At 33.5% G+C, this 53,012-nt stretch overlaps 2 protein-coding genes and 1 long non-coding RNA gene across 3 annotated transcripts; 2 read left to right on the top strand and 1 right to left on the bottom strand.

The window, feature by feature from the left end:
- Positions 1-9,702: 9,702 nt before the first annotated feature.
- On the bottom strand, positions 9,703-16,462 carry LOC124368859. Its single transcript, XR_006923015.1, has 3 exons — positions 16,417-16,462; positions 15,774-15,826; positions 9,703-13,175 (listed from the first exon to the last, which is right to left on the bottom strand). It is a non-coding gene; the product is annotated as an uncharacterized LOC124368859 (long non-coding RNA).
- Positions 16,463-21,128: 4,666 nt separating this feature from the next.
- Positions 21,129-27,745, top strand: LOC124368868 (active regulator of SIRT1-like). Its single transcript, XM_046826336.1, has 3 exons — positions 21,129-21,384; positions 26,785-26,966; positions 27,604-27,745. Exons 1-3 carry the CDS (start codon positions 21,330-21,332, stop codon positions 27,718-27,720), a joined length of 354 nt encoding a protein of 117 aa, XP_046682292.1. The 5' UTR covers positions 21,129-21,329; the 3' UTR covers positions 27,721-27,745.
- A 14-nt stretch (positions 27,746-27,759) lies between these two features.
- LOC124368862 (nicotinamide riboside kinase 1-like) lies at positions 27,760-51,492 on the top strand. The gene is made up of 3 exons (XM_046826323.1): positions 27,760-27,945; positions 48,621-48,865; positions 50,545-51,492. Exons 1-3 carry the CDS (start codon positions 27,760-27,762, stop codon positions 50,906-50,908), a joined length of 795 nt encoding a protein of 264 aa, XP_046682279.1. The 3' UTR covers positions 50,909-51,492.
- Positions 51,493-53,012: the final 1,520 nt, after the last annotated feature.

A 53,012-nucleotide genomic window follows, 5' to 3' on the forward strand; every position in this document is an offset into this window, starting at 1 on the left:
TATTTAAATAGAACATTTAATGTTTAACACCTTTATTGTGGCTCTATACTGAGTAAACTTTAATACTATCACTCTGATTCTATGCCGTAAGGTGTCTGACACAGTCAAAGTATTAAAAACTCTTGCATAGTTTTTCCAGTAAATGGACTATTTAAATAGAACATTTAATGTTTAACACCTTTATTGTGGCTCTATACTGAGTAAACTTTAATATTATCACTCTGATTCTATGCCGTAAGGTGTCTGACACAGTCAAAGTATTAAAAACTCTTGTATAGTTTATCCAGTAAATGGACTATTTAAATAGAACATTTAATGTTTAACACCTTTATTGTGGCTCTATACTGAGTAAACTTTAATACTATCACTCTGATTCTATGCCGTAAGGTGTCTGACACAGTCAAAGTATTAAAAACTCTTGTATAGTTTATCCAGTAAATGGACTATTTAAATAGAACATTTAATGTTTAACACCTTTATTGTGGCTCTACACTGAGTAAACTTTAATACTATCACTCTGATTCTATGCCGTAAGGTGTCTGACACAGTCAAAGTATTAAAAACTCTTGCATAGAAATATATATAAACATTTAGTATGTTATTTAACTAAATCTAATCTTTTGTGTTACTAAAAATAGTATTTGGGACATGATAATTTTAAAAATATATTCTGAATCAACACTACCAACTAAACTTTTAACAAATTAATAGTATTCATTCAGATCTCAAATTAAGTCTTTTCTATTCAACAATTGGACAATTTTGTATTGTAACTATAGAGATGATTTATAAAAAACTCATTTAAATTGTGGAAGTGACATAAACATGAGTAGATAACATTTCTGTTACAATCTAGTAGAAAATCCTGTTGTGCTTAAAATTTGATGTGCAAGATGTGAATAAATTCCATCAGCCATTAACTGTAATAACGGCAGAGTTTTGAAAATTTGCGTCTCCTTCAAACTGTACATTAATATGAAGAGACAAGTGGAGATACAAAATAATGAATCAAAACCCCAGGGACAATGATAAAACAGTCAAACAACAAACATCTACACCCATCACAGTTCAACAGAGGATCCAACATTCTAAAATCCTGCTTGATAGCCCCTAGACTACTGATATACAATACAGTAAAGAACACATACCAAGGATCTTACCACCACATGGTGGATATGCACCAGGTACCTAAATTCCTGTTTGCAGCTGCAGCACTATTCATCCAATCTGAAGACATGTTGTGGATACATACCAGGTACCTAAATTCCTGTTTGCAGCCGCTGCACTATTCATCCAACCAGACGACAAGTGGATACATACCAGGTACCTAAATTCTTGTTTGCAGCCGCTGCACTATTCATCCAATCTGAAGACATGTTGTGGATACATACCAGGTACCTAAATTCCTGTTTGCAGCCGCTGCACTATTCATCCAATCAGACGACATGTGGATACATACCAGGTACCTAAATTCCTGTTTGCAGCCGCTGCACTATTCATCCAATCTGAAGACATGTTGTGGATAATCACCAGGTACCTAAATTCCTGTTTGCTGCAGCTGCACAATGTTCATCCAATCTGAAGGCACATTGTGGATAATCGCCAGGTACCTAAATTCCCGTTTGCTGCAGCCGCACAATGTTCATCCAATCTGAAGTCACGTTGTGGATAATCGCCAGGTACCTAAATTCCTGTTTGCTGCAGCTGCACAATGTTCATCCAATCTGAAGGCACATTGTGGATACATCGCCAGGTACCTAAATTCCCGTTTGCTACAGCCGCACAATGTTCATCCAATCTGAAGTCACGTTGTGGATAATCGCCAGGTACCTAAATTCCTGTTTGCTGCAGCTGCACAATGTTCATCCAATCTGAAGTCACGTTGTGGATAATCGCCAGGTACCTAAATTCCCGTTTGCTGCAGCCGCACAATGTTCATCCAATCTGAAGTCACGTTGTGGATAATCGCCAGGTACCTAAATTCCTGTTTGCTGCAGCTGCACAATGTTCATCCAATCTGAAGTCACGTTGTGGATAATCGCCAGGTACCTAAATTCCCGTTTGCTGCAGCCGCACAATGTTCATCCAATCTGAAGTCACGTTGTGGATAATCGCCAGGTACCTAAATTCCCGTTTGCTGCAGCTGCACAATGTTCATCCAATCTGAAGTCACGTTGTGGATAATCGCCAGGTACCTAAATGCCCGTTTGATGCAGCCGCACAATGTTCATCCAATCTGAAGTCACGTTGTGGATAATCGCCAGGTACCTAAATTCCCGTTTGCTGCAGCTGCACAATGTTCATCCAATCTGAAGTCACGTTGTGGATAATCGCCAGGTACCTAAATGCCCGTTTGATGCAGCCGCACAATGTTCATCCAATCTGAAGTCACGTTGTGGATAATCGCCAGGTACCTAAATTCCCGTTTGCTGCAGCTGCACAATGTTCATCCAATCTGAAGGCACGTTGTGGATACGCACCAGTTGCTAAAATTCACGTTGTAAGCTATTGGCTGCTCACCACTATTTCTTACATTTTTCATTTGAACACAAGTCACTGGGGTTGCTGATAAATGGATTTAGTTGTGATGTATTTCCTCTCCACATCTTCATATTTGTAATTTTTGTCATTCATTCAATCGTGTAATTTCTAATGTAACAATAAAAAACTTTCTCTTAAATCTCACTATTTACTTGTCTAGATTATATAAAAAACAAAATTGATGAAGAATAACGATTAAACCTCTTTCCTTTGCTATCAACTCACAGTGTAGGGGTGGTTTATAATATGCTTATGATTAATAATTGATACCCTATTAACATTATGTAATCTTTATACAGGACATAATTGTAAACTGTAATCTAAAAGATTTTTAAGCAGCTCTTAAAATGCCAGATTTTTTACAAATAATTACAAATATCGGTTTTTACACCTAGAAAATGTAATCTCTACTACATCAAAACATTTTTTCAGCAGTGACAGTCAACCTCTGAAGTTATTAGAAGAAATCTTCTCATGTTAATAATTCCATCCAACAATACAATTTGAAAGGTAGTGTGGAGACAGCGATGTAAAGGAGTTACAGTGAGTTGAGAAGAGACCTTATTTCAAAACATATCCCACCAGGAATTCTAGGTAATATTGATGATAACTGGGATGATCCTTGTGCACAGGCCAAAGACAGGTCTTCAGTATGAGTAGATATCCAAAAATAGCATTTCTGAAGTCAGTGATCATTATTGTGATGAATATAATAATTATAACTAGCCCTATTTCATTACATCACGGAACATGATTGGCTACTCTAGTGACCACTGTAAGGTAAAGTATATCTGTTGTCTACAGAGAAAAATACATAAAGAAATCTTGATGCATTTTCCAAAATCAGACTTGTTGCATATTGTTATGAACTTTTAGAAGGGCTTTAATCAGAATTTTTACTGTGATTGGCTGCTAAGCTTAAATTTTTAATAATAGTCTATGTTGCCAACTTGTGCATTTATTTTGCCACTGAGGGTTATACAGTAATAACAATTTTATTTAACTAATAGTTAATTTGGCTTTAGTGAATTATTTTCTTTTAACTCAAGGTTTCATGATAATTATTTCCTATTATTAAATTTAAGTTTAAAATTGGTTTTTAAATAGTATTTATTATGGAAATAGTAATATTTCATAAAGTTCAGTCACTTCTCATGTACATACTGTAAACAGTTTATATCCTTATCTTAAACCATTTTTCCTTGAGTCTGAATAAGCCCCAAATTTTTATATCAAATTCCTTACACTCCTCATGTAAGAAAACAATTTTTCTATATGTTCCTCTCCTCAGAAGTAGTATTTAAAGGGCTAAGAGCAACCAGTTCTTTGGAATCAAAAAAATTTATTCCAACTGACCACCTTAAAGGTTACTATAAGAATAAGTAAACTATAAACGAGACTGGTTATCTAAAAAATTCCGAATGAGTCATTGACCTAAAATTGCTTGATGTGTACGTAGCTTATATACTGTTGGGGACAGAAAGAAACAACCGCAACTCTCAAATTCATTATTAAGTCTTGGCTCAGGAAAGAGTAAGCCTAACCGAAATTTTGTAATGTGATGAAAAAAGTTCAGGGACAATATCTTGCGAAAAACATGTGTGTTTACTTGGCACAAACAAATTTTTGAGGGATGTGAAAGGGTTGAGAATGAGTGCCACAATTGTCGCCCAAGGACGAGTGAAACCGAGATCAACATTGAGGAAGTCCAAAATCTCATTGAGGAAGATCAGCGCATAACTTGTTTTTAAAATGTTGAAGAACTCAGAATCAGTTACAGTAGTGTCCAAGAGATCGTGATAGAATACTTGGGATATCACAATGTGTCTTCTTGGTGAGCTCCACATCTGTTATCGCAGGATGACAAGTGACATCAATTGGATGTTTTTGAAGCGGCTCTTCAAACCATTTCAACAAAATGATGCCTTTTTGAATTACATTTTTTCTTGTGACGAAACTAAATCTTTACGATGGAATAAAAAAAAAGCTTCCAATTATATAGAAATAAAATTATTTTAAGGGTGGGAGAATATTAAAAAAAATAATATATATCCTTTGGTTTAGTTAAATAAAGTTATAATTCTTTACAAGTCAATTCCGAGCACATGTCATACACCCTCATATGATGCCTTCAATGCGTTATGTTAGTTTTTTTTTAAACAAAATTGTAAAATTTTGTACGTATACATATATAGTAAGATGTTTGTAATATAAGTGTTTGAGGAACGAAATTTAAACTTACGTACATAGTGCATGTTTATGGTAAGTGTGTAAATTTGTGTTCAGTGTTCTTTGATTGTTTTTTAAATATATATGAAATATCTTTAGTGAACTATGGATAAAAATGAACTAAAGATTTGCTTGGAATTAGTTCTTCAAAATATTGTACCTTACAGAAGAAGATACTGTAGTCCATGAGCCAAGAGCCAAATTGCATTGCATTAGCACACAATGTAGCTTTTCATAAAATTGATAGATAGAGGAATTTTCTCTTAGATATTGTCACGCTAATTCTGATGGGAATAGAAATAGGATATCGAACAGTTTTTTCCTGAGTCAATTGGTTTTAGTTTAAGACAATTAAAACAGAGATATAAAGAAAAGTTAAATCAGAATCAGCCAAAAATACGGAGACCGACTAAAATTCAGCATTTTCTGACAACTCTTTAGTAACACATCGGTTATTGGTGTACTCTGCGAGCCAATAGTGCTAATTTTTGCTTTTGGAACAATTAATTCAAACTATTAGTCTAGGAGCTGAGGGCTAACTTTTATTATATTGGCTTACAGCCGAGTGTTTTGTGAAATCGACAGAAGATTTTTCCCTAAGAAAGAAATGAGTCATCAGTTTTCGTGGAAGTTGGCTGATGACATAACTTTATTGCATGTCTGATAATTATTAGATTTAAGTAAGTCAAGCTAAAACAAAATATGAACAGAGTAAAATATTATCATTTCGATATACTTTAAGACTTTTGACATTCTTCCATTTCAACCTCCATGAAAACTATAATAGATGACAACTTTAGCGGAAAATCCTCTGCCAATTTCACAAACAATCGGCTGAATGTTCTACATAGTGCAAATTAGCTTTCAACTTCTAGACTAATAGTTTGATTTATACAAAAAGTAAACCATAGCTAGGCGTGTCAAAATTTGTTGAACTCTTCATATCCTCTGCTCTTTGTTACTCATAGCACAATAAAAAAGGTTTCCAGGAGAGCTCACTTCTGGATGGCTTATATCTGCCAGGACCTACACTATTGGCAATTGGCACTACCAGCTATTTAGCATTGGCTAGCTGGGTACAACAATAACCAGTATCACTTAAATCTAGGCTACCCAATAGATGTCCAGGAGTGGCAATTCGCGAACTGTGAATGACAAGATTTATGGGGGGAGGGGGGTTGGAAGTCATCAATAGGTCTGGTCCATTGCAGAGGATGACTGTTGGAACGGATGGACTCCCTTAATGTTGGTTCACCTACTCACTTTGAATGGGAGAGGCTGGAACAGAACTAACCTCCTCTTCCTCCAAGGTGTTAAGATTGAGAAAGTGCTCGTTATCCCTCATCATGAGATCTCAACAAATCTCCTTACCCATCCTGAATATCCAGAAGGAGAGCAAAGAGTCTTTTACGACTAAATGTTATGAGAGAGATATTCTCATCTTGTTGTCCTAGATGAACATAACTATAATAAACGTTGGAAACTTCAACATAATTAATTGAGGATCTTAAACAGAATGTATGGAAATTGTTAAGTGCTTCCTTTGCCTACTTAGAACCCGCATTAAATTATTGCTTGTATTTATCCTTCACGGATGGATACAAGCACATCCGCTAATGACTTTCCTTGAAGCAGACAATTTGCTGATACATACGTTGAAGATTAGATTTTTCACATATGTTACACGTATCATCCACAAACTATACTAGTATATTTTCCATTTGAAACTGCATTTATTGGAAATAATTTACAAAAATGTTCACAAAAAACTACCAAAGCCTTACTTTAAAGACTATTTGTAAGATAAATGTGTTTTCAATTGGTAATACTGCAGTCACTTGGTGGTCCCAGCTGTCAAAGGAGGGTATATCAAAACTTTCTCAAACAATGAACTTTGAGTATGATATATTGTTTGTTATGGTATATTCATAATGATTTCTTGTACACCTTGTGTGTTTATTAGCTCATATTATCTTATTAAAAGCAATAGTTTTCACTCAAATTAATTGCTTTTATTCTTATCCATTGAGTAGGTAACATAAAAGTATTATTCACAAAGAATTTACTAATGATAACAGATGGATATTTGCTAATATTATCGTCAAGTAAGAATCAGAGGCAGATACATCAGCATGACTTTTTAATGGTAAAAATATTAGTTGGTGCAAACTTACTATTACACAATAAGTTTTATAGTTAAAAAAACATGTTTTTTTCACAAAATGTTGTCCCATTCCAAAAACATATTTTGCCAATCTTCACCCAAGTACGAAGGATACATACATATAGTTATATGTACTAATAAATCATAAATAATAAATAACTAAAAATAGAATAATAGCAATTGTGGGATTTGAATTTTGAACAAGTAACAAACTTTGGTGTGTGCTGCGAGTGTGCTTGTGGTATACACACAGGTTCTCATTGTCTGGCATGTCTAGGCTTTCAGTTGTCTAAATTTGGAATAAAGAGTTGTAATGTGTAAATTTTTAAGGTGAGATTTTCTTTACAAAATCAGCCTATTGTAATCACCCTCACGGTAGCACTTACCAAATATTTCTACATAACTTCATTGAAAATGATCTCTAGAGCCCAAATCCACCCCGTTCAAAATTGTACGTGGTACAATCACTAACTACTTTGTCACCATTTCGTTTCAATACATGGCTGCCTTTAAACTAAAAATTCACAACTTCGTTATTTAAGAACTTGGAGAAAAAACAAAAAGTGTTCTGGAATATTTATAAAGTTTACTAAAAATATGGTAATAAGTCAGGCTTTTTGTATCTCAAATGGTTTTCGATATACTGATTAAACGTAAATCCCATAAGAACTTTTCTACCACAAAGAACTGGTGGTAGGAATGTTGAAACAAGTTCAAACTCGGTACAAATATTGACCTTTTAAATACATTGATTTAAGTTTCTTGACCAGATTGGTACTCCATGCCTTTCCATTAAAATAGCCGTTTTACCTTTTAAGAATTCACATCTCCATTATTTATGAACCTAGAGGAAAAAACAAAAACTGTTCTGTATGCTTATAACATTTCCTAAACTTTTTGTCATAAACATTTTTTAGTATCTTCAAACAGTTTTCAAGATATTGAGTACTTGTAAATCCTATGAAAATAAATTACTAATGTTTAAGCTGTCGCAAAACCTATCTACGTTTTCCGAATGAGGCGAAAGAGAACAATTAATTAATGCTTCTACGTGTTTTGTGTACAAAGCCATGTGAGTGTGATACTTTACCAACAATTTTTTTAAGATTCAAAACTAATGGATATTAAAACTACATTTCTAAAGATATCCGTCAAAATCTGTATTATTTTACTTAATGTGAGGTTCAGTTATAAATTATGGGACTATGGATAGATATATTTTCTAATGTGTAAACTAAGACACGGAATAAACATTGTGATAAGCATATTGTGTTTAAAATATTTATTATAAATGTACATTTCAATAACAAACTTATAGTAAAATTATGGTAATACTGTGCATGGAACAACATTATATAAAATTTGTAAATTTTTAACAATGGTAAAATCTATATAAATTATGAAACATTTCCTGGTTTAGTTATAAAATGTGTTAATTTTTTAGTTTATTGTGCAATCTCTTAACACTCAAATATGATTTTTAATACAACATAACTTTATTTGAGTAATAGGATATGCCTCAAGAGTTACACTTTTACATAATTAACTCAGAGATGGTTCGACTTATTTACATGAAATTTGACAAGATTTCCAAAAAACTATACAAAACTGAGATGCAATCTTAAAATTAGCTCTTTAAAAGTGTTTTGGCCCCTATGAACTTAATTACTTCATAAAAATTAAAGATCCCAATGGGATATATGCTTTTGAAATAAAAAAATATACAAACTGTTACTAACCACCAATTATATTACATGTGCACAAACTATCATGGTATTTGGTAAAATGTTTTAAATTTATAACATTTTGGATAAATCTTTTCATAATTTTGCTAAAAACAATCAAACCTTCTCTGAGTTAATTGAATACTCGTACAAATATGTGCATAAAGTTAACTACTTACAAACGTCTAGATATCGTACAAAAATATTTCAATTTTTAGATTTAGTTTTGAGTGTTTTGATATTACAGAAGAAACGGTAGTGAAACTATTTTGAATGATTAATTTTACTTTTATTCTTTCTAATTGTAATGGCTAATCCAGGTATTTTTCAGTCAATCAGGTACAAAGATATTGCACTTACGTCTAATAATCTAGTCTTTAATTAAAACTAGGCTATTACATTCATTCTTACACAATGGTAATGCCTTCTATTGTATCAGATCTTAATGTAGTACGAGGCACATTATTGCAAGCCTGGCTGTATGTGCAGTTACCACTCTTCACTTCCCATGTAACCTGCAGCGTTACCACATTGTTACATCAGCTGATTCTCAGTATGAGGCGACACGACGATGTCTTGCTTCATTCCGGTTGTGTTTATCTGTTTTGCTCTTCAGCATTCAATTATTTCGCATTAATTTTATTATTATTTCTTACTCACAATCTGTGTCATAGTGTAAATAATTACAGTAAAGGTTTCTTGAAGATAGATGAGCAGTAACGATGAGCAGTAACACTCGCCTGTTGAATTCAATCAATTATCTGATCACTAGTTATTCTTCCGTTAAAGCTGGCAACACCACGCCACAACCCAGGCTTGCATTGTTATGTCTCGTACTAAAAACTATTAAATAACATAAAATACTTTGTCATCTATTTTCCTCAGACTAGGATACTAAATATTGCAAGAGGGCACCCAAAAGAACCAGAATATTTTAAAAATATGTATTCGTCAACAAAAATTATGAGCTTGTGCTATACATGTCTGACAGAAGACTGCAACCCCCAACAGTGCTATTTTGCTTATTATTGGATAAATCCTCATATTTTTTACATTTTTTTTTTATATATGAAACTTAGGTTGGTAAGAAATATATTTTTTCATCAATGGAATATGGTCTGATCAGATAATGGGTGAACATAATATGCTTATAAAGTCGAAACTTCACTTAATTATTATTAGTCTAGGACTGAATTATTAGGGTTGAAAACCAATGAATATTAGTAATGGATAAGAGAATCATCAGACTTACCTTAAAAATATCCTTCTGGGGCCACTGATTTGGAAGAAACACATAAAGACATATTTAGAAATGTTTCATTGCACAGCAATCTATCTCAACCAGTTCAGTTTAAGTTTCAGAATCAAGGTAGGTAGTAGGGTAGCCAATTTACTTTTTCTGGACACTGTTGATGCTACAATTTAGTACTATATATCTGTATTAGGTAAAGTATTGTTTATAATATTATTCGTACAAGGTATAGTACTATAACATACTACTCAAATATAGTATCAATAGTTAGATCCATATGTTCCTTTCAAATCAGTGAACCCGAGAAGAAAGTTTTCAAGGTAAGCCTGATGATTCTCCTATCCATTAATAATGATTACTAGTTTACTTAAATTACGTATTAAATGAACAGTATTTAGTGATCAGTGTTTGAAAAAGTGACAAATTTACAAATGTTTTTTTAAACAAATGAGTTCATGTATGGTAAAACTGTGTAAATTGTAAAACACATCTTCAAGAAAATAAACAACTCTTAAAACAGTCGACTTCAATCATTAATTAATATTGTCACGATGGGTTTTTTTAAAGGTTGAGTCCTTGGAAATTTGAAGTGATTAATTTATTTGTGAAAGATAACAATTTTTGTCTTTGATTTAATGACAAAAAGATTGAGTGATGTCCACATCATTACATTACCCACTCACAAAAAATCAACAATATTTACAACTTCTACAAAATAAACAGATTCTAAATATTTTTTACAGAAGTTTTAAAAATTTTTGGCCTTTCAATCATTTGAATACATAATTATTATTATATTTATTTATTATTATGAACTTATACAGAATTTTTGTTTACATTATAATATAAGGTTATCAAAGAATCTAGCGTCGCATGCTAAATTTAAAACAGTTTCAGATAGAAAAAACTAAAATCGGTTAATTTAATTAAACTAATTTACTATTTAGTATAAGTTATTTATAATATGAGGGTTGCGTCCAAGGGACTGATATACATATATTAAACGTTCAAACAGCTTTTTTTTATCATATTGATGATGTTATATGATTGTATTTCAAAAAATTATCTGTAAACTAGATTTTCCAATCTTGAAGTGTCCTTCAGGATTTTTACCCATCACTAACTGGACTGCAGAAAGAGGGTTTTCTGTTAACCCTGTGTCAAGAATGTGAAGAGAAAAACTATTTTACAAGAGAAACTAAATTCTCTAATATTGTTGTGTTGTGAAAACAACTTAACTTTCGGTACAGACTTTTCTGACATTATAAACAAGTTTGCAAAGCTGAAAGCCAGGAAAAAAGCTTTGATTTAAATTTGTTCAATAAATTGTTCTATATTAGAGATCATTAGCTATACTGTGCAAATAAATTGCAAAAGTTTTGTAAGAAACGCCAAGCAGCCTTTGTTGTTATTTCCTGTGGCACACATGTACAAAATTAGTAAGTCTAGTGCTTGTAAAAAGCATGGATATTTTCTGTTATATGTATAGACTACCACTTTTGAATTTTATAGACACTACCTAACCTAAATTTTATTGATAACAATAGCTAAGCCAGCTTGGGTTAGGATGAGTTATGCCATTAAATTAGATGAGAATGTGGTGTACGTAGTGTTTATAAAGGAAAAAATCTATAAGCTTATCATGATAAATGAAAAACACAATATTAGCAAGTTACCGTGTGGGAAAATGGGGGACACAAGTTGACAAGTCTGATATTTCAGAAAACTAGCTTACCAATCACAACCAAACTTTAGTCTTCCTCAAAGTAATTTCCATTAGACATAATGCACTTCTTCAAACGAACCTTTCACTTTGAAAAATAAGTTGTAAAATCTACCCTCGGGATTTTACAAGTTCTGCCTTCAATTTCAGGAACAGTTAGATGTCAGAGTCATTTGTTATGGTTTCATACATGTCTTGTGCAATTTCCTTTTTTTTATGAGCAATTTTGGGATGAAATTTACATTCACTCATTTCAAACGTAATTCCTCAGACAGAATTCAGGATCTCATACATCCCAATCTTCCTCCATATCATGCACTGCTAAGCGATTGTCCGGTTTTATCACAAACCTCACACGTTTGATTATTTTGTGGGTTAGCGTTAAGGAAGGTTGACCAGAACGTAGCTGGTAGATCACTTTCAACCAAAACATGGGCATTTTTTAAATGGATGATCCAGTAATTTATGGAAGTTGGAGTCATGCCTTTCCCCTGAAAGGCTTGCTAGATCATTTGACTGGTCTATGCACACATCCTCCTGGGTTTGAACCAAAACGATGCTAATCTTCAAGTTCCATCTTGTTTTTTTAAATCTGATGAAGGCTAGAGAAACTGCAGACTGAACACTGACTAACAACCAATTTATTAAAGGTATGAATGGAAGCTATTCTCAGAGCAAGTAGAAGTATATAAAGATAGTAAATGCTGAATCTGACAACAATAGCGGTTGTAGATAAGGAGTAATCATCGAACATAGGATACTTTCCAAATAGCCCCCATACATGTTACAGTTAATAATAGCAATGTGAATGGTACAGCATCATTTCTAGAAAAGCAAATTCTAGAAATTGAGCTGGGTGTTGTTAGCCTCAAAGCAATCACTAGTTTGGGACGGTGGAGTCACTGTCCAGTACTTGTAGATGGTTCCTTTTGTTACTCCATTCTCCTTGCAAAATAAATATTGTCTTGAGCCCTTTTGTTGCCTTGACATAACATGTGTGGTGTTCCATTCAGCCTTTCATGAGAAGGACCTTGGGCTATGTAACCTCTTGGACTTTTGGTCTGCATGTAGCTTTGTCTTTTACTAAACCCAACGTGATACCCCAGTAGGGTACACTCCTAGCTTGCCTGCCAGTAGAATCTATACTGGGTATAGCAAAAACAAATCTGGGCGACCAAATTTGTCACTGATGCACATGTTCTTCAGTTTTGGATTTCCCAAACTGACAACAGGGTAATAGTGTAGAGAATAATTTGGCGATACTTTATGTACATATTGAGCTTTAAGTAGACAGAAAAAATATATTTGAATTACTTACACTGCTTTGATCTGAGCTGCTAACAAAGGCTGCCTTGATGTATTCCCGCTCGCTGTCACTGATGGAAGGATGGGTGTCCGGGGAATTGGCACCTAAAAATAGCCAGGCCACTGCCCACAACACACCACACAGTCCAGTGCTGTAAAAGATACTGGGCCAACCCCATGGACCTGCAGTCAGATACCCGGCTACGAACAGCGTGACCACGGTACCAAACTGGGTGCCTACACAGAAAACAGTTTAAAAGTTACATTTAGTATTGACAATGTCTCCAGTAGACAGAATTGTATAGCCTGTAAACATTATGATTAATTTCATAGTATATGTACTTTCATAAAATAAGTTCTATAGTTATCCACCAAATATTGGAGGATCAAGAATACTTCATTAGGAAGCTATAAAATGACAATTCACCAGTATGCTATTCAACTTTAATTGTATCCAAAACTCAAAAGTCACAGCTAGTTTAAAAACTTTCTTTCAGGGTGTCACATTTTAAAGAAACTACACACTCTACACTCAATTATACACAGTAGAGAGATATATAGAAGGATATGACTAATAACATTTACAAACACATATAAAATTACATAAAAATACAACATGCAAATAACCAACAAACCAAGGGGAACCAGTATCACAACATTCAGCATAAGCCAAAGAGCAAGCCAAAGTTGAAAAAAGTTCTTTTTTGAAAATATTCCATCAAAATATCCAGAATTTACCAACTAGAATTGAAGCATTAGAAGTGACACTCCAAGAAATTAACCCTGATATAGTTGTCCTTTGAGAACACAAAATGACAAGTATTGAATTAGAACGGCTCAATATTTCTAGATACTATTTAAGATAATTTTTTTCACAAAAGGATTATAGTAGTAGTGGAGTTATCATATTATCAAAGTACAATGTAACGGTTGAAGGATTAAATACACTTTCAATTAATAGTCTTAATACTGAAAAAGAATTTGAATGTTGTCTGGCTGAATGTAAATTGGACTCTTTCCAGTTTGTACTCGCTGGTATCTACCGTTCACCTTGTTCCAATGCAAATAATTTTCTGACAAAATTAAATGCTATCTTATTAAATGTGTAGTATATTTAGTTCTTTTAGATTAGCATTTGACATATGATATCATTCTTTGTATTGATGTACAATCTATAAATAAAGATTATTTTGAATTTTAATACCATCTTAACTAGAGTGTGGCTAGACTACAGATAATTTTATATATGCATATCGTCAGCTGGAATCAATGTTTCTTATGGGAGTCACTCTTTACGCAAGTTATTTTTTTGGTGTTAAAGATTTTTAGCTTTTTAAATCATGAAAATATACCTAAATATACCAACGATTCTTTTTGGTTGCTATAAAACTCATCTGTTAAAATAATTGTTCAAATATGCCAGAGTTTTAGGAAAAGCAAACAACACACTTTTTGACGTGACAACGTCTTAAATTAGGTTGCGGCTCGGAGTCACTCATGAAAAAGTGTAACGCCCGGTAACGTTACGATGCCCGTCCAGTGGGTCCGCCGCACGGGATCCGCACGGGATAAAGCAGATAACTGTGGGTCCGCCGCACGGGATAAAGCAGATAACTATGTTTATTCGTGAAAATGTGGAGTGCTTAGATTCGTCATTTACAACAACTACAACAATAAAGGTAAATAATTGTACACTGATATTTCATTATCGTAAACTATGATTGATTGATTAATTGTTAGATTGACACAAAAGTTGAGAAACTGAGTTTATAGGTTATGTCATACTATTGACAAATGTCAAATGGGAAATTCCATTTATGTCTATCTATCAGCACAATATCGTGAAAATTTCATTTCTATCTGACGAACAATGAGAGATATTATGATGCATGCGACTACATTGGATTTGGGTGAGCTTTAGCGAATATTTTTATTTGTCTATTGGTAACCATAATGGCAACGAGAAAACAGAAGAATAAATATTACCTTCAACCTCGTTTTATTAAAATAATAAATATATTTAAAACACCTTCCAGTGTTCTAAGATGGAACAATAGGCAAATAACATTAGTCTATTGACATATTCACAAAGAACAGTACACTGCAACAAAGTGTGTAAAGATTACATTTTAGTTAGGTTTATGAATTCGTTTTCTGTTTAGAATGATTTATCTTTTAGTCACTGGGTTAGATTGTGAAGGAAAATCTTGAACATTAAAATAACTATTAAAACTATTCATACTGCTTCCAGCTACGTTTAAGTGTCGATTTAGGAATATATAACTTATGCATTGCTACACCCTCTACAAAAAATCAATTTAAAATTTTTTTCTGGAAAGTATTAGTTGTCCGTAAATATCTAAAACATTTTAGAATTATTTTGTAAAGTATGTCAATTATACTGTAATAGGCTTATGAAATATTTTCCATATATTTACGATATAACTACAATCTACCAGGATCTCTCTCTAGAAGAGCACTCGCAATAGAAATTGTTTATGATTTTTCCAAATATGTATATATTTAAAAAATAATTTTCAAGTAATAAAAAAACAATAAATAAAAATACTATTTTATTTAGAGAGTCTCTCAGTATAGTACACAGCTTTACAGAACAACTCAAGTAAGTCTTAATTCTAAGATCTTATGCTATTGTTAACTTAGCATTCGATCTTTCCTAATAGTCTCTACGTCCTTAAGGTTAAAAAGTGAAACACATTCCAGTGTCTCAAAGTACAAAATGGATGTAAAACAGTAATTAATTAATAAAATGGTTATTTACTTCAAACTAGCTTTTTAATCTTTTAGTGCAACAATACTTAGTACACGACTTACCATTCCTTTGTCGCTTGTTGGTATTTTCTCATTCTTGATGGTGTCTTCAAATGCTGAAAAACACACATAGAATCAAGAACAGTTATTTACTTTTGAGTATTTTATTAATTTGATGCCACTACACAATACCACGTTTTGGACTGAACATGTCTTTTATAATAAAATATTTAAGTTTTTGACGTGACAACGTCTTAAATTAGGTTGCGGCTCGGAGTCACTCATGAAAAAGTGTAACGCCCGGTAACGTTACGATGCCCGTCCAGTGGGTCCGCCGCACGGGATCCGCACGGGATAAAGCAGATAACTGTGGGTCCGCCGCACGGGATAAAGCAGATAACTATGTTTATTCGTGAAAATGTGGAGTGCTTAGATTCGTCATTTACAACAACTACAACAATAAAGGTAAATAATTGTACACTGATATTTCATTATCGTAAACTATGATTGATTGATTAATTGTTAGATTGACACAAAAGTTGAGAAACTGAGTTTATAGGTTATGTCATACTATTGACAAATGTTGATAGTGTTAAGTAAATTATTAGTTTAAATCACTCTGCAATCAATCGTAATTCAGTCGATTGAGAAGAAACAGCGCGTATTGCTAGTCAAACATTTAAAATAACAAATTATAACCTCTAACCTGTCATAACAGTGCGACCAAACAAACGAACTAAACCGACCAATCACCACGCGCGGAGTTAGAATTTAACTGTGTTTAGCAAGAATTTCAAATTCCAATTTTAGTAAATTTTTTATTCAACTTTACCATTTACAATAACAAATTTTAATTAATTTCAAATTATGTACAATGTTTTAGTAAACAAAATATATTTCTATAGTTAAAATTTGTGCAATTCTTATTTTCATTCAATTCCTTGTTCCTATTGTGCAATTTAATAATATTCATATCAATAAATATTCTACCGAGAAAAAGACGTTGTCACGTAAAATCTTCGCCCGTAAAACCGACTTTACAGGCAACCATAATTTTTTTGATCCTGTTTTTTGCTAAAAACTAATGACCAAGTTGTATATATTTTTTTATCTGTAATAAATTTGTCTTTATTCTGTAATTTTATTTGAGTGAGTTTAGTAAGGGCTATACTAAATGTAAAAGATATTAACAAAAAATTAAAACCGTTAACTTTTCAACAGGCAACAATTAGTAATTGTAATTATTATTTCCTTATTCTGTAGCATTTGCTAAAAAATATGTATATTATATTGCACTTTACTTATAATAAAGTGTATAATAATATATAATATATTAATTTTTATTTACTTTCAATACATGCTTGTAAAACTCCTAAAAAGCTTGTAGCACTGCAGTTGAATATAATCAGCACTAACTGGGATAAATAATCCACTTAGTAACAAAACACACTTGATTTATTTTGATTTACTTTCAATACATGCTAGTAAAACTCCTAAAAAGCTTGTAGCACTGCAGTTGAATATAATCAGCACTAACTGGGATAAATAATCCATTTAGTAACAAAACACACTTGATTTATTTTTATTTACTTTCAATACATGCTTGTAAAACTCCTAAAAAGCTTGTAGCACTGCAGTTGAATATAATCAGCACTTACTGGGATAAATAATCCATTTAGTAACAAAACACTCTTGATTTATTTTGATTTACTTTCAATACATGCTTGTAAAACTCCTAAAATGCTTGTAGCACTGCAGTTGAATATAATCAGCACTTACTGAGATAAATAATCCATTTAGTAACAAAACACACTTGATTTATTTTTATTTACTTTCAATACGAGAACGCCCGTCCAACGGTGCATTTAATTTAGACGATAGGACCTCTGACGGCCGACACCACCTTTTTGACGTTGGTATATTAAAGTTCAGCATACAGGGCACCTATGTACAAATTTTCATTGCGAGCACTTGTTTGGTTTAGTCTCAGGAAACACTTTTATACCAGAACGCCCGTCCAACGGTGCATTTAATTTAGACGATAGGACCTCTGACGGCCGACATTACCTTTTTGACGTTTGTATATTAAAGTACACCATAAAGGGCACCTGTGTACAAATTTTCATTGCGGGCACTTGTTTGGTTTAGTCTCAGGAAACACTTTTATACCAGAACGCCCGTCCAACGGTGCATTTAATTTAGACGATAGGACCTCTGACGGCCGACATTACCTTTTTGACGTTTGTATATTAAAGTACACCATAAAGGGCACCTGTGTACAAAGTTTCATTACGGGCACTTGTTTGGTTTAGTCTCAGGAGTGACTTTTATACGAAAACTCCCGTCTAACGGTGCATTTAATTTAGACGATAGCACCTCTGACGGCCGACACCACCTTTTTGACGTTGGTATATTAAAGTTCAGCATACAGGGCACCTGTGTACAAATTTTCATTGCGGGCACTTGTTTGGTTAAGTCTCAGGAGTGACTTTTATACGAGAACGCCCGTCCAACGGTGCATTTAATTTAGACGATAGCATCTCTGACGGCCGACACCACCTTTTTGACGTTGGTATATTAAAGTTCAGCATACAGGGCACCTGTGTACAAATTTTCATTGCAGGCACTTGTTTGGTTTAGTCTCAGGAGTGGCTTTTATACGAGAACGCCCGTCCAACGGTGCATTTAATTTAGACGATAGGACCTCTGACGGCCGACACCACCTTTTTGACGTTGGTATATTAAAGTTTAGCATACAGGGCACCTGTGTACAAATTTTCATTGCGGGCACTTGTTTGGTTAAGTCTCAGGAGTGACTTTTATACGAGAACGCCCGTCCAACGGTGCATTTAATTTAGACGATAGCATCTCTGACGGCCGACACCACCTTTTTGACGTTTGTATATTAAAGTACACCATACAGGGCACCTGTATACAAATTTTCATTGCGGGCACTTGTTTGGTTTAGTCTCAGGAGTGACTTTTATACGAAAACTCCCGTCCAACGGTGCATTTAATTTAGACGATAGCACCTCTGACGGCCGACACCACCTTTTTGACGTTTGTATATTAAAGTTCAGCATACAGGGCACCTGTGTACAAATTTTCATTGCGGGCACTTGTTTGGTTTAGTCTCAGGAGTGGCTTTTATACGAGAACGCCCGTCCAACGGTGCATTTAATTTAGACGATAGCACCTCTGACGGCCGACACCACCTTTTTGACGTTGGTATATTAAAGTTCAGCATACAGGGCACCTGTGTACAAATTTTCATTGCGGGCACTTGTTTGGTTTAGTCTCAGGAGTGGCTTTTATACGAGAACGCCCGTCCAACGGTGCATTTAATTTAGACGATAGCACCTCTGACGGCCGACATTACCTTTTTGACGTTGGTATATTAAAGTTCAGCATACAGGGCACCTGTGTACAAATTTTCATTGCGGGCACTTGTTTGGTTTAGTCTCAGGAGTGACTTTTATACGAGAACGCCCGTCCAACGGTGCATTTAATTTAGACGATAGCACCTCTGACGGCCGACATTACCTTTTTGACGTTGGTATATTAAAGTTCAGCATACAGGGCACCTGTGTACAAATTTTCATTGCGGGCACTTGTTTGGTTAAGTCTCAGGAGTGACTTTTATACGAGAACGCCCGTCCAACGGTGCATTTAATTTAGACGATAGCATCTCTGACGGCCGACACCACCTTTTTGACGTTTGTATATTAAAGTACACCATACAGGGCACCTGTATACAAATTTTCATTGCGGGCACTTGTTTGGTTTAGTCTCAGGAGTGACTTTTATACGAGAACGCCCGTCCAACGGTGCATTTAATTTAGACGATAGCACCTCTGACGGCCGACATTACCTTTTTGACGTTGGTATATTAAAGTTCAGCATACAGGGCACCTGTGTACAAATTTTCATTGCGGGCACTTGTTTGGTTTAGTCTCAGGAGTGACTTTTATACGAAAACTCCCGTCCAACGGTGCATTTAATTTAGACGATAGCACCTCAGACGGACGACATCACCTTTTTGACGTTGGTATATTAAAGTTCAGCATACAGGGCACCTGTGTACAAATTTTCATTGCGGGCACTTGTTTGGTTAAGTCTCAGGAGTGACTTTTATACGAGAACGCCCGTCCAACGGTGCATTTAATTTAGACGATAGCATCTCTGACGGCCGACATTACCTTTTTGACGTTGGTATATTAAAGTTCAGCATACAGGGCACCTGTGTACAAATTTTCATTGCGGGCACTTGTTTGGTTTAGTCTCAGGAGTGACTTTTATACGAGAACGCCCGTCCAACGGTGCATTTAATTTAGACGATAGCACCTCTGACGGCCGACATTACCTTTTTGACGTTGGTATATTAAAGTTCAGCATACAGGGCACCTGTGTACAAATTTTCATTGCGGGCACTTGTTTGGTTTAGTCTCAGGAGTGACTTTTATACGAGAACGCCCGTCCAACGGTGCATTTAATTTAGACGATAGCACCTCTGACGGCCGACACCACCTTTTTGACGTTTGTATATTAAAGTTCAGCATACAGGGCACCTGTGTACAAATTTTCATTGCGGGCACTTGTTTGGTTTAGTCTCAGGAGTGACTTTTATACGAGAACGCCCGTCCAACGGTGCATTTAATTTAGACGATAGCACCTCTGACGGCCGACATTACCTTTTTGACGTTGGTATATTAAAGTTCAGCATACAGGGCACCTGTGTACAAATTTTCATTGCGGGCACTTGTTTGGTTTAGTCTCAGGAGTGACTTTTATACGAGAACGCCCGTCCAACGGTGCATTTAATTTAGACGATAGCACCTCTGACGGCCGACACCACCTTTTTGACGTTGGTATATTAAAGTACACCATACAGGGCACCTGTATACAAAGTTTCATTACGGGCACTTGTTTTGGTTTAGTCTCAGGAGTGGCTTTTGTACGAGAACGCCCGTCCAACGGTGCATTTAATTTAGACGATAGGACCTCTGACGGCCGACACCATCTTTTTGACGTTGGTATATTTAATTTCAGCTTACAGAGCATCTGTGTACAAAGTTTCATTGCGGGCACTTGTTTGGTTTAGTCTCAGGAGTGCTTTTTAAGTAGAGAACGCCCTTTTAAGGATACATTTTTACATTTTAGTTATTATATTTGGGTTTTTATTTATTATAAATTTATCGGGAATTCTTTGTGGTAAATAATAAATACGAAAAACTGTGTAGATTTTGTGAAAAATCGTATTTTACTAATTCGTTTTATATTATTATTTTAGATTTTGAATGTTTGTTAGCGCCTTCTGATTGTTGACTGGAACATTGTTGCACGGAATACAAACGGACGATAAAGTGACGCTAACTTCACGGTGGTCTCCATCCCCACTCTTTCTCTCCGCCTCGGTTGATCACCCCATTAAATCTCACACGTGAGGAGCTCGTTACTTTTGAAGACTACTACCAAATACTAAATAGTAAAGTAATAACAACTAGAGTGACTACGTGAATGATATGTAATTGGTGTGGCACTGAAGGTTGTTTTCGAAGTGAATATAACTTCGTTAATGATTTTAATAATTAATCTTTTATTATTTAGAAATATTTCCACATGTCTTACTCAGTTGTGAAGCAGTACCTGGAAATTTCAGAAACCAACAAAACAGGTATCTAGCTTTCTTGGGTATTTTTACCTGAAAGAATATTGTTTATTTAAACTCAATTTTAGGTTTTGATTTTAGCTTTGAATTAATTTAGGTTATGGTGATTTTTGTTTGTAGATTGTTAACATAATAGCCTATGCAGTTCTGAGCAATTACTAGGTCAATTTAAATTTCTTTCATATTTTAATATAGTGAGATAGTACTTTAAAAGTAAGAAACATGAAAATGAAGAGTAGGCTAAGTATAGTATAGTAATACACACTGAAACCATTTAAGTTAGATTAAAACTACTTTTAAATATTTCTGGCCATGTAGACTGCAGTAAATAAGTGGCCACCTCCATAATTCAATCATGATTATCGATTAAAAATATTGAAATCATTGTATACAACGTTTGAGTAGGCTAGTGGCATGGGCAATGAACATGCAGCTGTGCAAAACTTGTGAAAAAGAAGATACTGTACCCTGGCTGCGTCCAACACTCCAGTGATCAATAATATCGAATCATCAATTTAGAATGATTTAAATGCTGTCAGACATGTTAGTTTACCCTGTTAAATAGTATAAAGCAAGTTGTTTTGTTTTATATAATGTAAAATACATACGTAGCTGTAAGATAAAAGGCCGGGGCGGCAAATCACGAATTTGACGTTACCAACGTATTCTGCTCACCCTCCTGAACAAAAAATATATATAGTACTAGGGGGTGCAAATGACAAATAACATGATTTTAGGGGGTATATTCATAAGTGGTTAAGTTTCTAATGTTTTAATGTTCAGTTTGTGTGCTGTGTCTGGATAATCTGTTTACTTGAATATTATCTGCGGCCGGGACTGATAGCAGCCTGATAACGTATCTGTTATCTGAGTTCTCCGGGGCAGAGTCAGTGCTTCACAAGATATCGTGTTCAGTAGGTGAATCAACCATCCACTAGTTCGACCAACCCTAGTGAATTGTGTGTGTTGGAGTGTTTCGTAGGGCACGTAAAGAGTTTACGTTTTAACCGAAACGAAATTATTATTTCCTTTTTAATTGAACATGGAATTTTTAATAATGAGTGTATTTGTTCGTCGTGCAGTCGCGTGTTGTTTTTAAACCGGGAGACTTTGTTGTTTCGTTGCGATAGGAAAATTAGAAAAATTAGTAAGAAAAGAAGTTTTAAATGTTGCAATGGTACTTTGGGATTATACCGACCACACCCAGACATGAATCGTTATTTCACATTTCGTTTCTACTGATTACTAGATTAGCGTAGAACAATATTTCGTCAATATAAAACAGGAATTGTCTTATCGCAAACACCTCCCCATCCTCAGACAGAGGTCAAAGTCGAGCGTCTAGTAGATAACGTGATTGCAGAGTCTCGCCGCCCGTTCAGCTGGTGCATCGCTTTGTTGTACTTCCGTGTTTTACCTCTACATTTCTCCAAACACAAAAATTCAACAAAAACAAACATTTACCAAACTAAACTTTTTATTAAAAAAACACTCACAACTTGTTTTTATTCTTGATCACATTCCGCCACCCAAAATGCGAGTGCCTCCGGCCATCAGCGCGGGCTTCGGCAGCACCCTCGGTGCTGCCCCGCGCTGATGTCGACGAAAGAAAAACATCCCTCGAGATAGTACCTATCAGTAAAATATCAAATTCTAGAGGGGCTAATCAGAAATATAAATTGAATTGTAATGGAAAGGCAATGATGTACCGTGCAAATCACGTGATGCCGCGCGGCCTGCCGTAATCAGGATTCTCGAGAAAGATAAGATAACAGCGACAACAATACCGATCACAATACCTGGAAATGCTTGTAAGTTTGTAATTTTGTAATTGAAGAGTTGTTTTTTCGTTCTATCATGTTTGTTTCTATAAATTTCTATTTTTGTGTTCTTCATACTGGTGTGGTCGGTATAATCCCAAAGTACCGTTGCAATTTTTAAAAATCCACTTTTTTGTTGCTGCTGCTCAGCTATATCCGCCAACACACTAATGGTAAGTGTTCTCTGTTAATATCCATCTATATATATTTATATTTGAGTTTTTCATGATTTATTAAGTTTTTTAACTTTACATAATTGCCTTTGCATTACATTTCAATTTATATTTCTGATCAGCCCTTCTAGAATTTTATATTTTACTGATAGGTACATCTCGAGGGATGTGTTTCTTTAATTGACATCAGCGCGGGCTTCGGCAGCACCTTCAGTCCTGGCCGGAGGCACTCGTCTCATTTCGATAACAAGTAATTAATTTGTTGCTCGAAATTAAGAAACATTGTACATTGTTCATTTTGATCAAAATTCTGCTCATTTCAGTATTATTTTTCATTTACGTTTGCAAAGATGGCGGCGCAACCGATGACGTCATCACGAGGTTGAATCATGGTCACAAAAGGTCACGTGACGCTAGACGTGGATGTAGAACATGGAGATATTACTGAATAGTTATTTAATTTTTTATGTTCTAGAACTTCGTTATTTCTCATTTCCACCCCATCAAACCTTAAACTTTTTTTGTTCTATAGGACGATTCCAATAAGTTAATAACGCAAAACTCGTATTTTTCCGCTCCGGCTGTTAATATGATAATTACCAATACATATATTTCTTTGCCAAATAAAACTATAGTTTGACTATTATAGTACAATCTTAAAAGTCTATAAGTAATTGTTTCTTGTTATTGTTTCAAAGTAATAGAAACAAAGTTAAACTATAAGCTACAGTATAATAAGGTGCCACCAACACAATCGGATGATAATCATCGATTTCAAATATCGATACAATCAAATACGACATTTCACCTATACATATTCATAATTAATCATTGCCAGCTTTATATGTACTATTGAGATCATTACCAGCTGTTGTTATTTCATTTATGGAGAAGAAGGCTAGTGACAACAACAAGAACAATGGCAATGAATATTAACTAAAGATGTTTTTATTATCATTTAGCAAGTATTCTGTTTGTAGTGAGGAGATGAAAACCAGAATTAAAGGTGGAAATCAAATAGTGATTTGCTACAAGAAAACTCAGAGCAAACACGATGTTGCAAAAACACACTTGAGAAGACTTTTTTGAATATTTTTAATTTGGTACTATGAATATACAGAATATCATGTACTATTTTAGTTGAAATCAAACAAACTATGACATTTTTATTTATGAGTGTAGTTTTTGACAGCATCAGTACCTGCAGAAATACCATTTCAGACTGGCTAAAGTAATCGTAAGTACTATGCTGCTTAAACAGGCTTGAAATAAAGTTTAATTATTGTATGTAGTGTGAAACAAATATATTTCTTATACATATGTATAGCTTCTCTATATTAACTTTTTTAAAGCTTAAAACGTAATTCAGCTTGACGTCATTGCTCAAAACTTATTCAAAGTAAATACGTGTTTGGAAACAAATTCAAAATTGAAATCATGTGTTCCGTTATTGACTAATGGCGCTGTAACAGCAGATGTGTTTGCACGAAAGCCATGCTGTTCTGCAACAAGAAGTTTATTAGATTCTAAGAATTCTGTCAATTCTTTAAAAATTAATTTTTCAAATATTTTGGAAAATTATGATAGTAATGAAATTGGGCATTAGTTTTTCAAATCTGTTGTTTCTCCAATCTTGAATATAGATTTTACCTTAGCAATTTTTAGCCTGCTAGGAAAAACACCAGTAATAAGGGACACATTTATAACATGAAGTAGTTGTTTGACTGAAAATGATTTGGTATACGTAGTTACTGGCATTGGGAATATCATCATAACCAGATGTAAATTCACAATTGAGTGATGAACATGATTTTTCCATTTTAATTCTTCTCTGAATTAGAATCGAAAAAAGCCTGATTCCAATTCCTGGGTGTTTTGGGAGAGAAACTGCTGGAAAGAAACTGAAGTTTTTTTCCCATATATAGTGCAAATGTTGAAAATTTGCACTCGTATATATAAGTCGTCTCTCATATTTAGCGAATAGCTTTTACCAGATGTAATAAATCAAATGAATTATTTGATTTATTGTGTATAACATAAGACTAAGTACAGTGCCACATGTCTACATTTTGTAACAGAGTAATAAATATTTGAAAAGCCTATATAGTCAGTCCTCGGGATTTCTCGAAGTTATCGACGGGCCGATCTTATCGGCTCTTGGCACTCAAAGAGATAAACCACAAAACTAGCTGGCTTTATATTGAAGGTTAAGTTGAATATTGTAATTTTGCTTTATTCTACTAATTCTGTTTAATATGGTGTGCTAGTGCATGCTAATATTTATAGTTTTGAAGTAACAAACCAGTTTTGTTTTATATTATTTAGAGTCTAGGTACGTCTGTAAATACAGGATCAGAATGAATGTTTGAGACTCATATAAATCTCTAGGAATTTTGGACAAATTAGATATAATGTCACCTATGTAATTAACTGTACTACTTCATGTATGGTAGCTATTTAAAATGGTTTCATTCATATAAAATATGGGTTTAGTTTATTTTCTTATTTAAAAATAGAAAACAATGTTCAATATTCATTATAGTAGAATTTTTACTCCTGACATTTCTTTTTTTTAACATTAAGCGGAACAGTATTTTTTCTGACAAAAAAATGAAAAGCACAGTTTTGTATCTAAACCTCTACAGTTAAAAATGTCTTGCCTTCCAAGAACTGAGTACCCAATTAATAATAGGTGTTTTTATTTCATAATACACAAAAAATACTTATAGTCCGAAAAGAGTTAAATATATTACCAGAGGTTTGTAAATAAATCAATTTTAGTCAACAATGTGAATATAATCCTATAATAGAGTTTTATTAACTCAACTTATTGGGACATAACCAAGTTTTGATTAATCAATCAGAATTCGTGTATGGCTCGTACCTATAAAAGTTCAGATGACTGGTTTGGAAAACTCAAAATACTGCAAGCAGCTGAGCTGTATGGACTAATCTCACTATCAACTTTGTAGAGAATGTAAGGCACACAATTTAGCACTTCACTTATCTTTTCAAAATGTCACAACATTACAGATGAAGTCATCACATCTTGTTTGAAAGAATATCAAGCTATCAAAATGGTGTAAGTAAAGGCCAGGAAGTATACAAATGTTAAAATAAATATAGGCTATTCTACTTTTGAATAACTCAAAATAGAACAAGTATTCTTTTTCAAACGAGACAAATTGAAAGCTTTTTTCTTGATTGTGCAATAAACAGAACAAGTTTTTAATTTAAAAAAAATATGTATATTATGGCACTTTTTTATGTTGCATTAGGTTGATTTCATTTCTTTCACAATAATGTAGTGATTTTGTAGTAGTAAAAATCAAAATTTGTTTGTTCAATTTCTATTGATATAAATTTGTCAGTGGTTGTTAGAAAGTTTAAAAAAAATTAGGTCTCTGTTACAGAAACTGGGCAGACAAAGTTAGCTGTTAAAAACAAGAAGCAAGCCCAAAAGTTTCTGTTAGAGCAACAGCGTACTGAGCAGGTCCGCAGACAGTACAAGCGGCAGCAGGATCGGACAGAGGACAACCTCCGCAGACTGAACGCTCTGAGCCGTAACCGAGTGAGCAAGGACACAACAACTTCTGTAAGTAAACTATGCTTAAGTAATCACGTTTTTTGTGTTTTTCTTTTTAACATATATTTTGTGTTACTTGAAAAATACATCGAACATAGGTGATGGATCTATTGATTATTGTGATGAACCATGTTACTGTTAAGGTGAGTCTTTTACAGTGTATTTTCCTACATGTTTCACATTTCAGATATTAATATATTAATTTGCTGTATGTTGGTCTACAGGTTGTGAAAAAAAAACTATTTAATATTCTAAAATTATCCTTTATAAATAAAAAATATAAACCCTCTCTTATATTACTCTATACACAACTAAATTGTATAAATATGTTTTGTTGTCTATATTTTTACTGAGTGCTTTAAAATAATAAAATAAAGTACATGGTACTGGTTTATTTTTTATACTTGATAATATGTAGACAAACTTGAGAATAATATTCAAACTCTGTACACACACATACACGCACGCACATGTGCACACACACGCGCGCACACACACACACACACACAATTTTATATATATATTTTAATATACATGTAAAGAGTTTAATAGCATGCAGAGAGGGAAAGATTATTTTAGTTAAGTGTACCTTATAAAGTAAACTTCTCATTCATTACTTATTATTTGTAGGAGTGTACTGTTACAGATTGTAAAAAGGGCCAAGAGAAGTAAAGAGGAACCAGAGATTGTGAAACCGGAAGAAGGCACAGTGTTCACTGAGGAGGATTTTGTTATGTTCGAGCGTGAGTACGTCGTGGACTAGTGACATGAACTCATCAACGTGTGGGACCGTATTGCTTGCATGCTGTTGTGTGCTGTTCGCTTACTACACACTGTGGGTCATCGTATCTCCGTTCTATCCTCCACTGGCAGGACTCTTCCCCTCCGTCCGGTTTGCTCTTCTGATCCCAGCAGCCTCTGGGACCATCTTCATCGGATTTCTCATGCTGTACACCTTTGTTGCATTGAAGACACAATAGTTTCAAAGGTAGGCACATTATTTTGGTTATACCATATAGAATACTCCAGTTTGTTCTAGTGCAGTTTTAATGGAGTTTTTGATTCTGATGACAATTTGAATGAATTATAATCTGAGGAACATTACTGAGTGTAAGATTGAATGTATAGCCTACTCTCAGTTACACCCTTTTCAGTGTTTGTTTCAACATTCTTAATGTTTTAATTTGCTTAGAAAAAGTTGTTAACTCTTAACTTAACTCTTTTCATCAGTCGCGTAGTGAGGATTTTGGCGCCATGGAGCGACTCAGTCGCTGGCGCCCCTTCCCCAACTTTTACCTACATGATCAATTAGTGCCGACAGTTCACCTCACTACCGTAACAAACCTTTCTTGGCCATCATTTCATCAGCAATGTAAGGCGTCTTTGACCAAACATCATTTTTTATAATAACTTACAGTCTACTATTCTTTATAAAGTTTTGTTCCCTGTAAGAGACCTAGTTTACGTGTATAGCAATATGTATTTAAATCTCAATTCAATTCCATAGGGTTTGGAATGAAAGTACAAATTTCAATATATTTAATAAATATGTATTTAAAAACCCTAGTTTAAATTTGAGCACATTATCTAAAACGTGAACATAGTAGTTAAGTAGTTACAAAACCAACTCGCATATTACTATCTTAACTAATCTTCTTTCGTGACTTCATGCTAGCAAACTGTGTTATTGTGTCGTCCAAGTTGATGTGCCTGGCTCTGCTGCGCTCTATAGATATGGTTGCCAAGGCACTCAGACGTTCTTGGGACATGGTGCTGCGAAAATAGTTTCTTTATCAGTTTAAGTTTTGAAAATGATCTCTCTGCACTTGCAATTGTAACAGGTAGTGTCAAAAAAATCAAACAAGCATTCACAACATCTGGAAAGCTGGAACCAACTTGAGCACGCACTATTAAAGTATCTGCAAGATCCCTTATACTTTTGAGTTTTTCCACGCGACTTAAAAAACAAGTTTTTAGCCTTACAAGCTGTGGACCTAAGTTAAGGAAGACGTCATCTTGGTAGTTTAATATCAAAATTTTTGCTTGATTCTAAGATTTCTTCATCACTTGCTCCAACTAAAACAGAAGGCTTCAGACATTGGAAACTACTAGTAATGTGAGTAACAGCCTCAAAACGCTCTGTCAGCTGTGTTGTGATTATGTCAAGGCTACGGTTGAACACCTCAACCCGGAAACGTTTCTCATTGTCTTTAATAGTCATCAACTTGCACTTCATCAAACATTCTTGTCTTCTTTTTTGTTCTTGAGTCAAATGAAATGTGGTACAACTTTCCATTGCAAACAAAGCTTAGTTGCATCTGCTTAACTGTTTGCCACTCATTCCTAAGTTTGTTAATTTTTGTTTTGAGATTTACGAGCATTTTTGTTGCGTGTTCCAAGTCTTCTTCGGTACTTTGAAGTTTTTTAGAAATTATGTCCATAGTTTCAAGCAAACACACTTTCAATAACTATCAATATTACTATGATATTGAAATCAACATTTGATAAGTATTCTGATTTCTGGCTTTCCACTTCCAAAAAGCCCCCGAACGCTTCTTCTATGACTAGTTGTACTGGGCCTGTCGCCTTCGTCAGTTTTTATCTTTATATAACGAAACACTGTACTCAGCTGGTCGGTTTTCGCTATATCTTGAGTTGTATCAAAGATAATAGACACATAGGGACTTTTTTCATTTCTTCCTTGATTTCTTTTTTTATCTCTTTGGAAATCAGGTTGATCAGGTAATTTTGAATCTGAGGACTAAGGTAGTTAACACTACATTTTGGTAACTTAATTAAATCTGCAAGGAACCTGGTTCATATCTTGCTAGCATATGTATTATGTCAAGGAAATTTCCTTTCGATTTAGTTGCATCTTCATCGTCATTACACAATCTGTGCTCTCTCAGTGGTAAGTCGTTTGTAGCTAACGTAATAATGACGTCCACCACTCGCCTTAAAACTTGTCTCCAGTAATCAGTGGCTTTTTTAATCTCCTCCAGATTCTCACTATCAACTGTTAGGCCTAACTGCCAGCGATAGTATATTTCACACGCAATTGCATGACTTTGCGAATCTTCTTCATGGTCTTTTATGTTTCGACCTAAATGTTCCCAATCAGACGTACCTTTCGAAAATCCCACATCAGTATAGGCCATATTGAAAAGCCAGCCTGGCTGACAATAGCAAACATTGAGGATGTTTGAAATAGCATAACCAATTACGTTTTATTCTCAATTGGTTTTCTTTTTTCTTTTGAAAATACCATTTCTCGTCAAATCCCCTATTTTTATTTCTCCCTTCTGATTCTTTTGAAAATGGCCCTTTAGTCTGATGAGGGCCTAATTTTATTATTTGCCGTTTTTGTTTGGCTGTAAGAGTGTTTTCTAAATTACCCTTATCAGAAGAACTTATAACAGCTGTTACATTTTCTTTAAGGTTCAACTCGCAATCGGTACCTTCAGCTTTAACTAGGCCTACCTTAGAAATAGGTTCCTGAAGAAGGGACGTGGTCTTCTGCAGCTTCAGGTAAGCCTACAGGTGTTTGCTCCAAGTCCTCATCGCTTGTAGGTACTTTGTGAGCTACAAGTGGGTTCTTGAGAAACTGCAACTACTGAAGTGTCCCTCGAAAAGTAGGTAGATAACTTCTTTACTTTCTTAAGTTCAAGATTTTCTTCGTGGCCTTTCTCTAACCTTCGTTTCCGATACTCAGCACCACTTAGTTTTTTTGACATTATATACCAAAGGTAATAAATCAACACCACACAAATCACATCACAACAAAATAAATAATATAATCAATACTTTGCACTAACGCTAAATCTGCAAATCACTACGCAAAAGGTAAATTGAAGTAAGTCAATCACTCGGTGGGTCTGTACGGACGCCTTTTGTCTCAGCCAAGGTCTATGACAGACTGACTGACACAAAGACACTGCGCGGGCCGTGATGCGCGTGGAAGGGGCTACTTCCCGCAATTTTATCGTCCCGCCCGCCCGCCGCCCCCCTGTCGCCCCCGCCCTGGAGCGGTCGCTCCACTCGCTCCTCTGTCGCTACGCCACTGCTTTTCATAGCAGTATATAGTGAAGGGGACTAATGAATGAGAGTAAACACAGTCAGGATGATGTAACTAAATAGATACATGCTATGTAAAGGGTTAGCAGTCAGTTTGTGTTTTGTGGTTTGAAACTGGTCTCTCATTGATTCATGATTGGTTCTATGAAATTGCAGGAAAATGTGCTGGGTGGCTCCTATACTTGGGGCGTTACTGTCATGTTGGTCAATATAACAAAACCATTTGATAATTTTCAGATTTATGTTGTGTTTGGATTTATTATTTTATTAAAATGTAAGCTCTATACCATGTCAAATTGAATAAGAATAACAATATTAAAATATAAAATTAAGAACATTCTTGAGTGAAAGAAAAATTGAAATGAACACTCTAGTTTCTTACATTTTTATGGTAGTTGTAAATTAGTAGTTCTACAGTTCAGTTTATTTGGCTGCAAATCATTCATTCAGTGTTTTTTTAAAATTTCTTTGTCCTTGACACGAAGTATTACACAAAGTAAACACAAAATAGTGTGTTAACCCTTTCCATCCCAGACATTTTTTTTTATTTGTTCCAAAATTCCTAAGTATTTTTACTAATGACATACCCAAAAATCCCAGGCTCTCTTAGTTAATTTTGTTGTGTTTTACTAGAAAACCCATAAAAAATTTATTTTTGAACCAAATTTATTAGTGTAAGTGTTATTAGCTTCCTAAATATGTTATATATACTATAAAATAAAATATAAAAGGACATGCAAATATTTACAATAACTTTTTTTAATAATATGTACTTACCAAAAAATATTTTGAGGATTTTTTTACTTTGTTGCGTAGTGGATGGGCATAAAAAAAATTATTTAACCAACATTGATAACACTTGACAAAACCACATTAAACAGTTTTCAAAAAAATCCATACTTCACACTGATATGTTGAGAAATAAAAAAGTTCTGGATTTTTTAAAAATCACTGTAGTTTGGAGTTTTCCCCAGTTTATAACAACAATATGGCGTATCACGTTCCACTTCTACATAACATATAGTTCTAACCAAATATATTGAATGTCAATAGGCAAACAATGAACTATTTCATATTTTTAACTAAAAAAACTCCTAATCCTAAGAAAATAAAAACTAAAAATTACCATCCGAGTCAATAAAATTTTGTTTTTGTTTACAAACATCTATGGAAAGGATAACATTTAGTGTGCAGGCCCTTTTTGCAGTTAACACACATAAAAGTAGACTTTTTTATTTTCCCTCCACTTGTTGTACTTTCTGCACTGCACACACAGCAGTTTTTTTCTGGTATTTTTTCAAAAAATGATTTTGTACCACCGTTGTTTGCATTACTGGCTTCATTTTGATGAGTACCTAGGCCTACTCCTCTCACATGTGCCCATTCAACTGTCAATTCATCAACCAAGTTTGATATGTATTGAAGCCTACTTACAGGATTATCTGTGTTGTTTTTGTACCCAACAAATACAGCTGACAAAAGTCAACACAGTTGATGACGCAACACAAAGAGAAAGAAGTAAAATATAAGTTGTTGTGCAATAATAAAACATTATAGCGTAAATTAATCGATGTTTTTATAACGGTTGTTACAGTTTTGTTTTGAAAAGTTAATAGTTCATATTATTTTATGCTTGTTCACAAAAGATTAATAAATAACTTAGGAGTTAATACCACATAAGTACACACACACACAGGAATCCATACAAGAAGAAGAACATACACCCATGCAATTTTGATACTTTACAATAAACATATATAAATCAATAGATTTGGGCGTGGCGCGATAAGTAGTGGGGGTAGCGCCGCCATTCTCACATCGGTGTGCGCAGCCGTTCAGTACGCTTCTAGCTGTGCAAGGGAGAGCATCGTGCGATCGCGCGTTCTTTTGTTACAACGCAAAAACATGAGCGCCGTGATAGAAAATCCCGCCAAGTGTGAAGTTCGTGGTGTAATAAGATTTCTGTGATCGAAAAGTTACACAGCAGCTAAAATTCATCGTGAATTGAGTGCGGTGTATGGCCCAAACACTATGAGTCCGTCAATGGGTTCGTTTTTTTTAAAAATGGAAGAACGAACGTTCATAATGAAGACCGGAGTGGTAGGCCATCTCTCGTCAGTGATGACTTGGTGAACAAAGTGGATGAGAAAATTCGCAAGAACCGTCGCTTCACAATCTCGGAACTTTCGGATCATTTTCCTGAAACCTTTTACTGTGAAACCTTAAAATGGCTACGACGAGCGATTCAAAACAAGCGTCATGGTCTTCTGACATCTGGTGTTGTGTTTGTCCATGACAACCCCCTGTCTTCATACAGCTCAAAGAACAACAGAACTTTTGGAAAAGTTCAAATGGGACGTTTTTGACCCACCCCCCCTACAGCCCGGACCTGGCTCCCAGTGATTTCTATCTTTTCCCGTACATGAAGCGGTGGCTTGCATCTCAGAGGTTTGCGAGTGATGAAGAGCTTCAAAACGCTGTGACAGGTTGGCTACGTTCTCAGGCGGCAGATTTTTTTAAAGACGGAATTTCAAAAACTGTTAAAAGATATGATAAGTGCTTGAATTTGTATGGTGAATATGTAGAAAAGTAGAGAAAAGCTGTAGTTTTAACATTTATATGATAAACTTTTTGTATCTCAACTGGTTTATTTTTTATTTCAAAACGGAGGTTACTTTGTGGACGACCCTCGTAATTTCTTTAGACCAAATACCACAAAAAAAAAAGTCAGGGAAAAATGAAAAATTTGGTCTGGAAATCAGGGAAAAGTCAGGGAATTTCATTATTGGACTCCTGTAGCAACCCTGATTAAATCTTAATATCAAGGAGATTGTTATGCAAAGTAAGTTTACAACACCTGGAGTTATAAAGTGAATTTAGATCAGCTGGTGACTTTACAATAATGTAATTTTTATTCAGAGGAATGATGGCTTAATAGAAGACTGAGAAGAAGCATTTCTCATCAAAGTTAATAAACATTTGAGTTATTAAATACAGTAATACTTTTATTATTTGTATTAAATTGGTAAATCTCGATTTTTGAATCCAAGAACAGAAAAGACATTTACTAGATGATGAACACTTGAATATTGGATGGGAACCAGAACTCTCAGATCTGCAAGGGTAATCCTACACTACCAGTATTAAATCTACACTAAACCGTCAAGGATGATTGGAAGATGAATAAGTGTCAATGGAACATATATAAAGTGCACGCTAATTGAGCCAAGGCCAAGTTGTTTTCAGTGCTTTAACCAAACTGGCTAGTCTATTTTAAAGAATTCTGAGTTTGAAAATGTACATTTGTTATATCTAGATTAAGTAAATAGGCAATTACCGGAAACCATTTGGCTACAAAATAACAGATGGTGAGAGCACTAAATCAGTTGCAGTAGTGTTGTAAGTAGTCCTAGCTGTTAAAGTAATTTCAGAATACACATTCACATGTTAATGAATCATAATATGCTTTAACAAAGTGCCTTCATTCATTGTGTTTTCTTCAAAAACTTCACAGACAATTCTACAAGTTTTTGTAGCTTTTGAGCCCTTTCTATTCAGAAAATGAATCATAATGGTTGTTTGACACCTGAGAGATTTTCCAACTGTCAGAGATTTACTGATGAACGTTTCTTACATCAGTACTCATCGTACATATACAGACCAGCCCTTATAAAGGACATGTTAAAAATAGTACCACTTAATAATACTTTTTTCCTACAAACTATACAAGTAATATATTCTACAGCATAAAAATTTCAATAAATTATTTATTTAAAATTGCATCTTTATTGTCATTACTGTGATCTAAATTTCTTGAGAAACAAAGTGTGCATAACAATATATATATTTAACAGGGCTTGTTTTTAGCAGTATATAAAAAGGTTTACAAAGTGTTGAAAATGCGATGACAATGTTGAATTTCAGACATGACACCAGGTCTAGAATTAACTTTTTGGATGATATTACAAGTGTTATATATATTTTTGTTGCTGTAAAAATTTAAACTGAATGTAATCTATTAATTTGATCTATTTGTGCACTGTGAAGGCCATTCAAACACAATCTATTTGTATAACTTATTTGCACAGTTGTTTTAAGAATGTTAGCCAGTATAAATACAGTTCAAAAGATGTCAGTTTAGTATTTTTTAATTGATGCTTGTGGTATGTATTGAATTTATAACACTTAAGTCTCTGTTATTTTTAATCGTGTAACGTTATAAAATGTTCAGAAAAATATTAAAACTTTCTTTTACTAATATATATATATATATATATATATATATATATATATATATATATATATATATATATATATATATATATATATATGTATACCATATATATATTAGTTACAAATTACTTTTTTAAATAAACCTTATTTGTTTTTTATATTTTAGGGGCTCTTGTTTTATTGGAAGTACTTTTTCTTATTATTTAAAAATCAAACAATCCAAAAATTTTTTTGTTATATATTCAGTTTCTCTGTCACTAATTTCAATTTAGTTTTCCCACGTTTGTGTATATATTTAATGGTTTTATAAGAATATAATGCCTCTTTAATTTTTAAATTATTTAGACTTTTTGATATATATAGTAGCAACATTTATATTTTTGATATATATAGCAGCAACATTTATACATTTGCCCCATATTTCTGAGAATTTGTAACTGCCCTTGGCATAAAATTCTTTAGGTCGATCTTGAAGCCACTTTTGTACTTGATTTTTGACCTCTTCATTGGATTTAAAATGTTTCCCTCGTAGACCCTCTTTAAGGGGTCCAGTCAGATGGAAGTCTATTTGGTCGAGGTCAGTGCTGTAGGGGGATGTGGAAGGCTCTCCCACCCCAGTTTCTGAAGTTTTTCTTTCGTCAGCTATGCTATATTTGGGCGGGCGTTGTCATGAAGAAAAATTACGTCTCCAGTCAAGAGCCCGTGGCATTTTGTTCAAATGGCAGGTCTTGCTTTCCAGCATGACATTGTAGTTCTGGCTGTTGATTGCTCTTGGCCTTCAAGAAAATCCCTATAAATTTGCCCCTGAAAATTCCAGAATACTATAAGCATGACTTTACTAGCAGATGACTGGGTCCTGAATTTTTTACAAATGGGAGAAGCCATTTGCAGTTCCACTCAAAGCTCTGTTGTTTTGACTCTGGCTCATAGTGGTGGATCCATGTTTCATCACATGCTACATTTCTTTTCAAAAATCCTTCTCCTTCTGTCGAATATCACTTTTAACTGTTACTGATTTGAAGCCGGGTTTCTTTGTGGGCGTCTGTGAGTTGTCTAGGCATCCATTTCGAACAGGTTTTCTAATACACTCGTGTTTATTTTTACACTTATCAGTTCAAACAGTGATATGCCTGTTGCCCAGAATTAACGCGTCAATCCGAGATTCGAGAGAGGGAGTCCCAACTTCGACGGATCGTCCACTGTGTTTCTAGTCAGTAACATATGTGCAGCAACTTTGAAACTGTTCTACCCATTTGTAAACAATTGATCAATTCAAACAATTGTCTACATACATCTTTAAAATTCTTTGATGGATTTTACAACCCTTTTCACCTTCTAAAAATCGGATTACAGCAGATTGCTCTTCCACAGTGCAATTCTCAAGTGGACTCACCATTGTTAACCTAGTAAATTTAAGACTATGTTTAGAAAACATGATTGAACAACTCATCAGATATCAAGGTTGCCAACTTTATGTCCTAAATGTTTCATATGGATCAATTTAGCCGTTTTTGAGCTTTAGTAATTTGTCTCATTACTTATTGAATGACCCTCGTATTTTGTTTGCTAAAGAACATGAGCTATAATTTAGAGAAAATCATGCTCTTTTTAATCCTTTTTTAACCTTTAAATAAATTGAAAAGACAATAATACTCAATGTCACTCTTGTAGGATATGCATGTTGTTTCCCAGTACTCCTGGTAGCCAACACAGTGTTTGTCGGTTCTGATTGTTTTCATCGCTCTGAGAATCATCATCACAACATCACTCTTGTAGCACATGTGTGTTCTTCCCAGCACTGTTGGTAGCTATCACAGGGTTTCTCAGCCTTGTTATTTTAATTGTTCTCAGAATCATCACCAAAACATTACTCTTGTGGCACGTTTATGTTGTGCCCCAGCACTGCTGGCAACCAACACAGCGTTTGTTGTATATATGTTACTATAGTAAATATTGTGGTGGTAAGTTCGTTTTTAATTACGAATAAAAATTCTTGCATTTTTGTCATTTTGCAGTTTCTTATACAAGTTCTTATTGATTCTCTGCCATTATTGGTCTATCTTCATTTATGTGGAAAATAAACTTTTTGTAAGATTCAGGTAACTTAAAAGTTACATTTGTATAACAAAAATATGTTATAGTTATTATTATTTTTATCTGTGTCAGAGGGTATTTTTTTCTTGTATATCATAACACATTGTTTATTTTCATGACTAAAAAACCATATATGACAAACATACTTCTGATTAAAAACAACTGTGTGAAAGTGGTTTTAAAACATCTAGCAACGTGTCAGGATAAGGGTGCCAGTACAGAAAAAGTAGATCATGGCCAGTTCTTGGATTAAGTATGAAAAGTTACAAGAAAGTGATAAAAAATGTTCGTGGAACCAAATTATTTATACTGATTGAAAAAATTTGAGATTTTCCAAGCAGAGATTTTATGTTAGTAAAATTGAGTGCCGATCAACATTAATTCAATATGATGCACAATATGTACAAACTATATTTATGTTACATAATAAAAAAATTAACCTGAAACTAATTAAGAGACTGTGTTGTTCTGTTTGTGTAAAGCAAAGGTCAATCAGACCTTTATCTGTTTGAGTAACTTATCTGCTTAGTTGAGTGTTAACCAGTAGAATATAGCATTGTCAGTTAGTTCTCCACTTAAGTGTAGTGAGTGCTGGTGTATAAACTACATTCTTTTGTTTTGTGGCTTATTTTAGTAGTCTGCTGTTTTAATACAGTAAAGGTGTAGTGAGAGTTTATAAATGTTTAATTATAAAATTAAATTAAGTTTTAGAGACAAAATATATACAAATAGTAATCTATATGGTGGACGACTAATTCTAAATTATATTTAATTTAATAAAAATTAATTAAACCGATTTTTGAGTTGTCGAACATCCATATAACTTTTCATGACACTGTTACTTATACTGTCACTTTTATTGTAATCTTACAAATATTCCAAAAATTACTTAATCCTTGATTTTTTATTAATTTTAGTATATGAAGTATTTATAAAAATTCACAATTTTAGGTTATATTTATTTAACTGTAATATAAGACTAGTTGATTGTCACATACTGCATGCTGGTCATTTTGTTAATGTCATCTGATTCTGTTAACCCTCCATCAGGCACTTATAATTAGAAACACCATCAGGCGCTCACGGAGGTTTACTCCAGGTTAGCGAATAATGGATATCATAGTTGTTTAAACTGTTTTTATTTGTTTAAATATTCATACGGATTTAATTAAAATGTAATATATTCATTTTTAGAAGTTAAATAAAAATTACTCTCTTATGTAATGAATTTTCCAAATAAGAAATTCAAAATCTTAAAAAATGTTATTGTATAGTAACAACATGATTTATTTTAAGGAATAATGCAATTAATTGTAAAAATGTTTAACCTACTGGAATAATATATGGAAATTAACTTAGTTTTTAACTTCTTACAAAAACAACTTACTTCAATTCTTGAGTTATTATACAATGTAATGTCAATTATTACTCTGACATAAAAATTTATTCTTTACTAAAAAATTTTTTTTAATACTACACAAAGTTTCAAAACATTTTCCTTCTCATTATTATAACGACAATGTTCACTCTATAAACAGTACTGAAATGTTCCCTAGCACACGGGTACTGTACTGACAAGTCTCTCGTCTTCATTCTCCATTTCACAAAATTCAAATAAAATATATTGTAAAACTTAAAAAGAAACCATCACAGGTCACACATTTAGGCGCACACGGATTATTACTCCATAAAAACTAAACACAATAAGGCGCTCACAGAGATTTCGTCCAAGCACTACAAACACAACATCGGGTGCTCACGGAGGAATTGTCCAGTCTCGCACGGAAGTAGACGTCATACTGACAGATTTTGACAAAGATAAGCGGGAGGCTATTGTTTCGCTTCCCCGAAAGATGCTCGTGAAGTACACTGCGGGAAACGACTGCCAACATCAGAAAATTAGTACTATTTTTAATAATAAAAAATACACGGAGGAAAACTCCGTTTAGCACCCGATGTAGGGTTAAGTACAGTAGGATCTTGATACTCTGGCTCTATATCAGAATTAGTGGGGGTACATTACAAAATAGAGCAATTTATCAATAAAACAGCATATAATTCCTTACGAAAGCTACTGACAATGAATCAAGAATCAAGAATCAAGAAGATTTATTGTCGTTAAATACACACAGGTACAATAGACATTGTCAGACAATATAAATATATATAATCTATTAAAGTTCTATGGTGGTTATAACACAGTAATAAGTAATGTTTTTCTGTAGTAAGTTTATACATAAAGTGGTTTACTTTCTAAAACTATATAAAAAAAATTGCATAATAAATATTCACCAGTGCTAAAATTCAAATACTTACAAATAGGAAACACAAATGAATAATTTATCACAAAATTTACATTGAAAAATGAATATAACAAATTAAAATAGTTTGACTAGAATGCTGAGCTTAAATTAAAAGATTTCAAACTGGTACAATTAAAACTAACATATAAACAGTACAAATTAAAACAACATTTATAGTTAAAAAGATGTATCAGACCATTTAAAACAGACTATCAGAAAATTATGGTACTTTGTATCACAGACTAAGAATTTCATCCACAGAGTAAAAAGGTGCAACCTTAAACCAATTCTTAAGAAACTGTTTTAAAATTTATTTAGACTCGTTGTCCATGCACTATCAGGTAATTTATTAAACAACTGCACCTCCATAAAGCAGTGACTTTTTTTAAATTTTTCAAGTCTTACTGGTATTAAATTTAACATATATTTAGCTCTTGTATTATAATTAATGGATGTCTTGACGCACCTCATAATTGTCTAGATTTTCTTTAACTCCTCATTAAGCAACAATATATATACATAGATGGTACTGTCATTATGGAGAACTCTTTGAAAATCGGGCGACAAGATTCCCTACCCTTTCACATTCTTAATCAATCTTAGAGCTTGCTTTTGCCACACAAAAAAACTCTTTGGGCTCCACTACTATACCCCAAAGAAGTATTCCATATAACAAGAGTGAGTGAAAAAAAAAAGGCAAAATATGATGTTATTAACATTTCTCTACTTACACATAAACTTAATTTACGTAATAAGTATGTTACCCTAGATAGCTTTGTACATAGACTACTTGTATGAATATTCCAACTAAGCCTGTCATCCAAATGTACCCCTAACAGTTTTAACTGATTTACTTCCACTTGTTACAGCAGTTCTTAAACTGAAATAAATATTCTCTGTTTTTACTATTGTTTACATTTAAGAAATTTGCTCTAAACCAATCACAAGCTACCCTCATTGCATTACCTTGCACCAAGTCTAAGCTAATCAGGTCTTTACCAGAATTGAGTAAAAGTTGTATCATCCGCATATAAAAACGGACATACAGGGTACACTAAAAGCAAAATCATTTATAGCTACAATAAACAAAAAAGGCCCCAGGACCGAGCCCTGAGGGACACCCCATTTGAACTAATTTGAGCTTTGATACGTCAGAACCTTGAGCTACCATTTGCTTCCTATTACTTAGATAAGAGGTCATTAAATTCAATTCTTTACCCTGTATACCGTAACAATGAAGTTTTTTTTTAAAAGCAGATCATGAGAATATACTATCGAAAAGCTTTCGACAAGTCAATTAAAGTATCTGATAACATATCTTTACATTCAAAACTTCTTTAAAGATTTTTTTCAACAACTGATTCAACTGCTTTGATAGTGTTTTTTACCAGGTAAAAAAACCAAACTGCTCCTTACTTAGTAGTTCTCCCTCAGCAAAGTAATTGTACAGTTGGTCTTTTATACAGCACTCAACAGACCTTACTAAATATAGGAACTAATGATATCGGGCGATAGTTAGAGGGGCACAATTTATCTCCTTTCCTTTCTTAAAAATAGGTACAACTTTGACAACTTTAAGAGTATCTGGAAAAACACTCTGCTCAAGCATCATGTTAAAAAGAAGTGTTAAGGGCTCTAGAATAATATCTATTATTTCCTTGACTACTTTGTTGGAGAAACCATAAACATCTTCACTTTGTGATGAACTCAATTTAGAAACATACTTGAGCACATCTTTTGAAGGAATCTGCTTTCCAGTGGAAAACGTTATTCTCAATATTCATTTCAGATATATACCTATTTAAAAACTGGATGGCAGCTATATTACAGTTTACTCGCTACATTATTTACATTTGATATTGTTACAGAGTTAATAAAATAGTCATTAAAAATTTTCTGAATCAATTTTTGTTTCCTGATTTGCAGGTCTTAAATTAGCTTCTAATCTAATAACATTCCAAGCAGCTTTACACTTATTTTTTAGAACTAAGAATATAATTTTCATGAGATTCTAACTTGGCTTGTTTTTATTTTTACTTTATAAAATCTTTTAGCATTTAAATATGCATCTTTATATAAATTTTCTTCAGCAAGAGACCTTTATTATTCTTATAGCAATCATACAAATACATAACATAAATCTCTATATGACCTCAGCTCAGGTGTAAACCACTTATTCTTACATATATTTTTATTTAAATCTACTTTTTATTTTCTTTATCATGCAGCATTCTTCAAAAGAAGTTGTCAAATTATTTACATTTAGAAAAGATATACCATATTAAAGATTGATGGTAGCTAAAATAAGTATAGTAATTAAAATTGTACTTTATAAATGGAAAGTCATTGAAATGTTAAAATAAATAATCTTAAGTATGAGGGTCAATTATACTACTACGTCTACAAAACAGTTATTAATCACAATACTGTGCATTTGCTTCAACAACAGTAAAATAGTTTTTAAGGCTTTTCTGTTACCTTCAAGTAAAGGAAAGTTATAAAACATTTTCTTAGAATATCTTCAGTATATCGGAAAATATATTTAGTATATTTTCTTAGTCTATCGGAAGTGGAAGCCAAGTGATTGCAGTGGTGAAGGCACAGAGCTGTATCCGTGTTACTGTGTGTAGCGACTGGGGAAGAACTGTCTCCTCCATCCCCCCACCCTCCTCCTCCTCACTGTTGGCTAGTACGTCTGCGATGATCTCTTCTGTCATGATTTGACCCTGCTTGTCTGCTTCTTCTAGCCAGGCATTTATATCAGCTGTAGTTAGATTATTGGTTTCATCTACTAGCTGTTCGATCATTGCTTCAATCAACTCATTTAATTCAATATCTGTGCCATTTTGTGATTGTGAATCACTTTCAGCCTTCTTTTTATAAGCCTGTAATAAATCTAAAGAAGGCCACAACTTTGCCCATGAACAAACAGTTGTTTTTGTAGGAGGTTTTTCCTACGTGTTTGTCAAGTTAAAAATGTAATCTTTCATGTTAGTTTCCTTAAAAGATGTAACAACACTCCTATATCTTGATAAAATACTGTACAATAGGCTTTTATTGTAACTGTTTTTTTTTTCAGTTTGAATTACATTTTGATCCATAGATGGGAGTAGCGGCAAAAATAAAGTGACAATTTTCCATCTTTAGATTGTAGTTTTTTTTCATCTGGATGTCCTGTACAATTTTTTCTTGGTTCCTTTCTAGCATGAACCAACTACAGGGTGAGTCTGACCACCCATGCAGTATTTACAGCTGTTTTAATAACTGGCTTCCACCCTTTTTCTATCTCTTTTCTCCTTTAAATTTTTTGTATTGTTAAATTTAGAATATTTTTGAAATTTAGAAAATCCAGTGAAAAATGCCCGTACCACATATTTCATTGAAAAATAGGTCAATAGCAAGTTAGGAAAAAAATCTGGAGCTGTTCCGTATTGTAGGTAGGGTAACACGGTACTTTATTTTAAAGTCCTATTTCAAAACGTTTTGGTACACCCTGTACATACGGTTAAGGATAATTAACTTTTGTTTGCGCCAAAATGTTCGGTGTAATTAGACCTTTAAATTGATGTATCACACGACCCATGTTTACATTTAAAAATTCCCCAAAAAGCACCCCACCCCCCAAATTGGGCCCTTTAGGAGCATTTTCCAAAATTGAAAATAATTTTAACGGATTCGGAGAGGGCAAATTATGGAGAAAAGAGATAGAAAAAGTGTGATATTAAGACAGCTGTAAATACTGCACGGGTGGTTAGACTCACCCTGTATAAACTGCATATTCTACTTGTGGAAACTCACCTGCTTTCACAGTTTATCTTATGCTGGAAAGAGGTTCATTACCCTTCTTGAATAGTGATTCAGTTTGCTCCTTTTTCTTTTTTATGTCATGAATTGTTGCACGGCCAACACTGTATTCTTAGAGAAATCAACCAACTTCTCACCGTTTTCCAAACTATGGCATACTTTTTAGCTAATATCAGATTGACATGCTTACGATTTTTTGACATCGCACTGCACTTGATTGTACTCACCACTTGTCTTCACTAAGTTCACATGTAACAGACTCACTGTGTACAACTACCAGTAACAGACTACAACGCACCATGTTGCTATGCAGACTGCAATTTGTGCTTCACGCTATACAGATAGGCTGAGGCTTGAAAACTATCGATGACTCATCGGTGCCGTCACAGTGCCGGAGAATTGAACGGCCAGATTATAGAGACTAAATATATTTAAAAAAGTAAAGAATGTATATTATTTACTTGTTCTAGCCTATTCTTAATTACTAGAGGCATTTTTGGGCCTGTATTTGTTTTTAACCCTAGAACTGTTAATCGACATAATTATGTCGGTTAATGCCGCTTTTGTGGTGTTAACCGTCAAAAATTTTGTCGATCAAACATTCCCTCATATAATTACTTTTTATAATATACTCCGGTAACGTATCGATATAATTCATGCACCATTGGATTCGGGAAGAAAAATGCTAAGGAACAGATGTGTTTTATTCCTCTTTGTATTATGGTTATGACGTAGCAAGCTTGTTATTTTGAACGTAAAAGAAAACGCGACGCCGTTTGTTGTAACCGCCATATTGCCGCTGCCGTATCACTTTCGTATCACTGTGGATATTTGTAAGTTTTAATAGTTTTTACGCGTGTTTTAGTGTCGTATTTAATGTGTAGTGTGTTGTATGTCGTAGTAGTGTTGTATATTTTAGAATAAATCAATTTCTATTTACTGAAATATGTTTGAGAAATTACCGGCTTTGTGTAGGCTATGGCAAAATGACTTGGCTAAAATTCATTTCACATAGTTTGTTATTGTTTTCCACTTACTAAACGTTATTTATAGCACTCTTTTAGCTCTGAAGTAACTATTTATTTTTGGTAAATAGATAGTTTTCACAATAATATATTGCCTGTAATTTCTTTGGTTATATATAATAACTGTTTGGGTTATTCTATATTTTTTCAATATCTTTAGTTATATTTATAGTTTTCTAACTACATAATATTTCCTATTACTTATAAACCATAAATTTATAAATTTTGATATAGTACAAGCTTTAGAAACTATTTTATATTTTGCTGAATGAAAATTTTTCGCAAAATTTTTGAATAATGGCAAAATTTAACTTTTTTACTTTTCAAAAAATAATTTATGGTAATTATTTCATTACTACTGTATATTCTATTTTATTCTAAGTAATAAAATATGCAAAATAACATGTATTCATAGATAAATGTATTAGCAAAACTTGTTTTACCAAAGTCTTACGTGTACACCCGATTTTCAGAATTTATACGCATCGCTGCTTTTTGTTCTATAGCTTTATGATGCTTTCATAAATGTGTATAATGTTTATGTGTTTTTCTGAAACTAGATAAAATTTGACACAGAATGGCTATCTCACTTATAAATATTTCTCACTATAACTTCATTTGCTAGGTATGGTCCCCCCCAAATTTAAGAAATATTTTTCGTAAATTTTATATTTGATTAAAAAAAGTGTTTATTAGAAAATTTTTGATGGTTAATTTTACAATATAGTGCAATTCTACGTTTAATTCTGAACACAAAAATATATACTCTTATTTATATTGCTTTTATTTTATATTTTTAATAATTTTTTTAAAAAAACCTTGCGCGAAGCTCCAAAACAGCCCGACACTACAGGATGAAATGACCGCCAGTTCTAGGGTTAAGATAAAATGTTATGTTTACGAGGGAAAAAAATTAATTGACCTGTTTTTTCAATAATATTGAATATAGCATTTATATTGCAAAAGTTAGAGCATTATGGGGTTACTGGTACTGAATTGAAACTTTTTGAATCTTATTTAAATAACCGCTATCAACAAATGGTTCTCTATCCGATGCTGCCCAAGTTCTGTATGGTGTTCCACAGGGTTCAGTTTTGGGCCCTTTTCTTTTTTTGATAATGGTTAATGACTTTCCTGATAATGTATCGGCTAGTACACTTATGTTTGCTGATGATGTTACTTTTTTTAAGTCCAATAGCTGTTATCTCAATTTGTGTGATTACATGACAAATACAGTTCTAAGTGAAGCAGTTGAGTGGTATGCAGCAAATAAATTTTTACTGAATGTGGAAAAAAACTCAAATAATAAACTTTTCTGTAAACAATAGTTTTCTCAATAGTAATAATGTAGACTTTGTACAACCTGTTTAAATTGTTAGGTTTTTATTTTGACCCAAAATTATCTTGGCATTCCCATATAGAACATGTTTGTAGTAAACTTTGTAAAGTAGTGTACCTGATTAGAAGATTAAGAGAAATTGTACCCACCAACTTTTTAAAACAATGTTATTATGCTTTTTTTCACTCTGTGTTATTGTACGGTATTATGTATTGGGGTAATGGTATAGGTGTATTAAATGTTTTATTGTTACAAAAGAAGATATTAAGGATATTAACTTTCTCAGGTTCAACTGACCATTGTAGACCACTCTTTGTTAGAGAGAGAATTTTGACTGTGATCAACTTGTATATCTTTGTATGTTTATGTCATGTGAAAAATAATTTATTTCAACACTCCCTTGCTACTGATGTACATAACCATTTTACCAGGTCTAGTCACACTATTCGTTTTCCTCACTATAGGCTAAGCAAAACTATGTCTTCCTACAATGTTATGAGCATAAAGCTTTTTAACAGGCTCCCACCAATTGTTCATCACATCAGCAGTACTAGATTTAAGAATGTTATGTATAACTGGTTAATAGATAATCCATTTTATGATGTAAAAGAGTTTTTTAAATTTCACTTTTAACGAGACAACTTTTAAATTTTAAAGCTAGGCTAAGTTACCATTTTAATTTAGTTTTAAGGATCTTTTAACTGTTGACGCTTTGTATGTGCCTTAAACTCATATTTTTATATTTTTGCAATGTAAAACTTACTTTTTCTAACTTGTAACCTGCAATTGAAGATTCTATTGTAATTTGGTTATAAATCATGTTTTGTAATTTGACTATGCCTATTGCATATCATGTTTAATGGCAATAAAGAATGTCTATGTCTATGTCTATGTCTATTGGGTTTCTTATATTCAAGATTGAAAACAAGTTTAAAACCTTTTTATTCTATGAGGCCACTTGATAGCCAGGTTATCGTTGTCGAGACACACGAAAGTGAATGTTTCTTTTATTATAATATATTTGTATAGTAAGAATATAAAAGTGTGAACTAGTATTAATAGAAATCTTATTTTACTAATGAAACGTATCAAGTGGACCAGACAAACTATAATAGCACAAAAATAAAGATTGTTATTAACTTACTTAATTTAAGTGTGTTTGCTTATTTTAATCTCAATGACACAATAACATTTTGTACTGTGGGAGTGGCCAAAGTAGGAGATAGCCATTATTCTTCTCTTTGCAGCCGTACAAAAGGAATACATTTTCCTTGCTTCTATGTATGGTGATAGGGGAAAGAGTGGTAAGAGATGACATTTGAATATGTTTCCAGATTATTGGGAATCATCATTGACCTTGTGTTTTACTGAAGTGGTGTTTTGACCACAGTTCAACAACATTAATGTTATAATTAGCTGATTAGAGCAGCTCAAATAAAAACAGCTGATAGGTGTAGCTCACAAACAGTGCTGTCACATAATCACAGTAGATATTATTTGGTACTTGCGTTATCTCCCTTATTTATCAACTGATTTTCGTAAACTTGGCAGTGTTATATTTTAATTAAATTTTCTAACTAAAATATAATAATTGTGACTTATTTATTATATGTTGTTTTTAAGATATTTATGCTTAAAGTTTTTAAGAAACCACTATCTTGAAAATAAAGGTTCTATAAAAGTTAAATTTTTCTAAATTTTAAATGTAAACAAATGTTTCTGCCTCTTTGGTGAACTTCAGCTGAAACTATTAACAGCTGTTAAGTATCAGTTCACTTTGTATTATGTGTTGTAGCGCAGTCTGCTGGATCGAAGGTAAAACATTCCAAAATCAACAACAATTTATAAATAAAACCTTAATTAAATAAACAACTTAAATTGGACAGAGTTGTAAATCTAAACCATTCTCGAATCCCCTTCAACACACACACACACAATTTTGCCAAAATCGGTCCAGTCGTTTAGGAGGAGTTCAGTGACACACACGCACGCACGCGCACACACACACACACACGCGCGCATCCCAGAACTCTCTACCAATATTTCTAAACCAAAGACAACCAAAATTTTACAATCAAAATTTCTAAAACTCAATAATTACGTGAACATTTGGAAACTGTCATATGGTGAGGAATTAACATTTTATCAGAGAATCATATCAGGTCTGAGTGTAATGGCAATAATTTGAGAAAATAATTAAAATGTTACTACTAGTATAGTACAGATAGTTAGCTTTAATTCTTTTATCCCTAGGCCAAGTGTGTCTTATAACCTTTATGAATCTTATTTATTTTTGTTTGTTTGTAAGACATTGTTAAAAGTTAAATTATAACATTGAATAATTTGTAGTACTGTGTTTTAATGCATTTTTGATGTGATTCTATATTAATTGTCATAAAATAAAGATGTTTGGGTTTGTCTTAGTTAAGAAATCCTTATTTTTTTAAACTTATTACAAAGCAATTAACACAATTTGTATATGTACAGAAGAGGTATACACATATTATTATAATTTTAATCTTTAAAATAAGTTTTCTACAATAACACATTGTTAATCCATAGAGAACATGTTGCCATTATTTGTCCTCCACATTAAAATATTATTGAACAATAAACTGATAATAGTGGAAATGAACCTTATCAAATTTGTAATCATTTACATCCTAAAGCACTAATGTTACATGTTAAGTAGTTTATATAATATTGGATTTAGCTAATACAATTACAATTGTAAGTCACCAGCACGATTTTTGACATTGACTGGTCAATTCATTTGGACCGTGTGTTGCAGGGAGACATGTCAGGATGGGTGGTGGTGGGAGTGTCAGGAGTCACGTGTGGTGGGAAGACAACATTTGCCACAGCCTTACATCAGGCCTATACCGGGTCTGTGATTATACACCAGGATCACTACTTCCTACCCATTGATGATCCACGCCACATTCTTGTTCCAGAACTCGGACACCTTAATTGGGAGATTCCCTCATCTTTGGACATGAATCGCATGTACAAGGATGTGGATAGTGTTCTCTCCAGGTGAACATACTCGTAATTGTGCTAAACAATACCTTACTTTTATTAAAGGATACAAAGTGCTTTAAGTGTAAAACATTTTTTTACTTGTGCTCTACCAAATTTATCACAAAGAAAATAACTCTTTCTAATTTAGTTGTGAACTGAACTTAATATAGTACTTTATTAAAAATATAAACATCTGATAAGTAGTGTTGCAACGTGTGGAATGAGTATTGCATTGTTCTTTGACTTTATTATTTGTAGTTGTTTGTTATTTTTGTTGTCTTACACTTTACATGTTTAAATTCAATTTGGTTTGACAATGTAATGCTGAGTAAACTTAAATTCCTAAAAAAAAATTAATTTATAAACAATTTTGTACTTTATTTATTTGTTGTGATAAATTAATGACATTTTGTGTGATAGCTTGCATCTCATCCGTCCTATTGGGCAGCGACTCATTTTGAGTTGTCATCTCTACATGACGGATTTAACCATAAAACAAGGCTCAACCCCCCACAAAAATGATATCCATGTATTTCCAATGAACTAAACTATGCCAAAGGGTATTGAAATTCCAGACAAACTTCATCACTTATAATAAAGCATCTTATAAAATAGTCACATAGTTAAAGCCAGCCGCAAAGTTGTGAGAAGGATGAAAACTACCTATAATAATTCCAAGTATTATACAGAAGGGAATTTTGGTTTTGCAAGAATAAAACTTTCATCACTAAAAGTGCAGCTCTTTCTAAACATATTGACGTTTTCATTACAATTCTATACATTTTCTGTAGCATATAAAATATTGGTTGCCTAACGATTGCACACATGTTTCTCTATAATGGCAAGTAACTAAAATATAGTTGTTTCTGTTTTGACAAATACAAATTATTTGGATATATTTTTTTTAGGGCAAAACTATATATACTTCTAAAATATATTAGTTTCACCCTAAAAAAAATATATATATATCCAAATACTTTTTATTTATATACATATTTTTACATATATATATATATATATATAGCCAGAAGTTAACCCTACTGATATATATATATATATATATATATATATATATATATATATATATATATATATATCAGTAGGGTTAACTTCTGGCTAATTTATACTGTACCTTTCAGTTTAACCTTCACTGGGTACAGCAAAAACTGGTGTCACTTAAATTTGTGGCATCCTTATGGATGTCCAGGAGCGGTACAATACTAACCACAAATGTTGGGATAATGGGATGTAAGGGTAGATCTTTTGGTCTAGTCTACTGTGAAAGATGACTGTTAGAATTGGTGGTACTCCCTAAGTCTTAAGGGTTGTTGTTAGCCTAGACGAAAGGGCATGACTCTCCTACCTGCTTTCACTAGAGGGTCTGATACAGAGCTGGCTTCCCCTTCTTTCGAGGGGACATGATTCTTTTCCTATCTGCGCCAATAGCTGGACTGAATTACAGTTTGCTTACAGAGTAAATCTGCTAGAGTGAACAATATTTTTTTTATGTTACACTGTTTTTTCTAGCGTCAAATTGTAACATAGGACAAAATAGTGTACGTGTGTGTGTGTGTGTGTGTGTGTGTGTGTGTGTGTCTGTGATTGAAATATAAAGAACATTTAGCAGTAGATTAACAATAAAAGACTACTACAATGAAACAAACTGTAATAATTAATTTCTAATGGTGTTACAGACCACCACCAGTCGGGACTTTGTCTTTACTGATCCTAGAGGGATTCCTGATATTGTCAGATCCATACCTATCATCACTGTGCCATCATAAACTACTGTTTACTTTGACACGTGAAGTGTGTGAGGCGAGACGAAGTGCACGAGTGTATGACCCACCTGACGTACCAGGCTATTTCTCTCGTGTGGTATGGCCTGAGTATGAGAGACAGCTCCAATTGGCATTGGCAATGAATCCAGACATGAATCTTGTGTCAGGAAACACAGATGCTCAAGAGCTTCTACAACAACTCAAGCTCACCTTAGATTCTCAATTGCCTTTATTAAAATCAAGTGATTCTGAGAATAGCATCTCAATATCACACTAGATTCTTCAAGTGTCAACGCCTATGACAATAAGAGGTTTGGAAATCTCTATCTCGTTCTAGACTCTTGTGTGTCAACAACTGCATCAGGCAGGGTTTAGGAAAACACATCAAGCTCACCATAGACTCTCAACCCATTATCATGTAAAGCCATGTGTTTGGACAACATTTCCTCATGAATGTTCATCACACCACTTATGTGCAGCTGTGAGGATAACAGATGAAATTCACCCTACACTCATGAGTACAGCCTATATTTGGGAGTCTGGACAACTTCACATTGACTCTAGTATACCACTTACTTATATTTGTCTAACTCACCTTGGACTCGTGACCACTCTAGACTCTCAACCTCCTCAGTTGACAAGCAGAGGCATTCAAGGTTGTATTTAAAGATTGCCATAGACCTTAGACTGTCACAACGTACATTAAAAGGATTGGCATATCAAGCCTAAAATGAATTCTCATCTACCTCTGTCTAAACTTATTTGGGACTTTTGACAGTTACCATCACAATCCAAGGAGTATACATTTAAAGTTTAGTTTATATTTTAAATAACTAGTTGTTATTAAAGTTTTGTATTATATTTGAGTGTATTGAGTTATTTTACCTCTTATGAATTACATAAGCTATTGTTCATTAACAAAGATGTTGGTGGTTACAAAATGTTTCCCCTACCACATTTTATTTCAACCTCTTCTATATATCCTGTCGAACTTTTCTATCTTTTTTCACATAGCCCTTTTTCACTTTTCCTCGTGTACTTGTAAATATTTTGTTGTGTACTCATCCGCACACTTCTTATTAAACTTTCAATATTCTTCACATATTTGTGCCTTTTTCTTTTCGTCACATAATTTGAATACTTTATTTGCTCATCGTCACATGCCCTGTTAATATTTATTCTCTCATTTTCCCACATATACTTCTTCATATATCTTACCATTCTTTTCTCTCTTGCTCTTTCTTTAATACCTTGTGTACTCACTCTAATACTTATGCTTACCCTTATATCCTAATGCTTACTCACTCATGCTTGCTCTATACTCTGTCAATATTTCATGTTACTTTTTGATATAATTGTATACTAAATGCACTGTTACGTATTTGGTTACAAAGAATTGCCTGTTAAAAATATTCTTTGTGATATCCTAGTTCACAAAAAGTAATACTCAACTGTTTCAAACAGGAATTACTTAGACAATTAAAAGCGTGTTTACACAACAATGCATAATTATTTATGAACTGTGCTTTAATTTTTGTAACTTTAAGAAATGTTACACTTATTGTGTACTCTTAACAATTTTTCACAGTGAAACTAATAATTTTGTTTCAATTATCATGCCATTCTTTGGAAACTTTAGCTTTATTGCAAGACTACAGTTTAGAGTGAGAAATCACATGTACACTGCAATACATGCATCCATTGCCACAAAGGATCAATGCTCAATCAAAATTTGTATCCAAGATTCAGAAGGTTACATAATACTAAGCATGAGCAGTGCTTTTGTACATATACAAGTTTGGAAGAGATTTGGTAGGAAGGAATTGACTGCTCTAAGCATGGATTGTCTGTCTGAGAAGATAAATATGCGTATACTACAGGTCTCCAGTTGCTGGCAACTATCTTCTGTCAGCTGTGTTTCTGTTTTAAGAAAGGTGGTGAGGGGAGACAGGTAAATAATTTTCTAATGCCACAGAATGAACACTAAAAAAAGCTACTGTTGATCTTTGACAGTCATTGATTTGTATATTGGTGTTGCTGCATGTTGTGCTTCGGCAACCAGACCAGGGCATCTTATGTAATTTGGGTTTTATAAATACCACATACATTTTGTAACTTGCCCATACATAAAGTTGCCCATTGGTACTAAGTATAGCTTCATATCTCAGGAAAGGAAAGCACAATAAGTTTATTTCTGAGGGAATTGCCTATGTTTGTATTCCATGCCAGCTTTTAATCCACAAATGCTCTTTGAAGATGCTGAATGATGCATCATAAAGCTTTATATGTTTGAGATTACCTAGGGTTCTCTTGGTGAATGGAACAAAGACTTTCCTTAGAATTGAATTGAAGATCCTACTTCTGAAACCAGTCTTATTAAT

The sequence above is a fragment of the Homalodisca vitripennis genome, chromosome 1, assembly GCF_021130785.1.
Source record: "Homalodisca vitripennis isolate AUS2020 chromosome 1, UT_GWSS_2.1, whole genome shotgun sequence".
NCBI lineage: Eukaryota > Metazoa > Arthropoda > Insecta > Hemiptera > Cicadellidae > Homalodisca > Homalodisca vitripennis.

Bases quoted from the DNA above. Each gene is read 5' to 3' on its own strand.
- LOC124368862 (XM_046826323.1), top strand. From the start codon at position 27,760: ATGCTGTTGTGTGCTGTTCGCTTACTACACACTGTGGGTCATCGTATC. The intron at 27,946-48,620 runs GTAGGCACATTA...CGTGTGTTGCAG, and splicing joins AAGACACAATAGTTTCAAAG to GGAGACATGTCAGGATGGGT. The intron at 48,866-50,544 runs GTGAACATACTC...ATGGTGTTACAG, and splicing joins GTGGATAGTGTTCTCTCCAG to ACCACCACCAGTCGGGACTT.
- LOC124368868 (XM_046826336.1), top strand. From the start codon at position 21,330: ATGTCTTACTCAGTTGTGAAGCAGTACCTGGAAATTTCAGAAACCAAC. The intron at 21,385-26,784 runs GTATCTAGCTTT...TCTCTGTTACAG, and splicing joins TTCAGAAACCAACAAAACAG to AAACTGGGCAGACAAAGTTA. The intron at 26,967-27,603 runs GTAAGTAAACTA...GTACTGTTACAG, and splicing joins GCAAGGACACAACAACTTCT to ATTGTAAAAAGGGCCAAGAG.